This window comes from Grampus griseus (assembly GCF_964374135.1).
Source record: "Grampus griseus genome assembly, chromosome: 1".
Taxonomy (NCBI): Eukaryota; Metazoa; Chordata; class Mammalia; order Artiodactyla; family Delphinidae; genus Grampus; species Grampus griseus.
In genome coordinates, this window is record NC_139017.1 from 1,923,910 (window position 1) to 1,995,335 (window position 71,426).

Here is a 71,426-nt window from a genome sequence, read left to right on the forward strand (position 1 = left end):
GGACCGCCAGGGAATTCCCCACATTATCTATTTTAATTCTCACAAATATCTCAGTTAACTATATACAGTCAAAACATATATCAGGGGGCTTCCCTAGTGGTGCAGTGGTTGAGCGTCCGCCTGCCGATGCGGGGGACATGGGTTCGTGCCCCGGTCCGGGAAGTTCCCACATGCCGCGGAGCGGCTGGGCCCGTGAGCCATGGCCGCTGAGCCTGCGCATCCGAAGCCTGTGCTCCGCAACGGGAGAGGCCACAACAGTGAGAGGCCCGCGTACCGCAAAAACAAAAACAAAAACAAAAAACATATATCAATTAAAATTTACATGCAGTAATGTGTCGCATGTTTCAGATGGTTTCGCGTGCATTATCTAGTTTGATTTTTCTAGCTATTGTTGACGATATCCCCTCATTTTACAGGTCAAGAAGCCAAGGGTCAGAGAGGTAAAGTAATCTGAGTGGCAAGCAGATTGTATAACTTTAGATTCCCAAAGTAGGCGTTATTTTAATGAGTCAAATCTGAAAACAGGTTTGAACTATAGGGCATTTTAAACAGCTGCTGTGTCACCAGTAAGGAAGCATTCCCTCTGCCTGAACTGGAGGGTAGAGCTCTGACACCACCACTGTCAGTGTGGCTGTTGGAAGGGCTGCACGTCCTCAAAGTCAGGCAGCAGGCCAGGACTAGAGGCCCCGAGATTTCATTTCACTTCATTGCATTTGTGGAGAAATGAGATTCCTTCAGGATGCTCGCCCTGGAATCTTGTGTGACTGAATCTGAACTTTCTACATTCCTTTTTCTTTTTTTTTTAGTTCAATAGTATTTTATTTTTATTTTTTTAAGTTGAAGTTTAGTGGATTTGCAATATCATGTTAGTTTCAGGTGTATAGATTCCTTTTTCTTGTCTTCCATCAAAAAGCATAGATGATCTGAAGTTCTAAAAAATTTTCATCGTATTAAAGCAGAATGGAGATTAGTTCTGCTTCCCCTTGGAGACCATTTGTCACTGCTTTCTCCTGATTTTTAATAGCCTCCAGTGAGTCCAGTACAAAAGGACTCGCTGTTTCATCTTGTGGTTATTTCTAGGGATTAAATCGTAATCCTCAGCCTTCATAAAGTAAGATGTGTCATTACAGAGAGCCTGTAAATGTACGATCGCGGTTGGTCAACACTGGCCAGGGCCCTGCGGCGTTTTGGAGAGTGGTTTTAGGTGATTCAATTTAGTAGCTTACATTTAGGGAACGTAATCCTGTGCCCGGCTCGATGCTAAGCACTTTGCATGCACTATCTAATTTAATCCTCATGACAACTCTTTAGGGTAGGTGGCACTAACATCTGCAATTCCCAGATGAGGAAGCTGAGGCCCCCAGAAGTGACTTTGCCTGCTGGTCAGCTGTGGGCAGGATCTGAAGAGAGAAGCACCGTGTCAGTGGAATATATAAAAGACCCCAAATCCCTCTTGTGTAACCCGGAGGTGGCTCACAGGTGGCCCTTGATTCTGTGGAGTATTATCCCTGTGGCTGGAATTGAATCGGGAGCTTCGTACAGAGCAAGAAGAAAAGGGAAGTGTGGCTAGCGACCTGTGAATGTTCTCTGTGCCAGGCACTGGGGAGACAGGGTGACACAGACGAGGTCCCTCTCCATCTTGGGCTCACAGTCTGGGGCGGTGTCTGGTCTTTAGGCCACACACTGTCTGCTTCTAGTTAATTCGTAATTGTAACTTTAATGACACTTAATTGTTGTAATAGAATTTATTATTTTTTTTCTTCATTTTTAACCATTTAAAGCATTCTCTCATGGTTGGCCATTGAGAGCTTTTCCAGCTTGGGGCCTACAAACTTTTAGGATGCCACTGAGATATTTTCTAAGAATAAAGTTTTGTAGTGCAGTAACTAGGTCAAAGAATATGAATCTCTTTACCGTTCTTCCAATACATTATCATATCGCTTTCTTTGATATTTACTCAACAAACATTTATTAAGCGTCTTTTATATATTAGGCCTTACACTGAGCAGTAGGGATACACTGTGAATGGGTGTGGTCCTTGCCCTCAGGAAGCTTACCAGTTGCTGTCACTAGAAATGTGTACTTTTAATTCTGATGCAAAATCACTAGCACCAAAATTAAAAAACATTTTTTTTACTTGTACCTCTTTTTTTTTTCACACTTGCATTTAATGGCTGGGTTTTACATTCTATTTTTATCTGAATGATTTTTGTGTGTATATGCATTCTTTATTGCATGAAGTCCCTTTGCCAATTTTTACATTTTATTTATTTTCTTATTCTATTTATAAACTTATTTGCCTTATAACATTGAAAGAGATCTTTACATCTTGTCACACTTAATGTATTTTTCTAGTTTACTACATTTTATTTTTGTTATTTTGAACGATACTTAAGTTTAAAGTTTTAATGTATTTGTCAGTCTTCCTTTGCCATATCTTCTTTTGCTTCTAGACTTGATCATTTCCCATATATCTGATAAATACAATATTCTTTTTTTGATAGCTGCTCTATAACTTAATTTTAATAAATTTTAGCATTTTTTAGCATGATTTTTAAAGTGAGCTTTAGAATGAGTACTTTATCATCCACTCAATTTTTCTTTATAGTTGGAGTCCATTTCTGTTTCTCTAGCCTACTGAATACATTTCCATTATCTGCACTTTTTGCTGTTTAAAAAATATAGTTGCTTTATAATATTTGCTGGACTAGAGTCCCTCTCACAGATCTGGTTACTTTTCAGCATGTATTTTTATTGTTTTTTCATGCTTCAAAATCTTATTGTAGGGCTTCCCTGGTGGCCCAGTGGTTGAGAGTCTGCCTGCCGATGCAGGGGACGCGGGTTCGTGCCCCGGTCCGGGAGGATCCCACATGCCGCGGAGCAGCTGGGCCCGTGAGCCATGGCCGCTGAGCCTGCGCATCCGAAGCCTGTGCTCCGCAACGGGAGAGGCCACAACAGTGAGAGGCCCACGTACCGCAAAAAAAAAAAAAATCTTATTGTAATATTTATAGAAAGTAAGTTATATCTCACGACGTGGGCTTTGGAATTCTAGTTACACCGCCTGCTACTTGTCTGATTTTTCACAAGTTTAACTTTAAACCTCAGTCCCTCATCTGTAAACTGGGGAATCATATTAATATTTACCTCGTAAGATATACAGGATTAACTGAAAAAATTCCATGTAAGACATTTAGCGCACTTCCCATCACCAGTCTTTGCACAGGAAATCCTAGAAGTGTGAATGATTCTGGTTCACTTGGGGGCAAACAGCCATTTCTGCACCGAGAAGTCCAGCTGTGAGGCGGACGGACCGTACTCACTGTGCACCGTGGCTGGACAAGCGCGCTGCTGCCCGCTTCCTAGTCCTAGCCCACCGGAGGGCGGGCGCCCCGTCCGCCCAGAGTCCGCGCCCCCTGCGCGGCTATGGCCGCGCCCAGCTCAGTGCGCGCAGCCCGGAGGGCGGGCCCGTTGCCTAGGAGATGCGAGCTCGGATCCGCGCTACGGGCGCGCGCTTCCGGGAGGACGTGCTTGCGCGGCGCCCGGCAGCCAATCAGAGGGCGGGGCGCGCGTTCAAACCGCTGGCCGGCGGCGGAGGCGTGAGCGGCGCGGGAAGGCCTGGGGCCTGCTAGGTGGGGTACGCGAGGTAGGTGTTGCGGCCTGGGGGCGGCGCGTCGGTGCGGGCGGCTGCGGCGGGGGGCGGCCGAGCGGCTCGGGAGTCCGGGCGGGGCAGGGCAGGGGTCCTCCAGGGGGACGGGGCGGGAGGTCCCCAGGAGGGACAGGGGCGGGACCGGGCCTCATCCTTCGCGCCGCTGCCCCCGCCGGGGCCGCCTTCGGGGCGCGTCGCTGTCTCGGTCCCGGCGTGACCGCTGAGAACCGGTCCCGGGGTCTGGGCCCTTCTTCCCTCCGGTCTCACAGCGACCCCCCCCCCAAAAGAAAAACAAAGAGCCATCTCATTCCGTGTTAGTAGCAGCGGGTTTTCAGCTGCGGTTGAAGGTCCGCAATCTCTTCTTGCCTTTGTATTTGCTTCCGTAACAGGAAGATTCCCTGCTTTTAGTTAAAAGGTGATGGGAGATGCTTAGGTCCTGGTGAAGTTTCCGGTAATGATTTTTAGTGATTTAGAACTTTCAAAGGCTTACTTGAAAGTGAACCTCTGTTATTTTGTTCCTTCAGAGCCGTAATCTCTGGGGTCGACTTTAAAAATACAGCAGCCAGTTGCTGGATTAGCAGGAAGAGTCCGTGTGGGAGCAGCAGAGAACTGCAGCTCAGGGCGAGCTCGCTGGAGCAGAAAGGGTGGACCAGTCCAGAGCAGAGGAGAGGGGCTTGTCTGTCCCGGCACCTCCCAGGTAGTGTGGGCTCCGTGAGACCACCCATGGAGTCACAGGGATGTCTTATTTCATATAAAAGTTATGTTTGTGCTATACTGTAGCCTATGAAGTGTGCAATAGTATTGTGTCTAAAAAGACAATGTACATACCTTCATTTAAAACACTTTAATGGTAAAAATGCTAACCATCATCAGAGCCTTCAGTGCGTCCTAGTAGTAACATCAAAGACCGCTGATCACACATCACCATAACAAGTAGGGGGCTAATGAAAAAGTTCGAAATATTGTGAGAATTACCAAAACGTGACGCAGACATGAGGTGAGCCGATGCAGCTGGGAAAATGGCTCTGACTTGCTGATGCAGGGTTGCCACAAACCTTTAGTTTGTAAAAAGCGCAGTATCTGTATGGGGCAGCAAAGCGCCTAAGACAGGTCTGCCTGTGTGAAGAAAAGGAGGGAATTGAACGGCAGTCGGGGTGGTGATCACCTCCTAGTGGCTGAGCTGCGCATCTTCTCATTGGCTGGGCGGTTGCTATAGGCGACGAGGAAACCTTTCTTCCTCTTTGCTCTGGGATGTGAAGTAGCTTCTTCCTGTAGAGTCTGTAAAACATGGCAAGGGGTAAAGCGTGAGAGCTGCTCTTTAGATCCCCCAGTTCTATTTTAAATGAGGTTTCCTTTATTTACTTTCACAATGAAATATGTGTCAATGATCAGGTGTCATTTTACAAGTTCGAATCAGGCATGCAAATGTAAAGACTTGTTTACATCGATATAACCAGTTTGATTCAGCGTTGACCAGAACCCAGACCTCTTAGCTGTTACTGCAGTTCTCTTTTCTCTTAAACATGAATGCTGGATCGCTACTGTTGACACATAGTTAAATACATTCCTGTCTACTTTGTTGTCTAACTGCTAGAGGGCAGGCTGTCTACTTAACTAATCTTGCATAATTTTTCTCAGCACAAGCAATTAATTTACAGCACTTCTTTTTATTGTCTCTGCTACTTATTTGGGAATAATCTGTCTGTGACACCTCTCGAACCCCTCTCTCTGAGGCGTTCTTGCATGTAACGTGCACTCAGCTGATGTAGAAGTGCTTCACTCCGGTCTTTAACTGTGGTGCTGGAGTGTCCCCGTTAGTCCCCCTCCCTGCTCCCCAAGCTGGGGGTACTTAAAAAAACAACCTTTGCTGACACGTTCTCTTTTCTAACATTTACCATCTTAACCGTTTTTAAGTGTACATCCTTAGATATATTCACATTGTTGTGTGGTCGTCACCGCCATCCATACCCATAACTCTGGTCGTCTCGTAAATCTGAAGCCCTATGCCTGTTAAACACTAACTCTCTGCTCTCCCCTCCCGCAGACCCCCAGGCAGCCTTCTGTCCATGGTTTTAACTACTGTACGTACTTGATATGAGTGACGTCATGTGTTCTTTGTCTTTTTGTGACTGGCTTATTTCACTTAGCATAATGTCCTTGAGGTTCATCCATATTGCAGAATGTCCTTACTTTTGAAAGATGGATAATATTTCATCGTATGAATATACCACATTGTGGTAAGCCGTTCATTGGTCAGTGGACGCTTGGGTTGCTTCCGCATTTTAGCTATTGTGGATAATGCTGCTATGAACATGAGCATAAGGATATCTCTTCGAGACCCTGCTTTCATTTCTTTTGGGTCTATACCCAGAAGTGGAATTGCTAGGTCATGTGGTAATTTCAATTTTTTGAGGACTGTCCATACTGTTTTCCATAGTGGCTGTACCATTTTGCATCAGCAGTACACAAGGGTACCAGTTTCTTCACATCCTTGTCAACACTTGTTTTTTTTGATAGTAGCCATTCTAATGAGCTAGTGATGTGGCATCTCATTATAGTTTTGATTTGCTTTTCCCTAATGATTAGTGATGTTGAGCATCTTTTTATGTGCTTGTTGGCCATTCTTATGTCTTTGACATGTGCTTTTTTTTTCTTTTTTTGGCTGTGCCACACAGCATGCGGGATCTTCGTTCCCTGACCAGGGATCGAACCCGTGCCCCCTGCAGTGGAAGTGCGAAGTCTTAACCACTGGACCACCAGGGAAGCCCCCGACATGTGCTTTTTACATCTTTAAAGTCACCTGGTACATTTGGCCTGATAGAAGTGTTATCTGTGCATTCCTTCTAGACTAAGGAAATGAAAACAGGGGTCTTGCCTTTGAAAATCCATAGTATCCGTCAGAGGGCCTGGCACCTCATGGGAGCTCAGCTGAGTAATGATTGTAAGTAATGACTGTAAGCTCTCTGAGGTCGGAGGTTTGTCTGAAGCTGCATGGGAACAATATCTGAGCTGGAGATCATGACCCACTCTGATGTATTGCTCTGAGCAGTTACTTTCACCGTGGAAGCTTCTCATGTTTTTACGGCCTATTCGTAGTCTGTGCCATCTAAATTTTATTTATTTAATTTTAGCAGATAGTTTTGGAAACTGATGCAGAAGGAATGGCCGGAAGTTAAATGAACGTCCGAAGAAGAGCTTAAAGTTTCTTCAGCAACATCCTTTCTAAAAATAACTTGTTGCCACAATGTCAGTTTACACTGCACAGAGTAGAAATGACAGCAATATCCTTGGTATCCCTTCTTCCCCAAAGAGTTCATCGCTGCCTGTTCTCCCCCACGGTAGCCGGCTGAAGCAGCATTCAAAGTCGGATATGTCGGAATGTGAAAATGATGATCCGTTATTGATATCCGCAAGTAAAAGCAGAGACATAAATAGCACTTATGTTATCTCTGCCTGTAAAAAAACGGAAGATACACCCCTTCCCCCTAACCCTGTGGGTAGGTTAACACTTCAGAGGAGAGTGACAAGGAGCAAAGAACCCTCTCTGCTTGGTGAGTTGGGAGACACAACTGCGAAAACAGCAGAAACATGTCTTGCGTTACAACGTCGGGCTAAGACAGATTCTGTGGAAAAGTGGAAAGCAGCGCAGAATGTGGGAGGTAAAGGAGAAAACAACTGTGCTTCACCAGAAACTAGTATAAATGCAAAGACTGTAAATAATGATAGAAACTTTCTTGTCACACCTTCTGTACCTTTAGCTGCAGACCCAAAAGACCCTGAAGTGAAGGCTGGTGGAAAATACAAAGAAACGCTTTCCGCTGTTGGTGGGGCAGACGAAAATGTTGCCCTTAAGTCCCTAAGTGATAGACCACCCGCTGGTTCCCAGAGTCAGACTGAAGCTGTTAGATCAGGACGCTTGGCAACAAAACCTATTCAGAGCAAGTTGGATATCAGAGCGTCAGGAACAGGAAGCTTACATCACAGAAGTGCTGGGAAGGATGGTGCGAAACTTGCACCTAAATTTGAAAGCTTAGAGAAAAGAACACCTTCGAAGTGTGTTACAGAGCACAGATCGACACCAAAGCGTGGCATTCCTCAGTTTAAGAGCCCAGCTGCGTCAGTTCTGAAAAACAGGATACCTACCCTTCAAGTTAAACAAAGGCCGAAAAGTTCTTTTCTCACAAACAAAAGGGAACGGTCACGAGAAAATATATTCCTTCTTGAAGAAGAAACTGCACTTCGGAGAACCTCTACAGAAACAGACCCCCTAAAAGTGGAAAACAGTCAAGTGACGGTGGCAGTCAGAGTCAGGCCTTTCAGCACGCGGTACGTTCCCCTTTCTGTCTAAGGCCAGGCTGGTGGCGTGGGGCGTGTCCAGTTCCTCTCTGCCTTTGGGAAGTCAGTGTGTTCGTGCATTTTCAAACTGGCTGGTGATTCTTTTATATAGATAGAACTTCTCGGTTCAGTTGTAGTATGTGGATTATTTTTGATGATTGGCTGTAAAATTAAAGAATCGAAATCACCGTATTTTGCAGACGTAAGTTTCTCTGGCTATACTGCTTTTTAAAAGTCTAAATGACTTCAGTCTAACGCAGTCTGCTTTCAGATCTGTAATGTACGGTGGGATCTCTACCTTTCCCTTGAAAAGAGCCATAGCAGGTCACTCGTTCCCCAAAGAGGTCCTTCCAAAACCCTTTCCAGAGTGGTGGTCGCCCCCTCATCATCTCTGCTATGTGGTGGTTATACGCTCATTTATTAGATTAGATTTTTTTAAACAATAAATTTATTTATTTATTTTTGGCTGTGTTGGGTTTTCGTTTCTGTGCGCGGGCTTTCTCTAGTTGTGGCAAGCGGGGGCTACTCTTCATCGCGGTGTGCGGGCTTCTCATTGTAGTGGCTTCTCTTGTTGTGGAGCACAGGCTCTAGACGTGCAGGCTCAGTAGTTGTGCCTCACGGGCTTAGTTGCTCCGCGGCATGTGGGATCTTCCCAGACCAGGGCTCGAACCCGTGTCCCCTACATTGGCAGGCAGATTCTCAACCACTGCGCCACCAGGGAAGCCCTAGATTTGATTTTGATGGCAAAAAAAAATCTCTCCCCAAAAGTGCTTGTGGGTGAGACACTCACAGATTGCGGGTTGTGCTGAAAAAGACGACCCGCCCAGTGTGAATGTGGCATCTGGTTATCTTTACATTCTTGGAGAGATGACTGTGAAGACTTCACAGAGTCAGTAGTTTTTAACTCTGTTATGGACCTAAGTGAGTTAGAGGAGGGTATGGTGACCCGGCAGTGCAGACGGACCTCTGGTTTAAACCTAAATGGCCAGCAGTTAAGGCAAGTTCCAGAGGGCTGTGGGCCTTTTAGCTGAAAATGTGGGGTCAGTGATAAGGGGAGAGAACTCAGTACCAAAGAGCCTCAAGACTGTGCGGGGAAGAGGGGCAGAAGGGACAAGCCCGGGATGGGTGGCTGCCCTGGAGAGGATGGAGCGAGGGACCACGTGCTGATTCCAGACCCAGCAGGCGCACCTGTAGCAGGCCCGCGGGGGAGGATGAGGGAGGTGGTTTCCGCAGTAGTTTCTGATCGAAAGCAGAGTTGGGGGCAGAAGGAGAGACCTGGGGCCAGACAAGGACTGATACTGTTTTTCTGCAGCTCTGGAGCCAGTGAAAGATTTCCTACTAAGTCTTAGATGGAAGAAGGATGGACCCAAAGAGATAATTTAAAGGAGGAGGGACCTTTGGATTCATAGAAACGTAACTGGTAGCCCGAAGACACTTATGGTTCAGACTTGTATCTAACTGAGTTTGTTGAAATTGTGTTTCTTACCAGCTTTATATAGATTTGTACCTCCAAAATTTCTTTATAATATATTCAAACAAGTTTCCAGGTTTGAACTGCTGAGACAGGTAGATTATAGTAGACAGGATGAGAAAAGGGAGAGCTTAAGAGAAAAAGGAAAAAGATGGAAAATCCTGTAAAAGTAGGGGGCATTTTTCCAGACAAGCAATCTGGAACTCCATTTTCCCTTTGAGCAGTGGCACTGGAGCTGCAGGAAATAGATTTTGGAAACCCACTATCATTACATGTGCTGGTCTGGAGTAATGTTGTATTTAACTAGTTTGAGGTCCTTATTACATTCTGTGGGAATGATACTCAGAATAATTATAGTAACGATATTTTTCTCTGTGCTTCTTTTTAAAGAGAGAAGAGTGAAGAAACATCCCAGGTGGTCTTCCTGAACGGGGAAGAAATAGCTGTGGAACATCCCAGCATGAGACAGGTGTACAGTTTTGTTTACGACCTTTCCTTCTGGTCTGTTGATGAGTGTCATCCCCGCTTCGCGAGCCAGACGGCCGTGTACGAGGCACTGGCAGCCCCGCTCCTGGAACAGGCCTTTGAAGGCTTCAACACCTGTCTCTTTGCTTATGGTCAGACTGGCTCTGGAAAGTCCTATACGTAAGTTGTATCATAAGTCCGATTATCCAGAAATGTTTACATTTTTTGTGCGAAGCAGCATAGTTTAATGGAAAGAATATAGTTTTGCAACTGCACAGGCCTGGGCGCAAATCTCACCATTTTACATACTAGTTCTGCAAACCTGGGCAAGTTACTTTGTCTCTGGGTTTCTGTTTATGTGTGAGATATTGTTTCGTTGGCCCCATTTTACTATAAACTCTTTCTTGTGTAAACTGAAGCCCAGAGAGGTTAATTGGAAGTATTGTTGTGAGAATTACAAGCAAGTCATCTGATCAACGGTATGGTAATAATACCTGTCCTAGAAGGAAATACTCAAATTTTAATAGTAGCTAGCACTTATTAAGTTTTTACTGTGTTCCAGGCCCTGTGCTAGAGGCTCTGAATTAGATAGTTCTTATTTATTCCCATTTTATAGAAGAGGAAATTGAGGTTTAATTTCTCCCCAAAGAACTTAAAAACCTAATTAGTTTTACTTCCTCCCTATTCATAATGTATTTTCCAGGATGATGGGATTTAGTGAAGAACCAGGAATAATTCCAAGATTCTGTGAAGGTCTTTTTGCCGAAATAGCCAAAAAACAAACCCAGGAGGTATGTTCTCATAGTATCCATAAGCCTTCTTATTAGACTAGAAAACGGTCAAACCAGTTAAAGTCGGAGTCGTGGCCGCTGAGGAACTGCTCAGCAGAAGATGTTGTAACTTCTGGTCGCTCTCCTTTCGGACAGTGGTTTGGGGGACGGGGGCTCCAGACTCAGAGGCGGTTCCTCCTGCTGGACAGGGATGCAGGGTCCTCTCTTCCGCCTTCTCTGCCCAATCACCTCCATGGGTGTGGGGTGCACGTGGCGGTAGTTACGCCCCGTCGTGCGTGTCTGCAGTGGGGCGGCGGCCCGGCCTTCCCTAAGGACGGCAGGCATCAGCATTAGGACGGCGACAGTAGGAGAGAGGGGAGTGACGTGCAGATTCAGCCCGGAGTGGAGGTCACAGCCTCGCTCGTGCCCCGCACTGCCCCCGTGCTCGTGCCCCGCACTGCCCCCCGCCCCCTCACCTGGTCCTAGTGCGGCCAGCTGTTTGCCGGGCAGCCCGTTAGACCAGTTTTTCTGAAACTCGCTTGCGGGTAAGAGCGCCTAGGAATGTGTGTGTGGGTGTACTTGCTGAAAAGCTTCTGGAGATTCTGGTTCAGTTGGTGTAGAGGGTAGCCTGGGAATTTATAATTTTCATACTTTTCCTCTAGTGATTCTTATGATAAGGGGACTTGGGAAGATGTTGTGCTGTACTTGGGAGCACGGAGTGGAAAGACCCGGTGCCTGTAGTGAAGAGAGTGATGGAGAAACGGGCCAGTACACAGTCGGGTACAGTCCCTGAGGTGCTAAATAAAGTGAAGTAAATACTAGGTTAGGATGAGGGCGGCGGCTATGGGAACAGGTAAGCTGGGGGCACGGGGTCCTTAGAGGAGGCGTGGCCCGTGGGTTAGGCCCCTCTGTTTAGCATCTGTTTTGTTTAGAGGTGGTGGAAGCCAGGGAGGGAGAGCAGGCGAAGGCGAGGGGTCTCTGGAGTGATCACGGGTCTGGGGGCCTCCAGTTGTGGGGAGCGACTTTGTCAGTGAGCGGAACACATGAAACGGTTCAGAGCGTGGACTTTGGAGATGGCTTGAGCTGGAATCCAGGTTCCACACTTCCATGCTGGAAGTGTGACCTCGAGCAATGTGCTTAACTTCTCTGAGTGCCTCAGCACAGAGCCTGGGGACGAGGAGGACGTTCTCCTAGGTTTGCTGTGTGAAATGTGCTCTGTGTGAAAGGTTTTGAACAGTGCCCCCCACATAGAGAGCCCAGCAAAGTGACTGTGGTTTTCTCAATTTGGGATTATTCAGGTTGGTAGAAGATAACAGCATGCGGGTGGGGGTCTCGGGGGTGGGTATAGCCACAGATGCCAGGTGCCTCGAAGGAGCAGACAAAGCATGATCCTCTGCGACGTGACCTCTGCACCTGTCACTGCTCCCCTCCCACAGCATGTTCCTCTCCAAGGCCCCCGGAAGCCCCGTAACACAGTACACTGTTTTATATATAATAGACATTAATGCATGTTTGTTGAATTCTGAGCCCCAATACCTGTATCCACAGCCCTTGTAAATAACCTGTAATTGCATGGGTTCACCTGTACCTGATCTCTACCCGGAAGTGCTTTGTTCCTCTCCCGGGACGCTAACTGTATCCTTCTGTCTGTGTTACTCAAGTGCTGTGTTGCATCTCCAATTAGACTGTGAGTTCTCTGAGGATGAAGCCTGTCCAGTTCGCCTCAGGTTCTCCCACGGCACCTAGAAGAGTGCTGTGTGCCTGGTAGGCCTAATAAATACTTGGCGAATTGAACCTACATCTCTTTGATCTCCCTTGAAGCTTCTAGTTTCGTTAGCGCTGGGTGTTTGCTGACTCACTTTGGGCCTGTAGGTGAAATTTATTTCGCTAACAAGGAAACATGCCCTAACTCAGAAAAGCTACATGGAAGCAAATTTTCCCTTTTTGGCTTTTATACCTTGTCTTTCAGAGTCAAAAGGAGGAGAAGCTCAGCTCTACTGAGTCTGGTGATTGTTTTTTGCCGCAATCCGGAATCACAATCTGATTTAAGATCCGCACTTAGCAGATCAAGTGTTCGCCCACAGGGTCCAGCTCGCTGCGTTTCTCATGCCTCACATCCTTTTCTCCTCCTTCCCCAGCCTCTCTGGCACCCGCATCTCCCCTTTCTGATTGGCCGTTTTATCTATGGTCATGATTTCTCATTTTGGTTCTTAATTTTCTATTGCTCTGTCTTATCTGTTGGAGGGTATGTTATGTTTCTCTGAGATGGAAACTCGTGGGCGAGAACCTTGCCATATACTTCTGTATATCCTTCTCATATAGTCCAAAGCCATGCACATACTAAGGTGAATTGAATTAGGTGAATTTCCTAGAAGTTAGTAAGAAATGCAAGGACTTTTGTTGTTGAAATTTTCCTTTATTAAGATAAAATTCACATAACATAAAATTGACCATCTTAAAATATAAAACTCAGTGGCATTTAGTACATTTATAATGTTGTGCAACCACCACCTCTATCTGGGTCTAAAAAAATTTTCATCACCCTCAGAGACCATCCACGTACCATTAAGTAGTTATAACCCATTTCCCTCCCCTCAGCCCCTACTTTCTGTCTCTGTGGCTTTACCTATTCTGGACGTTTCCTGTAAGTGGAATATCATGCAGCATGAGGTTCATCGGTGTTACAGCATGTATTGACACTTCGTTCCTTTTTATGGCTGAGTAATATGCCATTGCATATATGCGCCACGTCTTCCTTATCAGTTGATGGGCATTTAGGCTGTTTCCATCTTTTGGCTTTTGTAATACTGTTGCTATTACAATACACAGTTGTATAGTTGTGTACAATTTTTATTTGAGTAATTTTAAAAAATATTGATTTATTTGGCTATGTCGGGTCTTAGTTGCGGAACGCAGGATCTTTCCTTGCGGTGCGTGGGCTCTGTTGTGCGCACGGGCTTCTCTTTCGGTGTGGCGTGTGGGCTGCAGAGCGCGCAGGCTCAGTAGTTGCGGCGTTTGCTTAGTTGCCCCGCGGCAACTAAGTGGGATCTTAGTTCCCCGATCAGGGATCGAACCCATGTCCCCTGCATTGGAAGGCGGATTTTTAACCACTGGACCACCAGGGAAGTCCCTATTTGAGTAATTTTTAATTTGAATTTATTTGTAATTCTTTTGGGTAGATAGGAGTGAAATTGCTGGGTTATACAGTAATTCTGTGCTTAACCTTTTGAGGAACTGCCCACTGCTTTCCACGACATTTGCACCATTTAACACTCCCACCAGCAACACTGGAGGGTTCTGATTTCTCCACATGCTCATCAGCATTTGTTGTTTTCCGTTTCCTTGATTACAGCCATCCTAGTGGGTGTGAAGTGGTTTCTTACCATGGCTTTGATTTGCATTTCCCTACTGACTTGTGATGTTGGACACCTTTCCATGTGCTTGTTGACTATTTGTGTATCTTTTTTGCAGAAATGTCTGTTCAGTCCTTTGCCTATTTTTTAATTGGTTGTTTGTCTTTCTGTTGTTGAATTGTAAGAGTTCTTTATATATTCTGGTTACCAGACTGTTATCAGATATGATTTGTAAAAAGTGCAAGAACTTTTCAAATAAATTGTATGCTGTGTTTCTGTTCCTGCTAGGTCAGCTATCACCTTGAAATGAGCTTCTTTGAAGTATATAATGAAAAAATTCACGACCTTCTGGTTTGTAAAGGTGAAAATGGGCAGAGAAAGCAAACAGTAAGATTTAAAAACTTACTTGTTTTTAATTTCTGTTTTTATTGATGCATATAATTATATTGGTTCTCAAGATGATATATAGCTTAATTACTAAAATGCATATGATAGCAAATGCTTGAGATCTAGTCTAACTACATTGCTATTTATTAAATAAGCTGAACATTATTGTTAGTGGACATTAAACTAGTTATGAACTGTAACCTCATTTTACTTAAGCAAGTATTGTGTAGAAGTTAAAGATAAAACATTCTAAGATTTAGTTGGACCACTTATGTCAAATACCAAATTCCTAAAAGTCTGCAAAGCCAAAAAAGAATAAAAGTTTAAAAAACTGTATTGTTATTGTAGAGTATGTATTTCACTTGATTATTTAGCAAATTGATGTCTTATAGCTCATATTTTCTGTGAAGTAGAAAGTTTCACAAAGGCGTAAACTTTTTAAACAACCGCTATTAGAATTAAAAACTTCTGACTTTGGAAAGGGCTGTGGAGAGCGAGAAGCTAACATCTGAAGAGGTCACTTGACTCGCTCAAGGTCGTGCAGTCTGCTTTTGGCAGCATCAAGAGACTCACACAAAACTTGGCATTTCCTTCTCTGACTTCTACGTGTTCTTAAATTTCTGCTCACAAAGTTTAAAATGTATAATGTAAAACGGAAAAAAATGTTAACTGTCTGAAATTTATTGCACATATTTTAGAAAGCTATTTAAAAGCATATAAACAATGGCTACGGCAGGACTTAGGAATAAAAATCTAGTAAGATATTTGATGTTATGGTATGTTGTCAGATACTGTGCAGATGTGAACAGTTTGTGGTCTTGAGGCAGTTTCCTAGTGCCTTACAGATGTGTTTCTGTGAGGACCTTTATATTTATTTCCGGGTAGAGACAAATCTCTTTACTGTAGACTCGAAATATAGAAAAAGAAGGTCATTTGAAATTCTCTTTTATATGAAGTATTTGCCTTGCTGTTAACGTGCCTCATGTTTGCCCACAGCTGCGAGTGCGGGAGCACCCGGCCTCCGGCCCCTACGTCGAGGGCCTGTCCACGTGAGTGTGTGCAGCCAGGGCCCGTGACCGCTGTGCTCTTGGCAGCCTCCCCAGCCGTGAAACGCTGCGTCACTAGTCTTCTCCCCTTAATATTATCCAGTTAAATGTTCCTCTTTCCAAATAGGGTGTTAGCTGCTTGTTGTTATATTTGTTTATATCTCTCACAGCACCTGTGAAGTGCCTTGCGTAGAGCATTAATTATACTGTGTAGGAAATATTTGTCTTTCCTCCCTTTCCCCTGCTAACCCATTAAGTTAAGCCTTCCCTCTCGAGCCACTTTTTATATCTGTTACTTTAAGCTGTGGAGGCGAGAAGGTGCTGAGCTCAATGTTTAGAGTTAGAAATATGCTGAGAGTCATTTATTTGGTTTTCAACTCCAAATGCTCTCTTTTTATATGTGTATATATGTGTATATATATATATATATATATATTTTTTTTTTATAAATTTGTTTATTTTACTTGTTTTTGGCTGCATTGGGTCTTCGTTGCTGAGCGCAGGCTTTCTCTAGTTGCGGCAAGCGGGGGCTACTCTTCGTTGCGGTGCGCGGGCTTCTCATTGCAGTGGCCTCTCTTGTTGCGGAGCACGGGCCCTAGGAGCAGCAGGCTTCAGTAGTTGTGGCACATGGGCTCAGTAGTTGTGGCGCAGGGGCTTAGTTGCTCCGCGGCATGTGGGATCTTCCCGGACCAGGGCTCGAACCTGTGTCCCCTGCATTGGCAGGCGGATTCTTAACCATTGCACCACCAGGGAAGTCCCAAATGCTTTCTTAAAGGAAAAGAAAAGTGGCTAGAAAAAATTCAGCTCCATTTAGTAAATCTGGGACAGTGCTGAGACCCATACACACCCGCACTACCACACCCATATATATGTGTACCTATACATGTACCTCTACCTACGCCTAACCACACCCACATATACAGGTACCTATACCTATGCCTTTGCCTATACATATGGGTTAAAGTTTATCTTTTGGTCTCATGATTTAGACTTGGATAGTACAATGTTAAGATGCTATAAGGTGCTTCATTATATTAAGAAAAATCATACTTCTTAAAATTTGTTAAAATGAAAGCATTATTTTATTACCTCCCTTTTACAATGGAGAAAATGAAAGATTCTGTAAGAATCAGTATAGTAATACCTATGGATTATTCCACCGTGGTATTCGTGGAGTAATTATGTGGTTGAAAGGTGGCTGATGTTTTATAAGGACAGGAGTGTGATCATGAGTAAAACTGACTTTGTCCTTTGCTTTTGTGAAATAGGAATGTTGTCAGCTCTTACTCTGATATCCAGGTAAGGTCCATTGTAATTGATCTTCTCTCTACTAGATAGATCAGTCATAAATATTCATAAATATTGCTGTTTGCATAAATAAAAGGTTAATTTATAAGGAACTGATTTTGTTTGTGTAGACTTTAAGCAAAAGAATTACTCTTAAAAACGAAAAATTTAAATCGATCATCATGTCAGTTTAGAGCTATAGAAATAGCCTGTTAAAGGTATTATTTCCTCATTCAAATTTCTATGACAGAAAAAAAAATAGACAATGGGAATGCAAATTCTTAAATAAGCATGTATTAATATTTTTATTTTATGAGCTGATCATAAATGTGTGTATATACGTGCTCACTCTACTTTGCTGTTCGTTACTTTGCTCCGGTGAGCCCCTGTCTGCAGGCCTGACCTCCTTCTCTCCTTTCTCACTAGATTTGGCTGGAACTGGGAAATAAGAGGAAGGCAACTGCGGCCACTGGCATGAATGACAAAAGCTCCCGCTCGCACTCAGTGTTCACCCTGGTGATGACCCAGACCAAGGTACTGTGTTGTTGATTCATTTCTTAGGTAAGATAGTCACTATCTTCAAGTTTCATGTTTTCCTTATTTTCTCCTTTATTTTTTTATTTTTATCATCTTTATTGGAGTATAATTGCTTTACAGTGGTGTGTTAGTTTCTGCTTTATAACAAAGTGAATCAGCCATATGCATACGTATATCCCTATATCCCCTCCCTCTTACATCTCCCTCCCACCCTCCCTATCCCACCCCTCCAGGTGGTCACAAAGCACCGAGCTGATCTCCCTGTGCTAGCGGCTGCCTCCCATTAGCTATCTATTTTACGTTTGGTAGTGTATATATGTCCATGCCTCTCTCTTACTTCTTTAAATCAAAGGTAAAAGTCCAATCATATAAATATATAACATAATTGGATTTTAGGACATATACACAGTAACGCTGAGTGGCATATACAGGAGTATGTTTTTCTCACTGTTTTAAAAATCAGTAACGTGATTATTAACTTATCATGATATTGATATTGTCATATCAATACGTGATAATATATTATCAACAATACATGATAATTGTACAGTATTTGAAAAAACATATCAGAAAGTAAAAGATTTTTAAGTAATTCAGCTGTAGGGTTCCACTGCTCAAATGAAACCCCTCTAAAGAGTTTGGTATATAATCTTTCAGTTGTTTTACAATCACACGTAAACAAATTTACAAAATCTGCAACAATTTTATACTATTAAAATTACTTGCAAAACATTATTATTCACAGCCACATAATTTTCCTTTGACTGTTAAAATTCCTCAAATTTTTCTCTGCTGTTGGACATTTATGTTGCTTTTAAATGCTTTGCTACTTCAGGGCTGGGATGAACAGCACCTTTGTACATTAAGCCTTTTTTCTATCTGTGGCCGTTTCCTTAATATAATTGTGTAGTTATGGGTTTAGCCCTTTAAAGTCATTCCTTTTATTTTGCATAGTCTGAGCACTGCTCAATATGTTCTTATAAATCGTCACAGATTCAAGAAGGGATAGCTTCAAAACTAAGTGAGTGGTTTGTAATCTTGTCAAACTTTCCGTTTTGCAGACTTATATTGATGGCAAGTCGTAAAAGAACTTATGATGTGTTATTTTACCGTTTTGTTTTTTTTTTTTGCTGTACGCGGGCCTCTCACTGTAGTGGCCTCTCCCGTTGCGGAGCAACAGGCTCCGGACGCGCAGGCTCAGCGGCTATGGCACGCAGGCTCAGCGGCTATGGCTCACAGGCGCAGCCGCTCCACAGCATGTGGGATCTTCCCGGACCGGGGCACGAACCCGTGTCCCCTGCATCGGCAGGCGGACTCTCAACCACTGCGCCACCAGGGAAGCCCATGATGTGTTATTTTAATGTCCTTTTGTCCCAGACAGAATTTGTGGAAGGGGAAGAGCTGGATCACAGAATTCGGAGCCGCATAAACCTGGTGGACCTGGCGGGCAGTGAGCGCTGTTCCGAGACCCAGACGAGCGGGGAGCGGCTGAAGGTAAGGGTGAGCCCGCACGCTGGGGAGCTCAGTCCTGGCCACTTTTTTTAGGAGATTACTGGCTAAGCACGTAATCTTTTTTTTTTTTTAATAAATTTATTTATTTATTTATGGCTGCGTTGGGTCTTTGTTGCTGCGCGTGGGCTTTCTCTAGTTGCGGCGAGCGGGGGCCACTCTTCGTTGCGGTGCGCGGGCTTCTCATTGCGGTGGCTTCTCTTGTTGCGGAGCACAGGCTCAGTAGTTGGGGCACACAGCCTCAGTAGTTGTGGCTCGTGGGCTCTAGAGTGCAGGCTCAGTAGTTGTGGCTCGTGGGCTCTAGAGTGCAGGCTCAGTAGTTGTGACACACGGACTCAGTTGTTCTGCAGCATGTGGGATCTTCCCGGACCAGGGCTTGGACCCATGTTCCCTGCACTGGCAGGCGGTATTCCTAACCACTGCGCCACCAGGGATGTCCCTAAGTATGTTATCTTAACCAAGAATAACCTCTCTGTCCCTGCACTTTATAGACTGTGTTGCTGAGACTTAAAGAGGAGCCCGTAGTTCCTGGTTATGATTGCTTCTCAGAGTCAATTAGTAAATTTTGAGTCTGAAGAAAGTTGGTAGTTTATGGAAGAAAGTATTTCCTCAGTAATTATATGAATGAAGAAATATATTTTGTGAAATACATTTATTGCTGGGCAGTTCCTTTCAATTAAAATGTTTGATCTTGTCCCCAGGAAGGCGTGAGTATTAACAAGTCCCTGCTGACCCTGGGAAAGGTCATATCCGCGCTCTCCGAGCAGGCCAGCGGGAAGAGAACATTCATTCCTTACCGCGAGTCTGTCCTCACATGGCAAGTAGCTTTTGGAGTATAAGGAATTGTACAAAATAGAGTGAGTACTGTGGGGGAAAAGGGCATAGACTGACTTCACGTGACTCTGGGACAGAGCAGTGGTGAGCGGTACGGATTCCAGAGCCAGGCTACCTGGACTTGATCTCAGCTGTGCTTCCTACAAACTGTGTGACTTTGGGCAAATCAGTTAATAGTCTTCCAGCCTGTGTCCTCATCTGTAAAATGGGGATAATTATCAATATCTGTCTTTTAGGGTTGTAATGAGGGTTAAATGATGAATGAACTATTATTAGTGCCTGATGTTTGAGCATATATGGTATCACCAAACACATTACTATGTGTGTGAAGTGAAGTTTAGCACACACTGGCTGGTATGTAAGTGTTCAAAAAGTATTTTCATTAATGAACATGTATGTAACTTCAGATATATTACATTCAGAATACATCTGTATTGATTTAATATCCAATTCTGATACGGACTGCATCACTGTTGACAGCAGTGTATCGTTATATTTGACTTATTATATTATAATTGCCACCTCAAAACCTGTAAGGGAACAATGTGATTTTTTTAATGCCTTTTGAAAATTAAGAATAACTTTTGAAAGTTAGGAATAATTCACTCTGCATTCATAAATACAGAGCTTTTAGTCTCATGATCTTTTTCCTTCTAAATTAAGGCTTTTGCATATAATAGAAAACAAAGTTTGTGTTTGTATGTTCATCTGTCATTTTCTGCACTTTCGAGCAGCTGCTTTGAAGGGCTCTGGTGACCCTGGAAATGCAAGGGTGACCAGACACACGGTCCCGCCCCTAAAGTAGCTTGCGGTCTAGCGTGGGGAGAGGGATTTTACTAAATATTGGAGAGTTAACCGTATTTTAAAATCTTTGCACAGACTATCGCTTCACAGAACAACATAAAAGTGTGAGACGAGGGACTTTCCCTGGCAATCCAGTGGTTAGGACTCTGCGCTCTCACCGCCGAGGGCCTGGGTTCAATCCCTGGTCGGAGAACTAGAATTCCACAAGCTGCGCGGCCAAAATAAATAAATGAGAAGTGTGAGATGAAATAAAGTGCGCAGAGATCTAAAAATAGCTACAAATACCAAACAATTCTAACCGGTGTCTGAGTGAGGAGCGGAGCACTGCGTCACGTGTCCCGGTGGTCTGCCTTGTGCTCTCTAGGTAGTTGTCACGAGGTCGTTGCAGAAGCAAAGTCTAATTGTGACTGTTTTCCTTGAAGGCTGCTGAAGGAAAGTCTGAGCGGAAATTCCAAAACGTCGATGATCGCCACGGTCAGCCCGGCGGCCAGCAGCGTGGAGGAGACCCTGAGCACACTGAGATACGCCACCCAGGCCCGGATGATAGTCAACGCCGCCAGGGTCAACGAGGACGTGAGCGCCAAGTTGATCAGAGGTCAGCAGTTCCCTACAGACTTAAAGATTATCTTGCAAGAGTTTAGTCTCAAATATTCATTTCAGTGATGAAAATATGCAGTTTAAGGAAGTTAAAGATTTTTCTCTCGTATCTGTGTAATAGCTGCTAGCCATCGTTCCACACTGATGAGGAAGGCGGATGGAAGGACGGCGGGAAGGAGAGTAGGGAAAGGGAAAGTCAGAAAAAGCTGGGAAATGGGGTGGGTGAAGGGGAAGGAGCCAGCGTAGGAAACCCTCTATGGACTGAGTCGTGCGCCTGTGCAGCACAGGGACGATAATGTCCTTTACTTTTCCTCCTGTAGCCTTTCCGCCGTTGTCTGTCTCTCACCTCTGCTTCCTCTTGGTTCATTGACCCAAAGGCTGCTTGGTCCTGGGTTTCCAGCACGGGCCTCCCTTCGCCAGCGCCGAGTGTCCTTCTCTTGCTCACCTGCTCGGGGATCTTGCAGAAGGCGAATAGGTCCCTCAGAGGTGTGGGCCAGAGGAGGATGGATTTGCCGTCTCGTGCTCCATCTTTTCCTGTTTAGATCCCCTCGCGTTTACAAATGGGACCATTTTCATTAAAAATAAGTATTCTGAATTCCAGCTTGGCAAATCTGTCATCCTTATCTAACATGTCTTTATGAGTATGGTTTGCCTGGGGCAGTCCTGGTTCATGGCTGTCATCCCAGTGTGATGAATGGTGCCCCCGGTCCTTCCCAGACGTGTCCCTCTTTGGACGATACATTACGTGGCCATACTGCTTATGAGGGAGGGAAATTCATTAAGAGGGGAGCAGTTTTTCAGGTAAAGGTTAGGTAGAGATTTGTGGGTAAAGTAAAATTTCTGCAAGTATTCTGTTTTACTTAGTATTTAAAACGTCAAATAAAATAGAAGATTGGAGGGTTATGTCTAGTGTGGGAATTACTATATATCAAATGTTACTGATCATGCATCTTTCTTCAAATATTTAGACTTGAAAGCAGAAATTGAAAAGTTAAAAGCTGCTCAAAGAAACAGTCAGAACATTGACCCTGAGCGATATAGGCTCTTTCGGCAAGAAATAACATCCTTGAGAATGAAGCTGTATCAGCAGGAGAGAGACATGGCAGAAATGCAAAGGTGGGCTCTGGTCACTGCCTTCGATGCTGTGGGTGTTGCCTGGAATTGCTGGACTGGCTTGGGGCAAGGGTCGGGACAGGGGGCGGGGGTGGAGATGGGGACGGGAGCTGAGGAGGTACCGGAGTCTGCCTTTATCCCTGCCTTCCCTGTGAACAAAGCAGCTTATCCCCAGACCATTATGTTTTAAGTATTCCCAGGTGGTTTCCTCATCTCAGAATCTCTTGATTCTCAGTCTTATAAACCTGGATAGTTTTAACTCTTTTAAACTCTCGTTTGTCTTTGGTAAGAATGTGGAAAGAAAAACTTGAACAAGCTGAAAACAGGAAACTTCAAGTAACAAAGGAGTTACAGGTATCGTTTCAACTCTCTAAACTGATTTGAAAATTTGCAAAGAAATATGACAGTAAATATACAGATGTACTTTCTCAAATTCCAGGCCAAGGAATTTGTTTTATCCTGTGGGAAGTGGGAAATCATTGAAAGTGTTTGACCAGGGAATCAACATTTTGAGAATTAGTTCAGAATTACTTTGGTGTAGGGTGTAAGCAGGACTGAAGCCAAGAGGGACTGTTGGCAGGGCGGGCAGAAGGCTGCCTCAGTGGTTCAGGCGGGAGGTGCTACGGGTCTGAACCAAGGTGATGGCAGTGGAGACGCGGCGGCAGGACCTGACCTGCTGTAGACGTCGGTGGGTGAGATCAGGCACATCTGGTGATGCTGGGTTGAGCCGTGAGTGGGCTGAGGATGGTGCCAGGACAGAGGGTCAGCGTCTTCCTGGGAGTCTAAGAAGTATGGTGGTCACACTTACGGGGAAGTCGTGAGGAGAGGGTCTAAGAGACCGTTAATTAACTGAGTCCCACATACCGCGACTTTAATGTTTTAGGTGGATCTAACAGTTTCATGCTTGTGATTAAAGTTAATTTTTTTTCTGACTTCTACTAGAAAGCAGGAATTACATTTCAAATGGACAACCATGTGCCAAACCTGGTCAATCTCAATGAAGACCCTCAGCTGTCGGAGATACTGTTATATATGATAAAAGAGGGAACAACTACAGTCGGAAAGTATAAACCAAACTCGAGCCGTGACATCCAGTTGTCGGGGGTGCTGATCGCCGACGAGCACTGGTGCGTTCCTGCCAAGTACTTTTCCAGATCTTGATGACTGTGGCTTCCTTCACATGAGGCATTCACTCACACTGATTCTTTGGTATAAGTCTTCGAATGCATCTCTTAGCCAGGAAAAACAGGCAGTCTGAATGTTTTGTAAGGATGGCAGGTCAGTTACTCTCAATATGAGATACGATGTGGTATCGCTCTATCAGAAGTTATCCCTCAGCCAATAGATGTAAACTTCTATCCATCATCTATGGCAGGATTTTTGATCGGGTTGACAAATTCTAAAATTTGTTCACATGAATTGAACACATTTTAAAATTCATTCATATGATTGAATGATACTGTGTTGTTAGGGTGATAGTACATGTAAACTGTTGTAGCTCCGCAGTGTGTTTTCATGATTTGTCCATGTTGACGCTCTCTCATTTTTCCGCTGTGAAGTACCCTGTTGTATGAGTCTACCTGTCTACTTGGTTGGTGGGCGCTTGGGTGGTGTCTCATGTTTTGCTCCCCCAGTACTGCTGTGGGCGCTCTTGGATGCATCTCCTGGTACAGACGGGCAGAGCTTCTGTGGGGCGAGTTTCATACCCTGAGTTAGGGCCCTCGGGGCAGCCGCTGGGAACCCGGGCGGCCAGGCCCTCCTGTCCGCCCCGCTGCGCTGCGTGAGTCTCTGATGATCTTCCTGTTACCCTCCCTGTACGGTGATCATTGTGAAGTTTGGGAAAATTGCTCCTAAGTGGTATGTCTAGCAGCAGAGATGCCAGGCTGCAGCATATGTGCGTAGCCACCTTTATGAGGTAATTTCGGATTGTTTTCCAGAATGGCCGGCACTCCTGCCGCCCTTGGCGCTGAGGTCCCTGTGGCCCCGCATCCTTGCCGACCCTTAGCTGTCAGGTGGATGTGAGATGGCGTCTCGTGGGGGATGCGTGTTGCATTCCCTTGACTAATCCTGTTCACCTGTTCTTGGGCCATTTTTGTTTGCTCTTCTGTAACCTGCCTGTTCATGGCTTTTGTCCATTTTTCGATTGTGTTGGGTTTTTTCCATAATTTTTAGGAGTTTTTTAATGTATTTTGGTGGCCCAGCTTTTGTGATTTTCGCGTGTTGGAAATGTGTTTTCTCCAGCGTGTGGCTCATCGTTTCACTCTCTCATGGTGCCTTTGGATGGATCAGAGTCTTAGTTCGTGTAGTACATAAGTCAGTCTTTTCCTTTACGGTTGTCAGTGTTTGCGTCTTGTTTAAGAAATCATTTCTACACTGAGGTCAAGAGACAGTCACCTAAATTATCTTCTAAATGTTTTGAAGTTTTGCCTTCACATTTAAGTCCTTAAGTCGTATGGAATTTTTTGTTTGGTGTGAAGTAGGGATCTAAATTCATTTATTTTCCACGTGAATAACCAACTCTATCAGTACCATATATTAAATAACATATGACTTTTTTTGTGATCTGCAGTACAAAAAATTTCCAAAAATACAGAGTGTATTTTCTCACCAATATTGCACGGCCTTAGGTCCTCGAGCCCGCGTTGTCTTTGTACCCAGCGTGGCACGGCTTCTTGATCCTCAGATCCTCTTTCTCTTCCGTTAATTAACCATTTTCTATAACAAATAAACCCAGAATTATTTATGCTTGTAGCAAAGATACAGAACATGCCCCCGAAGAGTTGAGAGTCCAGGGGGACCAGGAAGTCCCCCACTCGCCTGGCACTTGGTGTTTCCCCTTTTAGTACACGGATAGGTGTTTGTCTCACTCTCTGGACCGTGAACTTCACGAGAGCAGGTTTCGTGTCTGTCTTCACTGATGACATACCTGGCACGTGGGGCTCAGTGGACAAAGGAGCGCCAGTACCCATCAGTTTATATTAACATTAGGTGGGTCTTAGCTACTTAGTGCTTAAAAGTAAAGAAAGAGGGCTTCCCTGGTGGCGCAGTGGTTGAGAGTCCGCCTGCCGATGCAGGGGACACGGGGTCGTGCCCCGGTCCGGGAAGATCCCACATGCCGTGGAGCGGCTGGGCCCATGAGCCATGGCCGCTGAGCCTGCGCGTCTGGAGCCTGTGCTCCGCAGTGGGAGAGGCCACAACAGTGAGAGGCCCACGTACCGCAAAAAAAAAAAAAAAAAAAAAAAAAATAAAGAAAGAGAAGGAAAGTTCACTTCTAGCTTTGAGCCCTAAAGAGAAGCTGCTGAGAGGGCTCTGGCCTTGACGAGTGATGGAGATAAGGGAGAGGATGTCTTATGTCGACGGAGCGATTCAGGTAAAGGAGAGAAGCTGATGTTAAGGCAAATCCAGGTGAGGTTCTTATGGAAAAGAGTGGTGGATCAGGGGGTTGGTGGTTGAAGCTGGATGGGGGTGGGAGGGGGCAGAATGCTAAGGCCAAGGGCTTTTGATGGCAGAGCAGATAGAACTGGGAGAGAGGAGGCGTCAGAACAAGCAGACCTTGTTTAAACCTTTATGGGGTTAGGACACTAGGCTGGCGGGAGGGTGGGCTGTTCTTCCCAAGTCCTCTCCTCTAGGTGCTCAAGTTCAAGTTTAACTGGAGATCTCGGAGCCTTGTCTGGAGCTGGAGGGTTTGTTTGGGGCTCAGCTTTTGCTACAGTTTTCTCTTTCTTTCTGTCCAGTTAATTCAAAGATAATTGGATTTTGGAGTTTCTTTCCTATTTTCTGTATAAAAAGACTCAAAAGGATATGTAACATTTATAGTTGATTTTCAACAGTATCATGTTATCGTCAGAGTTCAGTTAATTAGACGTCCAAGGAGTGTGCTTTTATCTCCATGCTTTTCCTTCCTCTGTATTACCTCTCTTTTCATGGGAGGAAAATGTTGTTTGTTCCATTATTAAAACTCATAAATGAAACCAGAAAGTTAGAAAAGTAAAACATAAAAATACTTAAAACTCTTCCATTCATAAAGAAACCACTGTCAGTATTTTAGTGTATTTTCCTTTAATGTTTGTGTATTTTTTTTTCCATTTCTGGGGAAGAGGGGTTGGTATTTTTTTTAAGTAGTTTTAATCAAAATACATACGATGAAAATTTTTCCCACCACTGGTGGATAGAATTGCTAGAGAAGCCAGGCTTTTTCACCAAACCTTCAAAATCTAATTGAAGGAAAATAAGAGAGTTCTAAGTCATTATGGTCACAAATTGATATGAACCTTGACACTAAGGGAATAACTCAAGGAGGATTATCTATATTGCCTTTTTCTTACTTGTTAGTCTGTCCTGTAGTTGTAACAACGTGCATCCTGTCTTCACAGCACCATCAACAATTTCGATGGGACCGTGAGTATCATCCCAGCTGGGGAAGCAAAGACGTATGTAAATGGAAGACTTATTTCGGAACCCACGGTATTACACCATGTAAGTTGGCTGCTGCTAAGATGTGAGAAATTGTTTGACTTCGGGCAAGTGATCTAGTTTTTCTGAGCCCAGTTCTGTCCTCTGTAAGATCAGTAGTGAACGGGATGAAGGACTTTCTGGTTCTAACGTTCTCTTATTTCACGAATTGCCTGCCATTGCGCAGAGACCGCAGTTCTGTTATGGTGGGTGGACCAGCCCCCAAGGAGCTGTCCACCAGCAGCAGCATTATGTGTTCCGGGGAGAGCTGGGCTTTGGAATCAGGCCAGACAGGGTCGAAGCCCTGGCCCTGCCACTTGCCATATGACCTTTGAAAAGTTATTAAGCTCGGGGTGATTGCATGTCACCCATGTCAGGACACTTTTGAGAGCATTTCAATAATTATATTAGGAGAACAGGCATGAACTATTCTGTTGAAGGTAAAGCAAGACGTATGGCCACTTGGTATATATCCTGTCTTTCAGGAGGGATAAGGGAGGAGAAGGTGAAAGAATTCACGCATAGTTCTTAATGCAGTGTCTGCAGACAGTGAGCTCAGTGTGCGCTTACCACTGTTACTGTCAAGCTCTGTGCTCTATTAGTTTCCTCATTCCTAAAATCGGGATAATAACATGCATAGTTGTGAGACATCAGTGAGATGATGTATGTGTAGAGTGTCAGATGCAGTTCTTGGCCTGTAGGAAGCATTTCATAAATGTTAGCTGCCGTGATTTTTATGTTTATCATTAGTGATACTAGACTATTGAATTGTTGAACATAAGGTTTGTCCCACGGAATTTTTTGGTTCAGACTCACCTCAAGGAGTAAATTTCTTGTGTGCTTTAGGGTGACCGGGTGATTCTTGGTGGCGATCATTATTTTAGATTTAATCATCCAGTAGAAGTCCAGAAAGGGGAAAGACCGCCCAGTAGAGATGCTCTTGTGAGTGAGGGTCCAAGAGACTTTGAATCTGCAAAAAATGACTTGCTCTTGGCACAGAGATTACAGTAAGTATTTTTGTTGGTATGAAACTGTAAGTATACGGGAGAGGGCTATGGAGAGCCTTAATCAGGTTGTCCTGACTGCACTCGTTAACTCTTGGGGTGCCGATTTCTAGCGACGTGATCTTTCCTCTTCTGTGTGCACTCACTCAACAAACAAACTTAGCTCCTACGCTGGAGGAATTTGTCTTCTTATGGGGCTGACGGACAGACAGACAGAGTGCCCTGACAGAGCCCTGCACCGTGTGGAGCTCCTGGGGTGACTCCTGCCCCGACCAGGGGTCAGCGAAGGTCTCATGAGAAGATGTCCCCTGGGAGGGAGTCGGCCAGGGGAAGCCTGGGGAGTGGACCCTTATTTACTTTTCTTCTTTTGCCCCAGTTTTAGCTGAGGCAATATTGTAGGAGTTCTGATTTCAGCAGGATCCCTGTAAAATAAATGGCAAGTAACACAGAAATAAAATGCTAAAGCATTTGGACTTTATCTTAAAGGTTATGGGGTCATAAGAGAATTTTAAGGAGACATGAGACAGACATGATGGGGATCACATTGCAGAAGGGTGGCTGTGGCCCAGGTCTGGAGGGTGGAGGGCGGTGGAGCCGGGTCCCGGGCTGCAGTGCAGTGGGGGCTGGGGGGTGAGACGGGCATCTCGGGGTCACGGGGAGAGAAGTATCCGCACAGAGGATGGAGGCGGGGGGTGGGAAGGATGACCGGGGTGGGCCACACGAACCCTGCTTTGTCACCTTGTCAAAAGTCTGAGCTTGCTTTGCCCTCTTTTTTTTTTAAAGTTGTGGTACAACATACATAGCGTAAAATTCACCTTTTTAGCCATTTTTAAGTGTGCAGTTCAGTGGTGTTAAGTACATTCACAGTGTTGTGCAGCCTCAACCATATTCTGTCTCCAGAACTTTCTCATCACCCAACTGGGCCTCTGTACCTACTAAGCAACGGCTACCCCCTCCCCCCAGGCCCTGGTAGCCATTAGGTCCTCTTTCTTTTGACATTCTTATTCTTTTTTTTTTTTTTTGGCTGCCTTGGGTCTTCATTGCTGTGCGCAGGCTTTCTCTAGCCGCGGTGAGCGGGGAGCAGGGGCCACTCTTCGCTGCGGTGTGCGGGCTTCTCACTGCGGTGGCCTCTCCTGTTGTGGAGCACGGGCTCTAGGCGCATGGTCTTCAGTAGTTGTGGCTTGCGGGCTCAGTCGTTGTGGCTTGTGGTCTCCAGAGTGCAGGCTCAGCAGTTGTGGCGCACGGACTTAGTGGCTCCGCGGCATGTGGGATCCTCCCGGACCAGGGCTCGAACCCGTGTCCCCTGCCTTGGCAGGCAGATTCTCAACCATTGCACCACCAGGGAAGCCCTGACATTCTTATTCTAATTCAGTAAAATTGGGTACGGAAATTTTATGCAGTACAGTTGTTAAAGCGTCGGGTTTTGTTGAGAAGAAAGAAGCTTTTAGTTTTCTGTAATCACCAATCCTTTTCCCCCCATACAGTGAAAGGTAATTTAATATTTTGACTTCTCAAAATGTCTAAGTGTTACCTGAAAACTGGGTTCACCTCTTGGTGGGTGTCGAGCCAAAAGACACAGCCAGGCCAAAGATCAGGAGAAGGAAGGATGCATTACTTGCATCAAGTAAGGAGAACGTGGGAACTTTCCCAAAGCCGTGCTTCCCCAACAGTAAGACTGGGGAGGTTTTAAGCTAAGGGTACATGCGTGTTCGTGAAGGGGCCCGAGCAGGGGAGAAGTCAGCATAGAATCAGGGCAGGAATCGACAGAGTCCAGGCTTCAGTTGACTGAAGTCACGGGGATCACAGATGGTCAGCATCTCCATCCCTGAGGTTCCCGTTGACCTGGTGGCTGAGCTTCAGGCTAACCTTCACCATTGACTCAGAGCTGCGAGTCTTCACAACGGGTGTCTTATCTTTGCTGTTGTTGTTTCTCTTGCCTGATAACAGTTGTTCTTTTTTTCCCTCGAGATCATTGGTTTCTGAGGCTTGTTCAAGGGCAAGCGCTGTGTCCAGGCTCAGATCGCAAAACGGCTCAGGCCAAACATGGCTTCTCTTCTGTCAAGAAAGCCCTGCCTGGTTCTCTCTCTGGGGGACCCCCCACCCTGTCTGCTTACAAAGTTATTATAGATGATTGGAAAAATATGGTACAATCTCTGCTTTATCAGCTCATGTATCATGCTTTTAGAGGCATTTCAATATATTCCTAATCTGTGACCTAAACATGAATTGAAAGATAATGATATGAAATAATTTTTGCCCTAACCATTGTTAGTTTAACATAAAATGCCCATATTTTGTGTTTACTACAATGTTAACTGTAATATTTACTGTAGTGTTCACTGTAACATAATTATGTTATAAATATATATTTTATATTTTTATGTAAGTTAAAACATTTTTATATAGCTTAAGCATTAGAAAAACATTTGCTTAAATATCGAGCATCTGCAATGGTAATTAAGTTAGAAATGAGCACATTTTCAACCTTTTATGTTTTGTTTGTATAAACAGTTCTAGAGCTAATAAACATTTCAGAATGCTGCTGACAGAATGTCAGAAATGAAGTTTTGAGATTTGAACTTTTGTTTAATTTAACATCTTAATATGATTAAGAACTATTATAGCATATGAAGAATTCTTGACAGAGTACCCTGTCACTATTGAATATTTTGCTACTTGTAGACTTGAAGCAGAAATAAAGGAGGCGCAGTTGAAAGCAAAGGAAGAAATGATGCAGGGGATCCAGATCGTGAAAGAAATGGCTCAGCAAGAGCTTTCCTCTCAAAAAGCTGCGTATGAAAGCAAAATAAAAGTCCTGGAAGCAGAACTGGTAAGAGGCAGAACTGTTTCCTTTCTCTGCCGGTGCAGGGCCCCAGGGGAGCGTCAGAGGGGAGATCACGGCTGCTGGGCTGGGGGAGGAGAAGCAGACAGGCTCTGTCCCCCAGCCCTTGGGCAGCCCTGCCTCCCAGAAGCCCATCTGGAGGGCAGCGCTCTGAAAGCTTTGACTAGTGATGGTTATTTTCGGTTGGGTTAGTCAACCTGGATGGGGTGGAGAAGCATTGGGGCACCTTTTCTATCTGCGAGTCAATTTCCTGTGCACTGATTTTTACAAAGGGACTTTTGTACCTATTTGGTATCATTTTTGAAGAATTGCTCTGTATCTTTGCCCTATTTATTTTTTATTATTGTATGTCAAAGAAAGAAGAATGTCAAAGAAAGAAGATACAGGAAATAAATAACCAAAAGGCTAATTACAAAATTGAGGAACTAGAAAAGGCAAAGCAGCGTTTTGAACAGGAAATATATGTCAACAAAAAGCGGTTAGAAATGGAGACTTTGGCTACGAAACAGGTAATTTCATTTTATAGCTAGTCTGAGCTATCTTGAGGAGAGGCTGGATTTTTCTTTTTTTTAAAGAGCTTATGGTCTCTTGATGGGCGATGGCCAAATCCAGGTCTGCAGGTGAGAAGGGGCTTCCTGCCTGAAAGCCTCTGTCCTCACGATGTGCTCACACAGATCTTTTCAAAGGGACAGAGCTGTTGTTTCCAGCGAGTTTCAGTCGAGTGTTCTCTTTCCCTGCGTGCACAGCGACCCTGTGGTCAGTCATGCCGAACGATGTAAGGAGTGAGGTGATACTAGGGCGTGGTACACAGAAGGGGGGACGGCTCAGCTCCTGGACCGGTTACATCCCAGTGCCAGGGTGGAAAGAGCAGCGAGCAGGCCGTGTGCCCGCGTGAGTCCTCAGGGAACTACCTCAGCCTTGGGAGCTCAGGCGCTGACTTCCCTCATCTCTCTGAGCACAGAGGCATCTTTCAAGGGCAGCTCACGGTGGCTCTCCAGGTGCTGGACCAGCAGCCTCAGCATCGCCTGGTAGACGTGCAGATCTCGGTCCGACCAGAACTGCCGAATCACATCCTCTGGGGTGGGGCCGGAATCCCTTCTAACCAGCCCTGAAGGGGGGCCCTGAATCCGGAAGGGAGAGCCCCTGCTTTCGTCTCTGCTGCGACTTCTTACATCTTCAAGTTTTACTCTCAAATGGCAGTTTTCCTTCTTTCCTTCCTAAGTTTATGGTGGGGTTGGGGGTAGAGGAAGATACTCGCAGTAACCCCAGAGTACCGGTACTATAAAATGGTGAGAATACATATATTAGCCGATTCTAGAGCACGGAGGGGCTAGTGAACCACCCTGGAAAGTTTTAAGAGAAAAACAGATGTGTTTAAATCTTGAAAACAATTATCATTAGTGGGCTGTTATAAGGCTTATTTGTATCAAGTGAGGTGTTTTGGTTTTTTTTTTTTTTTGTGGTACGCGGGCCTCTCACTGTTGTGGCCTCTCCCGTTGCGGAGCACAGGCTCCGGATGCGCAGGCTCAGCGGCCACGGCTCACGGGCCCAGCCGCTCTGCGGCATGTGGGATCTTCCCGGACCAGGGCACGAACCCGTGTCCCCTGCATCGTCAGGCGGACTCTCAACCACTGCGCCACCAGGGAAGCCCTCAAGTGAGGTTTTTAGGTGTATTTTTAATTTAACTTTTTAATTTAGTCAACAAATTCTTGAGTAGTTTTTTCCTTTTTTTGTTTTTTTTCTGAAGGTTTTTATGCTCCTATCAATGGGGAGAAAAAGATTAATCTATGTTATCAAAAATTCCTAATGATTTTGTTGTGGGGGAAAAAATCATTTTATGAGGATACTTTATAAATCATTTTTTAAAAGCCTTTATGCTTAATAAAACACGCACTGTGAAATGAGAATTATGTAGTGTATTACCATTGTCAGTCTGGTTTTCTAATTTCTCTCTTTGCACGGTCTCGTGTACGGCTCCACATGAATGAATAACAATTAGGCTTTAGAAGACCACAGGATCCGCCATGCAAGAATTCTGGAAGCTTTAGAAACCGAGAAACAAAGGATTGCTAAGGAAGTACAAATTCTACAGCAAAATCAGAGTAATAGGGATAAAACTTTCACAAGTGAGTATAGGACGATTTTAGCAGGTATTTTCTGAAGTTATGTATGTTATTTCATACAGTTAGTAAAATGTTAATTAACTTTGTGTATTTAAAATTTTTTTTCTAGATGTTGCTGACTTCTCTGGATCTAGATAAATTTGTGTGAATGATTATTTTTAGGATATTCACTTTTTAGAATATTTAGTTATATAAGCAAATAGTAAACAGAATTCCAAGTATTATTTTAATGTGTAGTATGCGTCTTAAAATGTCTTACTCTAATCCTTAATTCTTATTTTATAAGAATTATTAATCCGAGTTGTGCTTAATCATCGCATGCTTCGTTTTCTTTCTCACTTGAAAGTTGTTTTTTTTTGTACGTTTCTACATTCCTGTGTAGAGCACAGCATTTTTTTCAAATATTTATATATTTATTTGGCTGTGCCGGGTGGCTTGTGCCACCTTAGTTCCTGACCAGGGATCAAACCCAGGCCCTGCAGTGAGAGCGCAGTGTCCTAACCACTGGACCGCCAGGGAATTCCCCAAACACAGGCTGTTTAATGTAAGCTTTCTTTTTTTAATTATAGAAAGTTTCAAATAAACTATGAAAGCAGAGAGATTACTACAGTAAACTCTTCCATACTTATCATCCATCTTCAACATTACCCACACATGTTCAGTTTTGTTCCAGCCGTGCTCAATCCCCCTGCCCTCTTGGACTATTCTGAAGCAAATCCCAGACATCCTGTCACCTGATCTGTAAATACTTCACTGTGTATCTCCAAGTTAGATAAGAACTCTCTTTTCTCTCTTTCCCTGTCACTCTTTGAAGCATAACTCTGATATTATTATTACACCTAAAAATATTAATAATAATTTCTTACACATCAAATATCTAGTCCCTATTCAAATTTTGTGGACTATGTCATAATTTTTAAAATCCAGGAGCTTCCCTGGTGGCGCAGTGGTTGAGAGGCCGCCTGCCGATGCAGGGGACGCGGGTTCGTGCCCTGGTCCGGGAAGATCCCACATGCCGCGGAGCGGCTGGGCCCGTGAGCCATGGCCGCTGAGCCTGCGCATCCGGAGCCTGTGCTCCGCAACGGGAGAGGCCACAACAGTGAGAGGCCCGCGTACCGCAAAAAAAAAAAATAAAATAAAAAATAAAATCCATTCGGTTTGTTTGAATCAGGATACAAATGTGGTCGTCCACACCCTGTGTTTGCTAGATGTACCTTTTTTTTTTTTTTTTTTTTTGTGGTACGCGGGCCTCTCACTGCTGCGGCCTCTCCCATCGCGGAGCACAGGCTCCGGACGCGCAGGCTCAGCGGCCACGGCTCACGGGCCCAGCCGCTCCGCGGCATGTGGGATCCTCCCGGACCGGGGCATGAACCCGCGTCCCCTGCATCGGCAGGCGGCCTCTCAACCACTGTGCCACCAGGGAAGCCCTAGATGCGCCTTTTAAGTCTCTTTTAATCTGTCAGCTGGCTCTTCCTTCCTCTCTCTCTGTCCCCTTATAATTCATGTATTGAAGAAGCCAGGTTCTCTACCTGTAGAGTTTCGCAGATTCTGGGTTTGCTGACTGTATGTCCAGGCTGTTGCTTATGCCTCTACATACCCTGCAAAGAACCCGTCGTCCGGGTTCAGTGGTTTAGCAAGAATACTTAGTAGTTGTGCCGTATACTTTCCATAACTTCTGTTTTTAAATTACCTTGAAACTGTTAAATCTGTTGTGAGAGATAAGAACATTGTATTAATACATGTTTTTATTCCTCTTAGGTCCTAAAACAGTACCATGCAATGAATACTTGATTTTTTTTATCCACATGAACAATGAATTTCACTCTTCCAAAAAAATGTTTTTAATGGAATGCTGGTTATAAGTTTGAACAATATAGAAAATGTTTATGCCAAAATCTTAAATTTGAATTAGGAACGTGGAATTATGTACTGAAAGTGTTTTTATGTCCTAATATATCTCTGTTTCTGTCTTTATCTATCTATCTATTTTTAAAATTTCAGGCAAAATTAAAAAAGGACTGTGGTTCTATTTAAGTTAAGGCTGTAGTATACTTTACCTAATACTTTACATAAGTTAGAAGTTAAGAAAAAAAGAAATTAGAAAAAAAATCTTTAAAAATATTAGAAGGAAAAGCAGCATCTTTGGCATTTCCTTGTTTACAAAACCCGTATCCTCTCTCTGTGAACTTCAGTTTTCTTCCACGCCTCCACGGGTGAAAGACCTCATTTTGTATGAAGCATATTTTATTTCACCAGTGAGGCTTGAAGAAAAGTTACTGAGTTGTCACCTTCACCTTCTGTGATGTATCGTTAAAACCATTCGTCTGAAGTCAGTTGTTTTTCAGGACGTGTTGTGCCTGGTGGCGTGTTAGTGCTCACATACGTGTTCTGAATCTTCTCCGTGTGCTCTCTGCTAGTTCAGCCCAGTTGGAGCTCCATGAAACTCTCCGTGATGATTCAGGAAGCCAATACCATCAGCAACAAGTTAAAAAAGAATTATGTTTTTGGCAGGTGAGTGATTATCTTATTTGTAAAGTAATTTGTTGTTTTAAACTAGTCACGCTTCATGCTTCATGTGATTTTTTTTCTGTTTTAGTTTCTCTAAGGACATGGTGTCCTACATGCCTGTCCAGGAGCAAGTGGGTGTCATAATCCCCAGGGGCACTTCCAGATTCCCCTCTCAGAGCTCACTCTGGAGTGAAAAAGGCTTTCAGCAATGAACATACTTGTATATTTTATAAACAGAATAATTTTAGATGTTTTAGGAATTCACTAATTTTCTTTTGAGTTGAGAATTTATAAGTATTCCACATTTTAAAAGGAATATACAATATTAGAACTTTTAAGAAATTATTATATAAGAAGTTATTTTAATATAGTATATACTAGACATGATTATTAGTATAACAAAAATACTTAACTATGGAGAGATTTAATCAGTGGTCTGAATTTTTATGGGAGTCATTCTAATTCGGAAAACTCTAGGTTATGTATGTTTTAGGAGAAGCATTTTTTTTCTTTGGTTTTTCTTTCAGACATGTATCAGATAAAGGAAGTAGTTCTGACACTTGTATTCAGGTTCGTAACCTGCAACTAGGGGTCTCAACTGTCTGGAGTCTGGAAAAGTTTGAGTCTAAGCTTGCGGCAATGAAAGAACTTTACGAGGTTTGGAATATTATTAAAATCTCTATAACCTTTTTGAAATCAAAATATTATATGTAAAAACTTACAGGATTCTGCCAGATTATAGCCTTAATGCTTGAATTGTGTAATGGAAAAATGAAAATAAACTAGTTAACTCAATCTAGAAAAGGATAAACCTAAACCAAAGGAGAATAGATGAAGGAATCATTAAAAATAAGAGGAATAATTGACAAATTAGAATTAATAAACTCAGGCTTCAGCTCTTTGAAAAGATGAACATGTGATTTTAGGAATGGACATAGCATTTAAATAAAGATCTCAAGCATTTTAAGATTATATTACATTTTTATGTAAATAAGTTTAATAAGTAAGCTAATAAGTTTAATAATTTTCTAGAAAGTTAAGATTTTTCTAGAAAAAGAGAAATTATGAAAGTTGATTTAATAGGTGACTAACCAAGCAATAAATTAAAAAGTTTGTCAATGAACTAGCCTGAAAAAAAAAAAAAAAAGTTGCTGGGCTTCCCTGGTGGCGCAGTGGTTGAGGGTCCGTCTCCCGATGCAGGGGACACGGGTTCGTGCCCCGGTCCGGGAGGATCCCACGTGCCGCGGAGCGGCTGGGCCCGTGAGCCATGGCCGTTGAGCCTGCGCGTCTGGAGCCTGCGCTCCGCAACGGGAGAGGCCACAACAGTGAGAGGCCCGCGTACCGCAAAAAAAAAAAAAAAAAAGATGCTGATCCCAGTCAATTTCATGGGTAAGCACTTTTGAACCTCCAAAAAACAGACAAATCCTGTTAACATTTAAACTATTCTAGAAAGTGTCACAGTTACGATGCTAGAATAACTGATTACAATCAAAACAAACAAACCCCACAAAAACTGAAAAGATGATTCAAAAGAGAATTACAAACCAATCTTAATATGAACACAGCTATAAAAATCCTGAAAGAAATGTTAGTAAGTCAAACCCAAGGTTGTATTTAGAGAATACTTATACCACGATTAAGTAGGGTTAATTCCAGGAATGGAATGCAAGGTGTATTCACAATAGAAAATACAGAAAGGCTGAAGGGAATCATACAAAAGCACTGACAGTTTACCTCTAAGTGATGGGTTTGCAAGTGGTTAAAATTTTTTTCTTTGTGTTTATATGTATTAATAATTTCCAGATTTTCTACAATGAATGTGAATTGCTTGTGTAATTAAAAAAACAAAACACTGTACTGAGGTCATTTGATAATTCTTGCCTTGACACATACATTAAAATCTGATGGGTGGGTGAGTTACCTTACATTCCTACTTTCAACCGTTTGTTGCAATATTCTTTACTTATTTTTCCATTTAGTTATACTATTCTTGAATCAATCTCTATGTTTATTTTGCTAGCACTTCAATTGGTATTGCTTTAAATATTTAAGTTAAAATATAGATTATTATCATGATCAATATATTCAACCAGGAAATGATTGAACCTTTTTTATTAGAAATAATTCATAATAATTTATTCCACAGTTAATATTGACCAGATATTGCTTTAAGCATTTTATAGTTATTGGTTAATGTATTCATTTCCAAAAATACTGATTCATTAAATTAATATTTTGTGTCAAAGCTAATTCAAATTTGTCTTTGTTTTTACCATCTTCACTGGAGTATAATTGCTTTACAATGGTGAGTTAGTTTCTGCTTTATAACAAAGTGAATCAGCTATACACATACATACATCCCCATATCTCTTCCCTCTTGTGTCTCCCTCCCTCCCACCCTCCCTATCCCACCCCTCTAGGTGGTCACAAAGCACCAAGCTGATCTCCCTGTGCTATGTGGCTGCTTCCCACTAGCTATCGATTTTGCATTTGGTAGTGTATATATGTCCATGCCACTTTCTCACTTTGTCCCAGTTTACCCTTCTCCCTCCCCGTGTCCTCAAGTCCATTCCCTAGTAGGTCTGTGTCTTTATTCCCGTCCTGCCCCTCGGTTCTTCATGACCATTTTTTTTTTAAGATTCCATATATATGTGTTAGCATACGGTATTTTCTCTTTCTGACTTACTTCACTCTGTATGACAGACTCTAGGTCCATCCACCTCACGACAAATAACTCAATTTTGTTTCTTTTTCTGGGTGAGTAATATTCCATTGTATACATGTGCCACATCTTCTTTATCCATTCATCTGTCGATGGACACTTAGGTTGCTTCCATGTCCTGGCTATTGTAAATAGAGCTGCAGTGAACATTGTGGTACATGACGCTTTTTGAATTATGGTTTCCTCAGGGTATATGCCCAGTAGTGGGATTGCTGGGTCGTATGGTAGTTCTATTTGTAGTTTTTTAAGGAACCTCCATACTGTTCTCCACAGTGGCTGTATCAATTTACATTCCCAGCAGCAGTGCAAGAGTGTTCCCTTCTCTCCACACCCTCTCCAGCATTTATTGTTTGTAGACTTTTTGATGATGGCCATTCTGAGCTCTGTGAGGTGACAGCTCACTGTAGCTTTGATTTGCATCTCTCTGATTATCGGCGATGTGGAGCGTCCTTCCTGTGTTTGCTGGCCATCTGTGTGTCGTCTGTGGAGGAGTGTCTGTTCAGGTCCCCGTGATGTTGTCAGATTATTCTGTTTTTCTCCTGAGGACGCTATCATTTTTGTTTTCTCTATGTTTTCTAAATCACGTTTATTATTTCTGAATTATTTAATGATTTCTGTTGCTTTTATTAGTAGATCTCTTTTAATATAATTCCTAGTGTCACGTGATTTTAAAAAATTTTATCAGGAATGCGATTTTTTTTACTTTTAACATTATCTAGATAATCTGTAATTTTGCGAATTTTATAAATGCGACAAAGTAAACATTTTTCCCTTAGTTGCTAAACATTTTTAACCCATGATTACTAGAAACTATATATTTAATTTTCTTAGAGCCATTGTAGTAACAAGTGTGAAGATGTGTTTTGCGACCCTGAAGATGAATGGGAACCCGACATCACAGATGTTCCAGTGTCTTCATTTTCCAGAAGGAGGTGAGGACATTTGTGTTACTGGCTTTCCTCCTTCTCAAAAGAACTATCTGTTGTCATGGTGGATATCTGGGAAGGAACCCAGTAGGTCACTGATCAAATTACAGCACTTAGGGCATTAGATCGTTTATGTTCAGTTAGAATATGAAGAAACAGCCTCAGTATTTTACCATATAAGTTTTAAGAGCAACTTAGACTGGCATAAACCTAATTTCCTATGAAGATGAACAGTGTTTATTACTTTACCCTTTCTCAAAAACCTGGCATATTCTATGATATTTTATTGTAAGTTACCGAGTTTGAAATGCCGTTAAGTTAGTATGAGCACCTCAGAACGCTAAATCGCGGTGACGGGGACTTCTGTACGTGACAAATGTTGCTTATTAACTACAACATACAAGACTCAGCGCCAGAGGACGCTGCCCCTGCACACGCCCCCGTGCTTGGGTTACAGAGAGGCGAACGCTGTAGTAGGAACGCCTTCGTCCTGGGACTCGGTTAGCCCCTTGGTTTGATCTTTGAACAGGACTGCTGGCTGCCGTGTCCTGAGGATACGGGGATAAGTACAGAATATTCCCTGCCCTCCAAGACCTGGTGTGGAGGAAAGTTGGGGCGGGGCAAGTTGATGAAGACCTGACCCGAGGCTGGGCAGGGGCTGCAGAGGAGGGTAGGTCTACGGGCATCTGTGAGGCAGGATCACAGGCCTCGGGGGCTGGTGTGGGGTGACAGTGATGCGGGGCTGCAGGCGGGTCCTGGCCAAGCGACTAGGGGAGGGTGGGGTTCCCTGAGGTGGACGGTAGGGAGGCTCTTTTGGACGCGGTGAGTTTGAGGTTCCTGGGGATCATCCAGGTGTACACTGAGGTCTAAGACTTTGTAGAAGGGATTCGGGAATTTTCAGGGTGTAAAGGTCAGTGGCGTTTCATCCAGCAGAAGCATCGCCATACATAGAACGTGTACTGAATGCATGCGGAGCAGAGTCTCATTCACCTCAGAACTGCTGCTGTCCTTACCCCCATTTTACAGGCGAAGGAACCAAGGATTTAAAGAGACAAGGATCTTGTCCAGAGTCACCAGCCTCTCTGTTGCAGAGGGAAGAACAGCGAGTGTCGGGTCAAATGTAGTTTCAATTTCATCGCCTTCAGCGCAGCTCAGAGTCCGTTTGGGTTTCTAAACCTTTTTAGGCCTCTCTTGGTTTTGACCATGCTTATTTTAAACTCATTTGCATAAACTCTCCTCAAAGAGGTGGAACTGCTTAATTACCTGTGACTTTTGCTTTATTTCCTGCATTCTAGCTGCTAAGCTAGAGTAAGAAATAGCCAGGACGTCGCGTTCATGTTATATGTTAGGTACGTGGCAGCTCGAATCTCAGGCTGAAGGAAACACAGAGCGTGTGCTTTAAACAGACTCTGGGCTCCTTGAGTGCATCCGCTGCAGGCCCGTGCTGTGCAGAGTCACGGGTCCCACCGAGACCTGAGTCCTCGTCCTGGCCGCACGTGGCTGGGGGCCCAGGGCAGGACGTCTCGAGGCTTCAGTTTTCTCATCTGTGAGCTGGAGACAGGACAGGGTCATCCGTGAGGAGCAGCTGCTTCTCCGGTGACCACCGTGGTCTCTGACACGGGACCGATGACGCGGATGATGCGGTGTTGCTGGGAGGGTTTAGATCCAACCTTGTCCGTGGCTGTTCTGTAAATGGCAGTTCTTGCTCTCAGGCACCTAATGTGTATTGAATAACCTTGGGATACAGAGAGGATATGATTTCTGATCCAATTCCAGTGAAAAGACAAGTGATGTCTTCAGGTGATTTGTCCCGAGGACTTCAAAACCGAGGTGGGCTCTGGCACTGAAATGAGCTAACCCGTCCTGGAGTGGAATTGGGCCGATGGGGCCTGGGACACTTACACCAGCCCAGAGTGGGTGGCATAAGCCTCCCAGAATTCAACCCAGACCTACAGATTCTTGAGAGTGTGGTTTATAAATTCCTTTAGATTTAAAAATTACTGATTTCTTACTGTTTTATTATAAACAGGTATAAGTTTTGTGTACTTAGACGTGTGGATCAAATACGAGCATTAAGAATTAACATTAAAGTTTTATCCTATTGAAGGTTAGTAATTTACATCTTAAGTCCCGCTGACTTAATGATAAGGGAATAATTAGGGAATCAACAGAAACTTAAATTGTCACTGAAAAATCAAAGCAACATTTTCTAAGATTTCGAAATCAGGTGTTTTCATTTGGCAGAGATGTTTTTGAAAACTTCTATAACTTAAAAGTATCATTTTTTTAAAAACATGGATTGCTCTTGGTCAGGAGCCTTGTGTATGAAGTTTCAGCCTTGTAAGAATGTTCATGACAGAATTGCAGACTCTGAGAATGCCTGAAGGTAATGGACTCTTAATTATGGAGCTTCTAGGCAATGATGTGCTTGTTCTGCGGTGAAATAGACCGGTTTGGTGGCATATAAATTTTGATATGTGCTGTTGACAGTTAAAAGTAAAATTTCCCCCAATGTTAAGTAAAAATTCTTTGAAAGGAATGTGACAAGCATTTTTTAATTTGAGTTTAAACATTGTTTAACTACAGTAGTGTTGAAAGAATAAGTTTTCCTAGTTCAGACTTAATGGGATAATGTACGCTTTTCTTTCGCTACTAAGTAAAAAAAACTGTAACCTGTGAGAATTGATATTTTCTCTCCCTGTTGTCAGTCATAATTCTGTGTTTCTCCCGTAGGAATTCATGGGGAGATTTTATATTTGAAACATTTAGGCGACTACAGATAGAATGCTTTGTTTAACCATCTTTTCAACAAGTAGCGTTTTTCTGTGAGCGGCCACTAGTAGAGAGGGTCCTGTTAAGGAGAAGACTTCAAAGGTCCCGCTGGACTGAGGTCTGGGGCCACAGCCTGATGTCTAGGGGCTGGAGCTGGGCTTTGGAAAGTTGGTCCATGGGTGGTGATACGGAAGCAGGCGCTCCTTCCGTCACACCCCAGGGGGAGACGTGAGTGTTTTTACCCTCGGCTGAGGGGAGAGGCAGCAGGAAGAGCCCTGAAGGTCGAATCTTGGGGTCGCCTCCTGCCTTGTGCCGCTGCTGCGCTTCCCGGTGCTGTGCTCTTCGCCCTGTGCAGCAAATATTCACTTGAATTTATTGACCTGGATCATTTCCCTGCTTAAAACCCTTCCCAGGATAACTTGCTCAGGATCAATCCACGCTCCCTTAGCTGGCATCCGAGGTCGGCCCCAGGCTCGCTCCGGGGGCCCTCCCGGCTCTGGGGCCGAGTCCTTCCATCCGAGCGCCTCCGCAGCCCTCCGTGCCCTCCTGACTTCCTGTGGACCGTAAGCTCCGTGAGCCCAGAAGCCCTGTTTGCTGTGTCTCAACCACAGTATCCGGAGCCTGTGAATAGTAGCACAGCTGACCCTCGAACAGCACAGTTTTCAGTAGTAAACACGACCGGATTGGGGTTGGCTGAGCCCGCGGGTGTGGAGGAACCCCGTGTGCCGAGGGCTGACTGTGCGCCCCTAACCCCCGCCTCGCTCACGGGTCAGCTGTGCATTTGTTCTATTCAGTTCATTAACTAGAGGGTTAGACTGGTACCTGACAAGAGTAAATTCCTGTTCGATAAACCAAATTAATTTAACCCTTGATGAAAGTGTTTCCGTGGAAAACATTCTCGTGGATGTCCATTCTCCTCGGAGAATGTGAGACTGTGTCCTTCGCGCTCTCCCACGTGGAGTGTCGCTGGCAGCCTTACGGTTCCTGCTTTTCCAGGAGCAGGACCCTGATGAAGAACAGGCGGATCTCCAGCTGCCTGCACGGCGTGGCGGCCCCCGCGGCCCAGGATTTGCACTCTTCACGCTCATCAGGTACTTTTCTCTGCAGACTTTGTTGTTTACTGGGAATAGCTCCAAGTCTTGTCTCTGCCACTGTCCTGTTTCCGGTTCTTGTGCAAATCATTTCATCTCCCGGAAGCTTCCATCTCCTCTGTAAACAGGGTGGACCGGAGACCCCTCCCACTTCTGAAACTGTGCTCTGTGATGTATTCCAAGCCTTTAGTTGAGTGACTAGTTCAAAGGTGGAAGACGTGTGTTTGTTCAAAAATGTATGAGGATGTTGTTTTCTTCTAAGTGAAAAAAAGGCAAAGTGTAGAAATTATGTATGACAGGATATCGTGTGTGTGAGGAGGAGAAGAAAGATGTATGCAAACATGCTTATGAATGAATATGCGCTCCCTGGAAGCGCTGGTTTGTCCAGGCACTTGGGGGAGGGGACGGGACAGGAGGGAAGACGTCCTTTCACAGCATATCCTTCGTTTTCTTCTGAAGTTTATATAATATGCATGATTTGTCTAAAGCTGCTTTAATTTTTAAAAGTTTAAAAGAAAAAGTTATAGGAATTATTCCACTGAATAATTATTTCATGCCAATATTGACTATGTTAATTTTCATAAGAAGAGGGGATACACTGTAATTTATATGTGTAAGTACCTGTAATAATTAAAATTACTGCCTGGTAACAGCAGACTACTGCACAGCAATAGAAAAGAACCACTGATTCGTACAACAACCCAGATGAACCCCAAAACATGAGGTTGAGTGAAAGAAACTAGATGATAACGAGTACATTCCATATGATTCTATTTATAGGAAGTTCAAAAATAGGCAAAACTAATCTATCGTGACAGAAGCCGAGTACTTCAGGTAGAATGGTGGGTCACGAGGGAGCCTGCTGGAAAGCGGCGATGGGCGTGTTGCACGTGCCGATCTGAGCGGGGGTTGCGCGGGGTACACGTGTGTAAAGACAAGCTGCACACTTAAGATGTGCACAGCTTACACTTTACAGAATGTCACTTGTGCCTGAGTAAATGGAGTTTTAAAATTACTCCGTAATGTAGTAGTCTATTTCGATAAAGGTGTCAGTGGAATATGAGTAGCCATGAAGGAAACTGTGTCTCGTCTTTGCCTTTAAAATAAAGACACTGGGGGGCTTCCCTGGTGGCGCAGTGGTTGAGAGTCCGCCTGCAGATGCAGGGGACACGGGCTCGTGCCCCGGTCGGGGAAGATCCCACGTGCCGCGGAGCGGCTGGTCCCGTGAGCTACGGCCACTGAGCCTGCGCGTCCGGACCCTGTGCTCGGCAACGGGAGAGGCCACGACAGTGAGAGGCCCGCGTACCGCAAAAAAAATAAATAAATAAATAAATAAAATAAAGACACTGGGGTTTCTTTTTTTTTTAATCATAAAATTATCTTTTAGGAAGATAATTATTATCCTACTACTTGTTTAATATAGACTTTATGTTTACCAGCAAAATAAAAGTTTCTGTATCTGTGGTAGCAACTTATTTATTCAGTATTATTTGAGAGTAAGATGTTTTACAAAGGTACCTTTTCCAGATAACTAAACCTGTTTTGAGGGTCGTTTTTGTTTTTTTTAATCGAAGTATAGTTGATTTACATCATTGTGTTAGCTTCAGGTGTTCAAGGGTCATTTTTTAAGGGCCCTTTTTAAAGGTTAAGGTACAAGGGGAAGTCAGACATATAAGAGGTCTTTGCTTGTTTGCAGTTTTCAGAGAGGGAGCTGGAAACCCACGTGTGCATTTAGTGCGAACCTGCCCGGGGGCTGCGAGGTGTGGGAGGACAGGCCTGCCAGCTTCGGAAAGTCGAGCCAGTGTCCGCACCTCTCACCTTAGGGGCCGTATTTCGAAACTAGATTTTTACAAGTCTTTCTGACACGCTGATGCTGGATTTGGGGATGCATTCACACCGGTATCTCACTAAGCAGGCGTTACGTGGTTAACTGTCCGTGGTGACGGGAGGAGCGTCGCTGTCGTCGTCACCCTGTAGTGACAGAGCTTTGGGCTGGCAGCTGTTTTCTCTTCCCAAATCCAGCTCCTGTCTCGGCTCTCGACTCTTAGTAGTCCCCACCTGGTGCCTTTATTGCACTCTGCGTTTTAGTTTGCTGTTTCTAATGGCTTATGGAGTAGAGCAGAAAACTAATCGTACATATTAAATGAGAACCCTACTCACGTGTTAGCATTCCGGGATAAAGTTATTTCCAGAGGCGCCAAATGAGCTCTTAAAGTTTTTCCGTTTACCTCTGGTTTGGACGGTGCTTCGAAAATTATGCTGAGAGTCTGTCTCCCCAAGATGTGATAGATTAACTGTAGACAGCTGTTTGGCTTGCACCTCTTTTGGTTGTAGGGTACCTAGAGCAGGGCTGTTACAGGAAGAGCTGCCGAGAGGTCTCCCTTCTAACGTCGTTTGCTCTATTACTGCCTGCTTTTCCAGCTTATAAATTAATTAAGCTTATTTTACTTATATTTAATGTGTTTATATTATTTTATGCAACTGCCATTGTTTTCACCAACTCACAGTTCCTTAGGTGTTACCAAAAAGTAAATAAGGAGGTTAAGCCAGTGGTGACGTGGGATGTTTGGATTCCCTGTCATCTGTGTCTGTAGCCGCTAAGCTATGGATGGATGCTGTTGAGAGGTTGATTGATTCTTCTGTGGAATTGTGTTTTCCGCTTGGTGTATGGAAGTAAGGTGTCCTGGAGTAGGAATAGCCTACTTGGAATGTGTGGCCAGTGTTCTGTGGCCGCTTGCACTGATGGGTTTGTTTGCAAGTATCGTCCCTGGAAACGAGGCTTGAGGTGGCTGTTTTCTGTCGACACAGGCTTAGCGGGGAAATCAAGCCCCGTGTACCGAGATTCAGCAGAATCCTTTCTTCCCGGAGTTTGCAAGGAATTGATTGGCTCGTCGTTAGAGCTTCTTGGACAGAGTGACGATGAAGAAGACACTGTCGCGGACAACTTGATTAGTAATTTCCTTAAAATCCACGACGGGATACTCGCCGTGTCCAGAGCTCATGAAGAACAGGACGAAGACAGTCAGAGTAACGGTGAGCAGCCCCTGCCGCCCGCTCATGAGCACCGCGGTTCCCTGCTCCGTTGTGCGTGGCTCTGTCACCTCTGTCATGCGGTGCCCGGCGTTACAGTGTCTTCATGCAGATCAGACGTGAGCTCTCGTACTTGGGGGTCACTTATCAGTTTTCTTCTTCTTCCGAAGTGTTCTCCGATCGAGCAAACCAGTCGCTCGCTGTGCAGGTGGCGAGCGCCTTCGAGCGGCTCGTGGTGCTGACGAGACACTGGCTGAGCGGCGTCCCCCCCAGGCCCGGCACGGGGGCTTCGCCGGCCGAGCTGAGACGGGAAGTGAGGAAGCTGGGAGGCTGCTTACAGTTGTTTCTGCAGGTAAAGTGATCTCGGCTTATCGCTAGGAGAACTCATCTGTTCAGCAAGTGTTTATCGACGCTCTCCTGTTCGCATCTTGCCCAAAATGCGACCCTTAGGATTTTCAGAAGCGCTTTCTGTGTTGAAATCCCAAGACTGTGGATGTTGGATGATTGATTGATGGCAGCGAGACTTCCCAGGGCTTTCTGCGCCCCGCGCACTACAAATGTTAACTCCTTCAGTCCTCACCGCAGCCCCGGACGTGGGCACTGGTGTTGTCACCCTTTATCAGTGAGGAAGTGGAGGCCGGGAGGGTGTGTCGACTGTTCACAAATAGTAGGTCATAGACTTGGGCCCAGGTCGCCGTGGACCCAGCGTGTGCTCCTACCTCCGCCCCCCCCACCCCCACCCCGGGCCGTACTGCCTTCTGCAGGGGCTGCCGGGAAGGGGTTCGGGGTCTTGCTCTGGTTACGGGTGGGGCTTCAGTGCGGGGTGAGTTAGTCACAAGCCTGCTGGCACAGGGGCAAGGAAAGTAATCTTGTTTCCCTGTTTACCTTAAGTCAGATAAGATGAGGCTTGGCTGTAGGAAGAGGTAAGGTGGAAGCTTCCTTCCTCTCATAAAATCTGGAGGCGGGCTTGGCGGCTGCCTCGGGACCCCGGTTCCTTCCGTGCAGCTCTCGGCTGGGCCCCGAGCGTGGCCCCAGGCTCTGTGTGTACCGCGTCCAGGGCTCCAGGGAAGGTCAGTGCACGGGATGGAAGAAGGGGCCTTCTTCTAAGGAGGTTTCTGGAAATGGCCACATGACATTCCTATTTACGTATCTTTGGCCAGAACCTCCTCACGTGACCACACGTAGCTGCAGGTGTCCCTGGGAAGTGCATTTTTACTCTGGCAGCCGTGTGACCAGGGCAGACTGGAGGAGAGGGACATGGGGGCTGGTGCTGGAGAGACCCCGCGTCTGCTGATGCCCGCACCTCCTCTGAGAGGCTCCGCACGTACGAGGGGCCAAGGCAGAAACCCAGAGGGACAGGCTTTGTAGCGAATGTTCTAGATGCTTGGACAGACCCTGTAGAGCCTCCCAAGGCTTCCCGGCCCTTCTGCTCTAGTGGATGCTCAGTTGGCGGCAGATGCCTCCTGGGAGGCTCTCTTTCTGACTGAACTTACGGGTCCAGTGTTGAAACTAGACGTGTGGTTTCCATTGTCCATTATTCTCCCCTAGGAGGTCTTTGTGGGGCTCCCCGAGACCTGGCCACACATCCCTCCTGTTAGGTCCTCTGATAATAACCCTGTACGTTACCCGTTGTGCCGTTTAATGCACTGTGTCGGTGTGGGCAGTGAGCTCCCGGCAGGTGGATGGAATGTGGTGTCCTTTCTCACGAGGGCTCATTTTGTGATCGATGCTCGGTTGGGTCCTTGTTATTGAATTAATTATAAACTGACATTGGACGAAGGGTCATTTTGGATATAGGTCACGAGGAAACAGAGTGACCGTCACAAGGAGGGTGGGCCGCAGACCGGTGAGGACGGGGGACAGAGGCAGGAGGGCTCGGACAGCGCAGGCCCTGAGAGCGCGGGCCGCAGGGTCACCCCCAGCCGCCTGGGCTCCAGCCGCGTGGTCACGGGAGGGCTGGGTGACTCGGTCAGCCTCAGATCCTGGAGGCGGTGCAGGATAGGGAAAACCCAACCCAACCCGCCGCGGGCGTTTGGAAGTCCAGTGTGTGAACCGGGGCTGGATTAGGTGTGCGTGTGTCCTTGCACAGACTTTGTGAGTCTCCCGTTGCCCACCTAGAAAGTGAAGTGGCAGTGCCAACCTGGCGAGGCTGCTGGGACGGCCAGTTAGTTGGCTGGTGTTACAAGAAAGGACCGCAGGGGACCTGGGGTGGAGCGTTCTCCCGTCTCTTCCGTCTCGAGGAAAAGCACTTTGACCATAACTTAGGGCTGTGGCCTGTTGCCCTGTGAGAAATGCTTTCCATAAGGAATCAGGGCGGAGAGGACGGGTGACCTGGAGGGGGAGGTCAGCTGAGCTCAGGAGACGCTGAAGTTCAGCCGGCAAAACTGGATTTAGGAACTAGGCTCTGCTGAAGTGTAGCCTGAGCATCCTTACCTTGCAGTGATACAGGCAGCATTTTCCAGGAGGCAGACCCGGGAGGGGTGCCTCAGCCGCCCTCCCCGCTCCTCTGGGAGATGTGGGGGAGCCTTTCATCTGCAGGGTTTCAGGTCTTCCCTCCCTTTTCCCTTCCCCTCCCCACCCCCCATAGTAGGAAGCGTCCTGGTTACCCATCCATCAGACGGCCCCGGCACAGGGAGCGCTCGGCCGCCGTCTCACGTCTGGCTGCTGCCTGCTACCCTTCCGTCTCCTGTTAGTGCAGAAGCTCTCTGAGGGCAGCCTGTGTCCTAGTCGTGTCATCACCATCAGAAGCTATGGGATCACACGTTGTCTGGTCCCGATCGGACTTTGATGAAACACGGTCACCGTATCGATGAATGCAGAATCCATTTTCTTCACACTGGTCTTGTTCTTACCTCCCCTGGTAATCTCACGTATCCGATACCCTGGTCCATTTTTATCTCACAGGGATGCTCTTCAGATATTTCATCAATGGTGAAAGAGGCTCAGAAGCAAGTGATCCAGATCGTACACCAAGCCGTCAAGTACGCGGGGCAGTTAGCAGCTCTCAGCGGGGACCAGCTGCGCTCCCTGGAGAGCAGCGACTGCGGGGCTGCCGGCCTCCAGGTAACTCGGCAGCGTTCGTGGTGGAAGCCTTCATCTCAGGGAACAGTAGGGGCTTCTGATAGTGGTGTCGCTAAGCAGGATGAGTGTTTGTTTTTCAAAGCGGCACATCCTTTACTAGTTTAGCAGGAGATTGAAAGCTGTCCCAGTCTAAGTGGTTAAATGTACCTGATGATCTGGGGTCCTCGCCGTGCCTTCCAGATCTTTGGCTTGAAGGTCTGCCATGTGCCCTGGAGGGTGGGTGCTCAGCCGGCCAACATGTGAAGAATGTAATTACGTTTGCATGTCATTCTAGAAGATGTGTATTTGCTTGCTTTAATTACTCATGCTACTGAAAACATAATATTGTATTAAAACGTTCTCGCAACGCGGTGTCCTAAGAGGATGAACATTCTTTAACATATAATATGTGGGATACAAAATTACAGACTGGCTAATTTTTTTTCCTTATGCACCGTTAGTTCTTATTCTAGCTTTTGTTGAATTAATCAACTTAGAATGTATTACAGTCCTAAAATAAGCAGAAAATGTAACTTAATTATTTGGTAATTTAAAAAGAATGTAGAACTTGAATTTGCCAGTTAACGCTTAAAAACTTTTCCTAGGATGATTTCATGGGTGCTATTTGTGATGGTGTAGGCTTGGGAATGGAGAGTCTCCTAGATTCTGGACTAGAAAAAGCAAAAGAGCTGGAGCGTGCACTCCGAAGGCAGAGTCCCCGAGATGAGGTAAGACGAACAAGGCGATGTCCTGTATAGTACCAGCCGGTATGTAAAGCTGGTTTTTAAACATAGTTTAACTCAGTCAGTGACTGAGGTTTTTATAAATCTGTGTATTTTAGCTTGTGTTGGATTGTTTTTTACTGAAAAGGCTGTTGACGTCATCACTCATGGTGACATTTCCCAGGTTACACCTGAGTCACTGCAGCCCCTTTTGTGGTTCGTGCTTTGCCGGTCCTGCCAGGGCTGCCTGGGGATAAACTGAGCGGACAGAGTGTGTCAGCGACCCCTAGTGGCCACTTTCCGCTTCTCTTTTTCTTCCTCGTCTTTGTTCAGGATTCTGCTCTTCCACTTGAGAATGGAAACTACCATTTATCGATCCACTGTCTTGAACAAGGGGAGTTCACATCAGTTGTCTCGTATCAAGATATAGGACCAAAGGAGATGTGGGTGGCCTCCTGGGACAGGCCTGTCCCCACCTCCTCCCGCTAATTCATGTCACAGTACAAAGCCAGTGCTGGCTCACAGGGGGGCTGTGGGGACCGGCTGGATCTTGCCATTGGAGGACCTGTGTGTGTGACCCGGCTCCGTCACCTTCCAGCAGTTGTTTACCGAGTCGCTCAGTGTTCTGAGCCTGTTTCTTCACCTGTCATGTGTGATAACACCCGTGGCACAGGTTGTGAGCCGTTTACTTATAAAGTGACTCCTGGTAGCAGGTACTGGACCAGGTGTTTACACGGAGTAGAGGTGACCCTCACTCACCACCTTGCGGGGGGCGGTGGTTACTGCCGGTTCCGTGGCTTCACTGAGCGGGGGCACCTAGTCTCCCTGAGTCGGGGTCTTACGTTCTACCTGCTTGACTCCCAAAGTCAGCCTGCCACGTGGAAGTCACTGATCACACACCGGTCTTCTCTGTTGAGAGTTTGTATTAGTGAGTCGGGGATTCGGAAGGTAGAAGTTCAAACCTTGTGACGGTGGATTTCAGGTTGGTCTGTTCTAGAGTCTTGTTGTAACACCTGTTGTTAGAACCACGTCTGAAGGAGCTCCCCGGGGACACTCGGGTTCCTGAGGTCACCCGCGTGGGTGAAGATTTACGTACGTGGTGGTGATCTGGGGAAGGCAGGTGCGTGGAGGGCTGTCGGTTCCCGCCCCTCTGGGGCGTTGCTTACAGGAAGGCGGGGAAAGTGAGAGTTCTTTCTTCCTCTTAGGGAAACCTTTGCGTTGGTGTATTTCTAGCTCCCTTAGCTGAGGGGAAGCTTCTCACGTGAGCCAGAGGGGCTCCCCGTCCTTCCGTCAGATGATGGGGCTTTACCTCTGCCCAGGGCAGCTCAGAGCTGGGAGACGCTGAGTTGCTTCCCCAGGTCCCGGGTAGCCTTGAGCAGCCGCCTGAGCCTCGGCTGTACCATTTACAAGGTGAGGACGGGCCATGCTCACTTCCTAAGCTGCTCTGAGCATCCTACGAGATTAAGAACAGCGTGCAGGAAATCCTAACCGTAGACACTCTGCTTGCACTTTCCTGTCTCACTTTGTGTCTTGTTTTGTTTTTAAAATAAACACATTCCAAAGGAGCTCACATTGTCACTGCCTCAAGGTCTGTGGGTCTAATTGTGTCCAGGGGACACGAGGCAGATTTGGGTTCCTTGATGCGGCTCTGCAGGCAGGGCGCTCCGCCAGCGCAGCTGACGCCGGAGCCTGGCTGTGCCCTGCAGCAGTGGCGGTGACATTCATCACTAACACTTTACTTATCGCTGTTTGCAAAGTGGAATTTCCACTGGCAAGGAGTGCAGAAGGGTGCAGAGTAAGTTAATGAACAGTGCAGGTGGGATAGTGCGTGTGGGTGCGTTTAGCGGGTGCTGAAGCAGGTGCAGGTGTTGGCGCTGGTCTTTTTTTTGAATTGTATTTTATTGATTTTTGTATACAGCAGGTTCTTATTAGTCATTGGTTTTATACACATCAGTGTCTACATGTCAATCCCAATCGCCCAATTGATCCCACCCCCACCCCCGCCCCCGCTGTGGCTTCCCCCGCTTGGTGTCCATACGTTTGCTCTCCACATCTGTGTCTCAATTTCTGCCCTGCAAACCGGTTCATCTGTACCATTTTTCTAGATGTCACATATATGCGTTAATATACGATCTTTGTTTTTCTCTTTCTGACTGACTTCACTCTGTATGACAGTCTTTAGGTCCGTCCACATCTCAACAAATGACCCAAATTCGTTCCTTTTTATGGCTGAGTAATATTCCATTGTATATATGTACCACATCTTCTGTATCCATTCGTCTGTTGATGGGGACGCTGGTCTTGTTTTGAGGAAGTAAACGGCTAAAGGGTCAGGCCCCTCGTCACAGAATTGACGGGATCTGCATTTCCATGTGGACCTCTGCTCCCACCCCATCCTCTCCTTTCCTCTCTGCAGAAGGCCACAGCAGTGTGCTCACGGCGGGGGTTTAGTTTATCGTATTCTTAAAAGTTAAACTCGTAAGAACCCACAGAAGGAGAACAAATATCTGAAGAAATACAAAATCGGCTCAGACATAAGGCATTGGAGTTGTATTTTCAAGCTGGAGTCTAGAGGGAAAAAACAGAATTTGGGTGCTCTTTTTTTTTTTTTTTACCACAGAGAGGAAATTTGAGTTAGACCCGGGGAAGGGCTCTGTGGGAAAAGCCAGTTACATGCTTCAGCAGCTCGTGTGGCAGAAGTGCTGCGGGACACAACCAAGCAGCACAAGCCACAGCTTAGAATGGGGGGTGGGGAGGGGTCCCACCCGGGTTCTGACCTAGGCCTCGGGGTCTGGTTCCATGTCGTAAAGTGAGGACAGGCACGTCTGCAGCACGGGGCCCTGGTGGAGAATCAACTGAGCATCAAGTGGTAAAGCACGTGAAAGTGAACTGGCTCAGACAAAGATACGTGCTGTGTGAGCTCATGTGTGTGTAGAATCTAGAAAACCCAAGCTCACTGAAACAGGTGGGTGGAGCGGGGGGAGAGTGGGCCGGCGGGCAGGGGGTGCAGACTTGCAGCTGTAAGATAAACGAGTCCCGGGGGTGTGACGTGCACGGTGGTGGTTGACAGTACTGTGGTTTATGTTTGAGCGCTGCTGAGAGAACAGATCCTGAAAGTTCTCAAGAAACAAAATCGTGTAACTGTGAGGCGACAGATATTAACTAGACTTGCGGTGATCATTTTACAGTACATACAGGTATTGAATCATGCTGTACACCTGGAACCAATACAGTGTCTCTGTCGGTTTATCTCGGGGGACTGGTGACTGCATGTAAAGTTCTGAGGGTGTGATCTTTTTCTGGACACGTTAGTTATCTCACCCCCTTCCAAAGGAGGTTTTGGAAATTTCTTTTCTATAAATATTTAAGTAGGCAAATGCTGTTACTACAGCAAACATCAGAGGGTATCCACATTTAGTGTAGAATCTGTGTGTGATTTCTTTAGAAAGAAATTCCACTCGTGTGATTCAGACACTCCAGTCTCGTGACTACTAGACGAGAACTCTTTTCCCTGGCAGATCCCGTGGAGTTCCAGGGTTTTTATACTTCTAAATAGTTATTTGTATAACAGAATATTTTAACTTTCTCTGTAGGTTACCGAGCAGATGAAAGCTAATGCCGTAGGATTGATTGAATCCCTTGAAAGCCTCTTTGCTGAGTGGAAAACAGTAAGAAAAGCATTAAATTGTTTTTAGGGTTAATTTTGTTTAGTGTACTTCATTTGGTTCCAGCGTGGATGTGTTTATTTCAGTTTCTGTCTTTAGCCAGTGACTCCTCTGTGCACGTTTAGTAGAAGCAGGTACAATAGCTCTCAAGCTTCTTCCTCTTGGCGTCCTAGCTTACTAGGTTTAGCGATGGATAAAATAGTGTGCAGAGATTGAGTAGTAGTCATGTATTTTATCTGTTTCTTCCTGCTGCTGGTTTAGTAACGGTCAGCTTCTGCTTGAATAGTCAGCAGAGGCTAAAAAATTGTGTTTAACAATCAGTATGCTCAAAGATTTTAAAATACAGGCAAATTAGATAAATTATTTTATTCTCATGTCACAGGTAAATAGAAAAGTATTATAAGCTAAGTATATAATCAGTGTGTTACAAAGGAGAGAAATTTCTGTGGCTTGAAAGTGTTTGTTTAAATAAAATAAACGGGAGATATAAAGTTGAACCCTTAAAAATTAAATAAGTTTATCTTTTATGATGTTGGATAATAAATGGTAGGTACTGCTGTTTTAAACTATGAACTTTATTTACACAGAAAAGCTTCAGAACTCAAGTACAAGAAGAAAATTCTGGATACCAAGATTTGAAGAAGATGCTTAATTTTGCCCCAGAATTCTTGAAGTTAGAACATTGCTTAGAGCAAACTATTCAAATTATTATTTCTGCGCTGAGAGGTATATACTGCAAATGGAATTTATGGTTAATCAGAATTTGACAGTTTGAGGAATCTCAGACATCTTCTCGTTTCTAGTCTGGTTCATTCACTGGGGCCTGCTCAATGCTCCTTCACTGACATTAATTACCTGTAGGAACTTGTGGGATTGAATTCCCACTTAGCATCTGTAAGTTCCTCTGCCTCAATGACTAGATCCTAAGAGGCAGGTTGCTTATTTAGCAGATAAACTGAATAATCTTAAGTGGTTTCAAATTGCCTTGAGAGGTCACTTTGGCTTAAAGGGCGTCTTGAGTCCATCACAGCGCTCACTACCTGGTGAGGAACGCCAAGGGTGACGGCCTTTCCCTTCTCCTTGCACAGGGCACCGCGGCCACGTAGCACTCCTCCAGGACTGTGTCCAGAGTCTCTGCAGCTCGGCCAGGGGTCTCCACGGCGACCGAGCCCGCCACAGGGAGCTGGAATCTCGAGCTACCTCACTCCTCTTGGGTTTTGGATTTGAAGAAAGACCTGGTTTGTTGGGACCCTGGGAAGCTTGTGATGGGGATCCCACAGCAGCAGGACGAGAGCAGCCTGAGCCAGACAGGCCCGGCCCCCGGAGGACCCGAGGTGTACCCAAGCGGGTGTATGAGCTCCCGGGCCCGGCCCCGGGGGGCTCAGAGCAGGGCGCGCTGCCCACCCAGGAGGGCGCTGGTCGGGGGTCTCCCACCGCCGGAGAGCAGAGTGACCACTTCACAGACATCTAGTCTGTGGGTGGCCTCCTGTTGGGTGTGGACATATAAACGCAGTGGATCCTGATTTCAGATGCCTGTGTGTGCACCCAGAGGTTTCCCAGCAGACGGTTTAAAACAGGTATTTACTATGTTGGAACTTTGTGGCAATAGGATGGAATCAGGAGTTCAAAGCCAAGTGAGCAGCCCTTCCTCTGGTTTTCCGTCGCCTTGAATTGTAAGTGTTCATCTTTGACGCTGACGTGCAGTCTCTGGTTGGCTCGCTAGCCTGTCGGTAAAGGGTTTTTGTGGTGATTGTGAGTGGAAACTTTTGTGCCTGTATCTGCGCTCCCCTGCAAATAGCAACGATGAGTTTTATGGTGAAACTGCTAAAACAGGTCTAACCAGAGCAGCTTAACTTGCCCCGGTAAATCGAAAGCTCTTTTCTTGAAGGGTTAGCTGGCTGCTGTTCTGAGTAGCGTGTTCAGGACACAGTTTCCTGTTTCTTTCCAAATTGTAAGGAGCTTCCTAAGTATGGTATAGTTTACATTAACAGTGCGGCTTGCTGGCGTACTAGTTTACTTCGTTATCCGTTGGGGGTCATATTAGGGGCTGTGCGAGTATCATTTACAACCAGTTAAACACTGCCAGAAGCACACTTGACGGTTAGATGAGGTTGGGAGGCCAGAGGCTGGGTCGTTCCTTGATAATCCTTGTTTGATAAGCGAGCAATGAGAGCTTGTATGTGATTTGATGACGATTAAAGGGCCTCACTATGTCTCACAGCTTTATCTACAGTCAGGTAATAAAGATGACATTGTACTTCAGGCGTCTTCCACTGAGGAAATAGTTTGACATTTCTGACGGCAGAAATGTATGTAAAATGAAGAGATACACAGTGACCTTGCTTGGGTGATGTCAAGCATTTCCTGGAGAAGAATTATTTTAACCGACCAGGTCTTTCCCTCGCAGACACACTGCGTGCTCGGCACGGCTGCTGGGAGCCAGCTGTCGGTGCCAGGGCTGAGTGTGATGCTTTTCTCATTGGGCAGAGCTTGTTCTGACACAGTGACCAGTATTTATTTACGGTGTTAATGAACCATGTGTCTTCAGGTGCTTTGAAATGGTGCAGTGTAAGAAATGTGCTTTTGTTTTCTTTTTCTTTTATTTTTGGCATTTGAGCTTGTATTCCTTCTGAGGTTCCGTGTGTATTTGTCGTAGCTGATGCTCTACCAAGGGGCACTTTGATCTGAAGTTTTACGAAGAGTAGGTGTGCAGACAAGGATCCTCTCTGAAGGTCTTAAAGTATTAGTTAGGTGGGTTTTATCTTAATTTTCAGTATTTAATCTTTACTTTTGCTTTCTAAACTCATGACTTCATTGGTCAGAAACCTTTTTTTTATTGTCTTTGTAAAATTTTGTATATACATATATTTATACTCTGGACCGTTACATGATATTTGAACCAAGGGTGGAGAACATATTTGCTATTAGAATCATGTGTGCTAATAAGACATGTTATAATAAAGGAAATGCCTTCAACAGGTCTCGCCTTGTGGTCTCAGTTCTCACTCCTGTTTGTAAAGTTAGTGTCTGTCGTCCTTTCCCATCACCAGTCACAAGACCATTGTCATTGTGCCCACAAGGCCGCCCTCGGGGGCACCTGCCATGTGTGGACGGTCACCGTTTCAGAGACAGTCTCACTCCTCGCCTGCCTTCCCCATGCCTCCGTCACCCGGCCGGACGCTGGCTCCACTGCCCTTCCTCCGTGCAGTCCCCCGTCGGCACCTTCCTCTTCATCCCCAAGGGCGAAGCTCGGCTGGGAGGCCGCTCGTGACCCATGTCACTCCCCGGACCCCCTGCTCCGTTGTGCCCAGCGCCCACGTCCAGGAGACTCTTCAGCCTCTGAGCTTATCTCCTCGAGTCCTTCTCCCCAAGAACAAGCGATGCCCAGATACAGCGCGTGGCGTTCAGTCCTATAGACATCTCCCAATGCGCCACCCGCTCCGGGCCGCCCAGGGGGCCCGTGCGTCCCGCCTCCGGGCTTTGGCCGACTCGGAAAGCATCCCTCCTCCTCTCCACCTTGTCTAGTCCTGCCCGTCTCTCAGATTCTGGAAGTGTCTCAGTCATATTAACTGTAACGCTGGGGACGTGACGGGCGGGGCCCTGAGATGCTGAGGAGACAGCGGCAGAGGACCTTCAGAAGGGGGACGACAGGTCACTGCAGCGGTGACACGGTGTGGCCGGTGCCCCAACGTGACGGGCGGGAGGCTCCCCACCCGAAGGCCGAGACGAGCAAGGTCGGACCTGGGACAGGGCGGCAGCAGAGGGAACTGCATGTGCAAGCCTGCAGGACGGCGGGGTTGGGGCGTGACCAGTGGGGCTGGGCTGCTGCGGGGGGCTGAGCGGGGTGGGGGGGTGGCTAGGCCGGGAGCGTCCTCACAAGGACCTCAGGAGAGGCCTAGCCCCGTAGCAAGGCCCTTGAATCGTTGTAAGCTGGGAAGTGATCTCAAATTTGGATTCGTGGAGCATCCCTCTGTGTGGGGGATAGAGCGTGGGTTGGAACGGCTGAGAGTTGATCTCCAGGATGCCTGGACCAGGGTCACGGATGCAGCTGGAGACAGTGAGAGGGTCCTAGAAACGTTCGCGGGGGGCGGGGGGGGGGGAACGGACCAGACTTGGTGACCTGGCAAAGGGAGGACCAGGGAACGGAGGCAAAAGCCTGCTGTCCAGACGTTCGGCCTGAGCAGCCAGGTGGGGTGGGTACCACTGACCGGGGTAGGAAACTCCAGAGGAGGGGGCGTGGGGAGGTGGGCTCGTTCACCACAGCTGCTGTGACAGGTACCACAGCCGGCAGCTGAAACAGCAGGAACTGAGTGTCTCCCAGTCTGGCGGCCAGAGTCCAAGTTCAGGTGTCAGCGGGTTGCTTCCTCCTGAGGCTGAAAGGGAGGATCTGGTCCAGGCCCCCTGCACCCCCCTCCCCTCCACAGGCTTGTGCATGTCTGTCTCCAAATTTCTCCCTTTTATCAGGACAACAGTCATATTGGATTGGGGCCTCCCTTAATCCTCTCATTTTAACTTGATTATCTCTGTAGGGACCCTCTCTCCAAATAGGGTCACATTCTCAGGTGCTGGAGGTTAGGATTTCAACATATAAATTTGCGGGGTCGGGGGGGGACACAGCTCAACCCATAAGAGGAGCTGTAATGAACTTAGTTTTAGATCTGTTGATCTGAGTTCTCTGGGCACATCCAAGGCGTGGTGTCCAATAGGAAGTTGAAAGGATGAGTCTGAAGCGTGAGAGGGTTTATGGATCTTTTATATTTTCATACTGTGGTGTGTCTTTCCCTTTTTCATATAAACCTCATCGCTCCAATCAGTAGGTATGTTGCCTGATGGGAGTTTAGTGGATCATTTAATTCTTACAGTAGCTATCATGTAAACAGAAGCACTCAGCTCCATTTTACAGAAGAATGAACAAAAAATTTTGAGAAGTTGAACTGTTTGTCCAAAATCACACAGTGAGAAATAATTAGAATTAGGCCTCAGATACAAGTTTATAAACTCCAAATATCACACTTCTTTGTAAATCTCAGTAGATGGAGGGGTAGAGGGAGGAAGAGAGGGTTGGATGATGAATAGAAGGACGAGTGGATGGATGGATGGATGGACAAGTGGATGGGTGGGTGAGTGGGTGGGTGGGTGGATGGATGGACGGATGGACAAGTGGATGGATGGACAAATGGATGGACAGATGGACGGACAAGTGGATGGGTGGGTGGATGGATGGACAAGTGGATGGATGGGTGAGTGGGTGGGTAGGTGGATGGATGGATGGATGGACAAGTGGATGGATGGATGGGTGAGTGGGTGGGTGGGTGGATGGATGGATGGATGGGTGGATGGACAAGTGGATGGATGGATGGACGGGTGGATGGATGGATGGACGGGTGGATGGATGGGTGAGTGGGTGCGTGGATGGATGGATGGATGGATGGATGGATGGATGGATGGATGGATGGATGGATGGACGGATGGATGGACAAGTGGATGGATGGATGGACGGGTGGATGGATGGGTGAGTGGGTGGGTGGATGGATGGATGGATGGATGGATGGATGGATGCGTGGATGGATGGATGGATGGATGGACGGATGGATGGACAAGTGGATGGATGGATGGGTGAGTGGGTGGGTGGGTAGGTGGGTGGATGGATGGATGGATGGGTGGATGGATGCGTGGATGGATGGATGGATGGATGGATGGACGGATGGATGGACAAGTGGATGGATGGATGGACGGGTGGATGGATGGGTGAGTGGGTGGGTGGGTGGGTGGATGGATGGATGGGTGGATGGATGGATGGATGGGTGGGTGGGTGGGTGGATGTATGGATGGGTGGATGGGTGGGTGAGTGGGTGGGTGGGTGGGTGGATGGATGGATGGGTGGATGGATGGATGGGTGGATGGGTGGGTGAGTGGGTGGGTGGGTGGGTGGATGGATGGATGGGTGGATGGGTGGGTGAGTGGGTGGGTGGGTGGGTGGGTGGATGGATGCGTGGATGGATGGATGATGACAAGAGCTCACATTTGTTGAGAATTTATTGTGGGCAGTTACTAAACTAAAGCAGTGTACATGCAGCTGCTCATGTAATCATCAGATAACTCTACGAGGGAGATGCTGTTGTTATCCTTACAAGCCAAGATGAAGGAAGTGACGCTTGGGGTGGGGGGTGATTCTCCTGGGGTTATAGGGTTAGGAAGTGGGTGGAGCCTAGGTTAGAACCCAAGCCTGTTTCAGAATTTTTAGTCTCTGCTAATTAATGCAGTTCTCTGAGAGTGTAGATGCCACTGCAACATTCAGATCCTCCCTGGTTTCATTTGAGTCTATAATTAGTAAGCATTTTTTTTAAGACTGTAGGTGGGCAGGATGACACCTACTCGCTGTGGGAAGCCCCTTCCTTTCTTTGCCCCTCTGAGAGCTGTCTTGCTGCCATTCTGGGTACCATGATGAGGACCATAAACTTTAAGGCATTCACGTTTTAAATGTCTTCTCATTTTTTATCCGCCCTAGCCGTGACATCCTCCCTGGCAAGCTCAGTTTTTTTCAGATCAACTTTTTAAGTGAAGCATGACAGATACATAAAATTCACAAATCACGTGTCCTACAAGAATTTTCACTATGTGAAGACATCAGTGTAGCCACGACCTAGGCAAAGGAGCAGAATATTACAGACACCCAGTGGCCTTCCTCATGCCCGCTCCTGTCATTGCCCCGAAAGGTGACCCCCTGCCCTACTTGTAACACCATCGTTAGTTGTGCCTGTTTGAGCCTCATACAGGTGGCGTTACACCTGTGGGTTCCTTAGTGTCTGACTTCTGCTCGGTGTCATGTTTGTGACTAGCAGCCGGTCATCCATTTTCACTGCTGTATAGTATTCCCCTGTGTGACCATATCACAACTTAACATATGTGTGGGTAAGTTGCCAGCTGCCCACCCACCCCCTCCCACCCGTCTGCCATACCCTTGGGCCTGTAACCTTTCAGTGCCTTCCCCCTGCCATGGCTTTGGCCGTCTGACTGGCTTTGGCTAAGAGGACATTAGCAGGAATGATACGCAGTCTTGGAAAAGTGCTTTGAAGTTGGGGCTTAGTAGCTCTTGTACTGCCGCTGTCACCACGAGACAGGTACATGCAGCCTGGTCCTAGGAGAAGGATGAGAGGCACGTGGTGCCGAGGCTCCGACCCCCAGAATCCAGCCTAGACCAGCTCATAGATTCGTAAGCTAAAAGCAAGCGCTGGTGCTGATGCCATAGAGCCTGTGTGGGCGCCGTGCTCAGCTGACATTGACTTCCTCTGTGCCCCATGCTGTGTCTCGTTGATAGACATCTTATCCCCTGGCTTTGGTTATTACAATAGTGGTGACATGGACAATTTTTTAAAAAAATTTGTTTTATTTATTTGGTTGCTCTGGGTTCTTAGTTGTGGCTTGAGGGCTTCTTAGTTGTGGCATGTGCACTCTTAGTTGTGGCATGCATGTGGGATCTAGTTTCCTAACCAGGGATCGAACCCGGGCCCCCTGTATTGGGAGCACGGAGTCTCAACCACTGCGCCAGGGAAGTCCCAGACATGAACATTCTTGAACTGTCTTTTGGTGCACACATCTACAGTTTCCTGAATGGCTCAATATTTTAAAATTGAGGACTTCCCTGGTGGCGCAGTGGTTAAGAATCCACCTGCCAATGCAGGGGACACGGGTCTGAATCCTGGTCCAGGAAGATCCCACATGCCGCGGAGCAACTGAGCCCATGAGCTACAACTACTGGGCCTGTGCTCTAGAGCCTGTGAGCCACAACTACTGAGCCCGTACACCTAGAGCCCGTGCTCCGCAACAAGAGAAGCCACCGCAATGAGAAGCCCGCGCACTGCCACAAAGAGTAGCCCCCACTTGCCACAACTAGAGAAAGCCCGTGTGCAGCAGCGAAGACCCAAGGCAGCTAAAAATAAATAAATAAAATAAATATAAATAAAAATTGAAAAGAAGGAAGGTCCTCATGCAATTTCCTTGAACAATTTTGTTATGAAAATGTACTATATTCCCCCAAGTAAAAGTAGCATCTGTATGCCTTTGGTTTCATTCAAGCCTCTAGAAAGATGAATGTTAACTGCAGACACACAGACAATCCCAACAGAGGTGGTTAAGCATGGGCTCCTTACCTGCTGCAGACGGGAGGCCTGGTGAGGCTGGTGGGAACAGGGTCCCCTGGAGTCCAAGTGGGGCTTCTCTTGGCCCCCTACAGGCTCCACCAAGCTCACCTGGACTTGTGCTCTCCGGGGGGTGCCCTTGTTGGAGCCGTCCAGCACCAGCGCGGTCCCCTGACGAGCCTCCAACTCTCCCTCCTCCTGGGAGCGGGGGCCTCCCTGAAGCATCGCTCTTACAGATCGGCAGGGCGAGCTGCGGCCCCGTCATCTATTAGTGTAATACACCATCAGGGCGAGGTGCACAGAGGGCCCAGCTGGTCCCTCTGTGAACTGTGGGATCCAGGAGTTCAGAGTGTAACGCAGATTTCAGGCTGGATTGATGTGGCTGTGAGTGGTATTTTATGATACAAAGTTTGCCTCTGATTTAGAAAGTAATTTAATGTGGCTGACAGCTCAGGTTCAGGCTGAGAGGTGGCCGCAGTAGATATCCATGCCTCTTGGAAGATGTATTTCAGGAATAAATGACTGTTCTTGATACTTTCATTTCATTTTGCAATATGTCATCAGGGGCACCAGAAGATTGGCCTGCGAGGAAAGTTTTGCACATAAAGCAAAACGGGCTCATTCCGCTGCTCGCCAGGTAAATATATGTGGGGCAAGCGTGGCCTCTGGGAGGCTCCATCCATCACCATCTGTTTTGGGTGGCTGGAGCTGCGTCCTCAGAGGGCCTTGCTCTTGACCTCATGTTTAGATAACAAAGCAGCAGTTGCAATGCATAAATTGTTAACAGTTTCTATAAGACTTTGGACTTCAGGAGAACTGTCGTGTTTAGGCAGAGGAATAGGGTACAGGAAGTCCAACGACAGGAACCAATAAGTGGTTCAAATAAATCAGGAACCCAAATCAGAGGATGTGTAGCTACCTTTGTTGCTCAGGAGAGAAGAGGCTCTGTTCTGTCCCATGGACGTCCCCGAACTGTTTCTGACTAGACACGGAAAGAATTTTCTGGTGGCTCTCAAAAAGAGTCGTCCACAATGATCAGTACTTAGTATATACTCATCCATTATCTCACATATAGTTCTCACAACAGCCTTATGAGTTAGGCTATTATTATTATATCTGTCTTAAAGTTGAGAAAAGGAAAGCACAGAAAGGTTGAGTGACTTGCCCAAGGTCACACAGCTGGTAAATGATGAACACAAGTGACCTGGATGCAGCCATTCTGCTCTTCACCACTGAGAGAGGCTCCGCTGTGGTTGTACGTCAGCATCACCTGGGGACCTTTTAAAAAATATTAACCCCTGAGCCCTGACTCCCAGACCAGAGATTTTGATTTAATTGGCATGGAGTGGGGATGTCTATAAATGTTTTTTTTTTTTTTTTTTTGTCTGCGTTGGGTCTTCGTTGCGGTGCGCGGGCTTCTCATTGCAGTGGCTTCTCTTGTGGCGGAGCATGGACTCCAGGCGCACGGGCTTCAGCAGTTGTGGCTCGCGGGCTCAGTAGTTGTGGCGTATGGGCTTAGTTGCTCTGCGGCGTGTGGGAATCTTCCCAGACCAGGGCTCGAACCCGTGTTCCCTGCATTGGCAGTTGGATTCTTAACCACTGCACCACCAGGGAAGTCCCTATAAATGTTTTTTAAAAAAAAATTTTATTGAGGTATAGTTGATGTACAATATTATATGTTATCGGTGTACAGTATCGTGATTCACAGTTGTAAAGGTTATAGTCTATTTACAGTTATTCTAAAACTTCAGCTGTATTCCCCGTGTTGGACACTGTATCCTTGTAGCTTATTTATTTTATACACAGTAGTTTGTACCTCTTACTCCCCTACCCCTATATCGTCCCCACCTTCCCTCTCCCCACTAGTAACCACTAGTTTGTTCTCGTATCTGTGACTACTGCTTTTTTGTTATAGTCACTGGTTTGTTGCATTTTTTAGATTCCACATGTAAGTGGTATCATACAGTATTTGTCCTTCTCTGATTGATTTCCCTTAGCATAATGCCCTCCAAGTCCACCCAAGAATACATTTTTAAAGCTTCGTAGATATTTTCTACTGTGCAGGTAAAGATAAGACCCACTAATTCAGTGGTTCTTTCAATAAATGGTCCTTATTTTCATCACGATATTTTAATGCAACTGCACCAAAAAAGGGCAGAGCTCACTTTTCAATGAGCTCTAGGGAAGCAAAGCAGTTAGAGGGCCCTGGGCTAAGGAGGTACCACCTGGGCCGCGGGACCCTCATTGGCCCGATGACACCCCGGGTGAAGTTTTCCTGTAGGAGCCTCAGCACCACCGTCGCCATGGAGACATCAGGCCTGTGGCCAAACAGGCCCTGAAACTCACGGCCCCTTCTCAAGTAGAAAGGGCTTACTTTGGAACCTCACATCGGCACTCCCTGGCGGTCCAGTGGTTAGGACTCGCGGCTTCCACGGCAGGGGGCACAGGTTTGATCCCTAGTCGGGGAACTAAGATTCCACACGTGAGCAGCCTGGCTGGAAAAGAAATAATAAACCTCACACCAATCTTTTCAGAAAGATTTTAAAAATCACTCCTTATCTCGAAGGCAGTGGGTATCTTGTTGCAACTGAGATGACATCCACATTCCTTCCAGTCCTGATGGCGGGATCCTGTGCTCTGTCACCTCAGGCAGCTGGGACAGGCTCTCGGGCTGGGCCGCCCCTGTGAGGCTCCCTCCCCTCTGGGGCCCCGCCCCTCGGCCCGGGTGCGGGGAATCTCGATGCTGCTGTGGGCCTGGCTCTTGCTGGCTGAGGTCTCAAATCTGCACCTCGGGCCAAATGCAAGATGGCATACGGCCAGCTCATGCAAAGAAAATCCATTCCTCTGAGGGTTTTCTATTTAGCGCAGAACGAGAATACGAATGGACATCCCAATATTGCACATCCTTCGGAGTCTATTAATGTTTCTAATGTAGTTCAAGCACGTGAAATCATCTGAAACTGACCATGAAACTGTTCAGTGCTAATACAGTTGTAGATGGTTCTGAATAACACTTGATTTTAGCCCAAAGCTTTTGACCCTAATAACATTTAAATGCTGAATGGGACTATAAAATTTATATGTATAATTTTAGAAACTGAAAGCAATAAGCTTTTAAAAATGTGATTGAATGAATCTAAAATGAATCCTAATTTCATAACAGCGAGCTGTTTGTTATACATTTTATATCACAGATCTGTGTATATTGTATCGGATAATGACGGGGCAGTGGAGAAAATCAAATCGATTAAAGGGGCTGGAAATTGCTGGCCTGGTGGGAGAGGGGTTGTGCTCTCTGCCAGCTGGTTAAGGAAGGCCTCACTGGGGTGGAGATGTGTGAGCAGAGACCCCAGGACATGCTGAAGCCAAGCAAGTCCTGGGGCAGTGAGGGGCCCTGGGGACTCGACGCTGGGTGAGCCCAGGCGGGGCGGGAGAGAAGAGTGTGGTCCCTTAGGGGAAGGGCAGGGTCTGCGGAGGAAGGGAGGGAGGGAGGGAGGGAAGGGAGGGAGGGAGGGAAGGAAGGGAGGGAGGGAGGAAGGAAGGAAGGAAGGAAGGAAGGAAGGAAGGAAGGAAGGAAGGAAGGAAGGAAGGAAGGAAGGGAGGAAGGAGACGGGACGTGGGGAGAGAACCCCCTGTCCCCGCGCAGCCCCGAGGGGTGGAGAGAGGCCCTTTGGTCTGCTTGCAGGACGGAGAGAGGCCGTGGGAAAGTCACGGTGCCCAGCGCCAGGGCGCTGTCAGCACCAGGAGAGATGTGCTTCGACCACCAGCACTTGCTTTCCACTGCCCTGCACACGCAGACACACACAGACACACGGACATGCGCACACAGACACACACGCGCGTGCGCACGTGCACACACGCGCAGCTTCCGCTGCGGGTACCCCACCACGTGGCTGCCTCCCGGGAGGGTCCCCGCCAAGAGTCGTGGGGCAGCGGGGCCCCAGGGCTGCCCGGCCCACCCGCTGGGGAGCTCCCGGAGCAGCCCTCTGCCCCGCGGCTCGCGGAGGAGCTGGATCTGCAGACCGGGCACGCGGGCGGGGGAGGGTCTCATCTGTGAGTTTCTGGACTCCCTCAGCCCGTGGAGCCTCGGATGCTTCCGAATCCCGTTCCAGAGCAGACCGGGTGGGGGGAGGGGGCGCGTGGAGGGGGTCCTGGCCCCTCGGCTGAGCAGGGCCTCCGGTTCCCTCCGGGAGTGGCCATGGCAGAGGTGGCCGGCGCTTGCGGGGCGGGGCGGCGAAGGAGAGCAGAGTCGTCCTTCTCCTGTGCTCTTTCTGCCCCCATCCCCCGAGCGCGGGGCCGCTCCTTGGCATGTGCGGGGCCTCCATCCTCGGGGACGTGACCGAGGCCGGGCGTGGACTCAGAGGCCTCTGGTCCCCCGGCTCAGGGCGGTGAGACCGCAGGGTCACCACCCCGGGCAGAGCAGAGCCCTCGGCTACGGCGGGGTCTTCATCTCGATTCACAGGCTTGCTGACAGGCTGGAGAGCACAGCTCCCTTCACACTAAACCAATCACCTGTCGGGGCTGGGTACCCAGGTGACCTTCGGCCCCTGCTCTTTTCCCCATCATGTCAAGAAGCCTGAATTTCCTGTCGCAAACCCCAGAGGGCAGCGCTCTACCGGGTCCAGGAGAGACAGAAGGGGGACCTGGGGCCTGAGAGCCTGGCGAGGCTGCCCACGGAAATGACGGGGCCTCTTCTTAGCCTCTCACCGCCTCTGACAGCCCTGCTCACAGAGGGCCCACAGCCCTTAAACCAGGCAGACCCCGGCCGTTCCTCCTCACGAGGGTCCCATCGACCTCACCTCCTCCTACACGAGAAGGCGGACAGGCGCCGTGGCTGCCACCGGGCAGGGCCTGGATTTGAACCCCGTGCTCCGGTGGGAAGCCCCCGTGCAACCCTGCCTCGAGGGTGGAGATGCCACGTAGAAGGACTCGGAAGAGATACTGCATGGAAGTGACACACAGCCGCCGCCCGGCTACTTCCACCCCCGGGAGTCACGACTCGCTTGTTGCCTGTTTTTGCTGCGGTTGAAACGGTGACCGCTTTCTTGGCACGATGGGTCCCATCCACCCGTCAGGAGCCTTGGGAACGTCAGATGTGAACCAACGTGGACAGGATAAAAAAGAACGATTGTCACCCTTCAAGTTTTAAAAATCTAAAACCGCATGGCACCTCTGAACGAGTTTCATAGCCGTCAAGCTCCTTCCCAGCAAATCTGTTGACGACCTGGCATCCATGGGGGACCTTTCCCCTCGGAGTCTGATGGGGGTCGGTCAGGTGGCCGAGGGAGGGGAGCCGTCGGTCTCAGCCTCCCCCGTCGTGTAGTGAACAGCTTGTTAGTTGTTTTCCTGTCTGTCCAGCATCCATGGTGCGTGTGGTGAACTGCTTCCTCCCGGCTCTAGACCGTGTGGTTCGGATGGGTGGCCCGTTGTAGTGACCACAGGGGTGGTCACGTGACCTGTGCCAGCCCAAGGGGTCGGGGGTGGCTGGAGAGAGAAGGAAAGGGCGGAGGCCTGATGATATCAGATCCAGCTGTGTCTGAACAGGGTTTGCTCCTCTGGACTTCTCAGTTCCACGAGGCAATTGTGCTTCCGTCACTCATAACCCAAAGGGCCCTAACGAACCTCTGGGGGGCAGGTGGGCAGCTGAGGAGACTCAACCTGACGGACGTGCGTGGCCATCAGGCCGGGCAGAGAGGCGTGCAGCTCCGGAATGGAGTGGCCCCCAGCCCCGCCCCCGCGCACGGCACCGCAGCTGGGCTCCGTCAGCCTCCGGCGTGGGGCTCTGGAAGTTTGGGGGTCTCCTCTCTGAACCGTCCCCTGATGCCTGAGCCATCATCCCAGGAAGGAGAGGGCTGCGGGCAGAGCTGTGTCTTCCTCGGGTCCGAGACAGTCAGCATGGCAGCCAGGGCAGCGTGGGACAGGAAGGGGACCGCATCTCGTCTCTGGAAAGGGTCTAGGTTGGGGAGTGCTCTGCGGGGGGCCGGGGGGTCCCTTCTGACCTCTAGCGCCCCCCTCAGCCACTGTGGAACCCAGGGCCACACGCAGGCCTTGACCTCTCCAGGCCTGGCTTCCCTATGTCCAGGTCAGCCCGGAGGTGCCGTTGGTCAGAGCCGTGGGGGTGCAGAGCGTCCAGAGCCCCCCAGGCTGATTGGCACGAGTATGGCTTCCACCAGCTCCGGCAGGTGACCAGCTGACCGGCACTCGGCTGGTGGGGACGAGACGACCTCCCGGGCTCTGGGAGGACAGAGGAAAGTTTCCATTACCCTGTCTATTGCAAGATACACCTTAAACTCCTCCCCTTGACGTCTGCTGAGATGCAAACGTGCTCCTTGGCCCTTGATCTTTTTCCTACAACAGGGCTGGGCCTCCTGCAGCCCATCATTAGGAGGAATGCTTTTCCACTCACTTGCTTTAGATCATCATAAGGACGTTTTCAGGTTTATAGGAATTACTCCCATCCGGGTCTAAAACCTTGACCACACGCCTCTTGCAAATGCATTGCTACTTTGGCATTGAAGAGTTGTTGAACTTTCTTATGTTTTATGCCCATGGCCTGATGCTCAGCAAACGCTGCTGGGAAATACATACAAAATGTCAAGTCTAATTAAAGTTCATGTGATATTTCCAAGAAACGCTGTCAGTGAGCGAAGCTACTATGTGTCTGGTGACACCTGGATACATTTGGACCTTGGTCTCGTGATCAGTTGACTGGGAGAGCCAGAAACACACGAGCCCTTCCCAAAGGTTCATGCCCTATTTTACATATGCTTAGAATTTTCTAGTTTAGCCTCTTTGCCTCCAAAGTATACATGCAATTATCAGAAAGTTCACTGGTTTCTGTAACAGTAACGGTTCATGTTTCTGCCTTTCTTGTTTTGTTTTGGTTTTGCTTTGCATCTCATCACGGAAGGATTTAGAATAAGCGCAATGGCGCTTATGCAGTTGACTTGACAGATAGGAGGCTGACGTCTCAGTGACTGGTTTTCTTGTCTTTCTCTTTAGAAGAACTTGAAGTATTGGGGCTGACACTTTTTAATCTGCCAGCCCCCAAACATAATCCTGGTAGTAATTGTTGGAAAATGCACACACTGTGACGTAATAGAGTTTTTTACTCACTAGGTATTTTCTAAATCCTCACAGCAGGAATGGTCTCCTTTAAAGTTCCTAGTGATTTATGCAAAGAGCCTTGGCTCCTGGATGTTCCTTGAGCCGTAAGCACGCGGTCTTATGGAAGCATTTGGGGAAGAGGTCTGGGGAAGAGATCTTTGCAGGGATTTTTGGCACAAAAGAAGCCCTTTACACGAAAGCGCGCAAAATGGGAACCGGAGAACTCCGGAGGTTTGCCTTTGCTTTTCGGTCTATAAAGCTAACTTCAGAATAGATTTGTGTAGAGGAAAGGCAGGGCCCCAGTTAATGAGGCAGCTTTAGGGTAACCAGTGCTGTTTCCGGTGGAGGCCTGGAGTGCCCGGCCGTCTCTTCCCTGACACTTCACGGCTCCTCAAGTGGTTCTTCAAGAAATGCCCCCTCCAGCTTCCCAAGTTCAAAAACGGCAGCTCCTGGGCTGATGCTGGCTTCTGAAGAGAGACCGTGCCCCCAGGAGCTGTGATCACAGTGGCGGGAGGCGGGCGGCTCCGCAAATCTCTCTCTAAGTGGCCTCACCTAGTGCTGGCATTTCCACCATCAGTGACCGCCTTTGGGTCAGAACTTAGGCGAAGCCCTAAAGTGAAAAGACTCAGGCATCCAGGATGGGATTTAATCTTGTTTTATCTTATTTGATAGAATCCGAGAGCTTTCTAAGTTGTCAAATTTTGCACAGAAGAGAAGGGTAAATAAGCAGATACCAAAATCCAAAGTCTAAGCTTTTCTTCACTTTTGTCCTATTCCGTCTCTATCCTCCCCAAACCTTTCGCTTCTTAATGGCGACCCCCTCCCCCTCCGCCCCCCCCGCTCCCCCCCCCCCCGAAAGCCGCAAGCTTTCAAGTTTCTCTGAGCGCTAGTGTCTGTTGTGCTTGCTCCAGGGACCCGGAACCTGGCTGTGAACCAGCAGAGGCTCCCTCAGCCTCGCACTCGGATCTGAAGAGGCAGGGCGAAGGGGCAAAGGGAAAAAGCAGGTTGGGTCATCAGTCATCATCAGTCATCGAAGACGGTGTAAGAGAAGGAAGGTGTCGGTAACCTGAGTTTTGCTTCCAGCTCTGCGTCTTTCCGTGTGATCCCGGGCAAATCAGTGGTCCTCTTGGCTCTGCAAACTCCACCCTCATTGCAAGGACCTCTGAGATGGGGCTGTGGAGGCCGCTTGCGGAGACCAGCGCTGGTGAGCTGCAGGACCGCACGAATCGCCAGGGGTCTTGCTAAAGCCAGAGTTTCTGAGTGATGTTCCATTGTGTATGTGCCGCATCTTCTCTATCCATTCCTCTGTCGATGGGCGCTTAGGTTGCTTCCGTGTCTTCGCTATTGTGAAGAGTGCTGCTATGAACACTGGGGTGCGTGTAAAAAGGAATGAAATGACGCCATTTGCAACAACATGAATGAACCTAGAGATGATCGTACTAAGGGAAGTGAGTCAGACAAAGGCAAATACCGTATGACATCACTTATTTGTGGAATCTAAAATATGACACAAATGAACTCATCTACAAAACAGAAACAGACTCACGGACATAGAGAACAGACTTGTGATTGACAAGGGAGAGGGAGGGAGGGGGAGGGAAGAACTGGGAGTTTGGGGTTAGCAGATGCAAACTAGTATATAGAGAATGGATAAACAACAAGGTCCTACTGCATAGCACAGGGAACTATATTCAGTATCTTGTGATAAAGAATTCAAAAAAAAGAATGCAGGGCTTCCCTGGTGGCGCAGTGGTTGAGAGTCCGCCTGCCGATGCAGGGGACACGGGTTCATGCCCTGGTCCGGGAAGATCCCACATGCCGCGGAGCGGCTGGGCCCGTGAGCCATGGCCGCTGAGCCTGCGCGTCCGGAGCCTGTGCTCCGCAACGGGAGAGGCCACAGCGGTGACAGGCCCGTGTACCGCAAAAAAAAAAGAAAAAAAAAAAAAAGAATGCATATATATGTATAACCAAATCACTTTTCTGTGCAGCAGAAATTAACACAAAACGGTAAATCGACTATATTTCAATCAAAAAATAAAATTAAAAAAAAATAAAAATTAAAAAAAAATACAAATGAACTTATTAACAAAACAGAAACAGACTCACAGACATAGAAAACAAACTTATGGTTCCCAAAGGCGAAGGGGGAAGGGGAGGGATCAATTAGGAGTTTGGGATTAGCAGATACACACCACTCTATATTAAATAGATAACCAACAAAGACCTACTGTACAGCACAGGGAACTGTACTCAATATCTTGTAATAACCTATGATGGAAAAGAATCTGAAGCTGTACACCTGAAACTACCACGATATTGTAAATCAACTATACTTAAATAAAATAAATAGGAAAATAATCTGACTTCCTGCCCGAGCTGAGAGCTTAGGGTCATCCTCTTCTTGTCCCAAGGAGGCACGAATTCACCATTTCTACTCGTTAGTTAATGGAGACCTGTTGAAACAGGAGGAGATGTGAATTTTCTTTAAGGTCCTCCCTGGATTTCCATAGTCCGTGCCACATTGCTCTGGAAAGTGGGGGTTCCACCCGCTCTGACCCAGAGCAAGAAACACGTGCAGCGCTGGTAACCCCAGGCAGTCAGAGAATCTCCAGGTGTCTTCCTCTCTGACCTTTACTGAATGTTTTAAAAACAAAGTTCCCTGCGTATTTACACTGAGCTTCGGAGGCACGTGAGAATTTGCAGGGGGCAGAGCCCACGTGGCCTGTGTCTGCTGTTTTTTTTTTTTTTTCAGTCAAGGACTTCCACCATCTTTATTTTCTGAGACAATACTATCCAAAATTCCCCAGGCACAAAATTATATCATGTTTGGATTCCGTAAATGTTAGCCAAATTCTATAAGTGAGAGAGTTTAGGGCAAACATCTCTCCTTTGCTTTGACTTGTAATGTGTAGGGGTGTCTAGGTTGATTAGCTAAGATCTGGTCATAGCTGCAGTGCAAATTGGGCTCAGGTGGAGATACAAAGGGTTAGGTGCAACTCTAGTCAATCTGAAAATACATGAGGCTGAGGTTCAAATGGTAGATCAGCTTATCTACCAACAGCAATCTTGGGCCAGTGAGTTTATTCGACTTAAGAATTATCAGGTCGGGC

At 46.7% G+C, this 71,426-nt stretch overlaps 1 protein-coding gene across 1 annotated transcript; it reads left to right on the forward strand.

Annotated features, from left to right (window-relative positions):
• Positions 1-6,890: 6,890 nt before the first annotated feature.
• KIF14 (kinesin family member 14) lies at positions 6,891-54,542 on the forward strand (the record flags this gene model as incomplete). Its single annotated transcript, XM_082673643.1, has 29 exons — positions 6,891-7,972; positions 9,843-10,097; positions 10,621-10,708; positions 14,329-14,427; positions 15,424-15,476; positions 16,742-16,772; positions 17,187-17,294; positions 18,675-18,791; positions 19,508-19,627; positions 20,877-21,039; positions 22,010-22,157; positions 22,445-22,508; positions 23,097-23,281; positions 26,528-26,630; positions 27,453-27,613; positions 30,293-30,440; positions 30,809-30,961; positions 32,452-32,578; positions 34,993-35,086; positions 35,611-35,740; positions 38,637-38,737; positions 42,500-42,594; positions 45,403-45,627; positions 45,795-45,976; positions 48,529-48,687; positions 49,290-49,412; positions 53,000-53,074; positions 53,659-53,797; positions 54,160-54,542. The coding sequence occupies 29 exons, from the start codon at positions 6,891-6,893 to the stop codon at positions 54,540-54,542; spliced, it is 4,911 nt and encodes a 1,636-aa protein (XP_082529769.1).
• Between the last annotated feature and the right edge of the window lie 16,884 nt (positions 54,543-71,426).